This window comes from Nicotiana sylvestris, chromosome 1, assembly GCF_000393655.2.
Source record: "Nicotiana sylvestris chromosome 1, ASM39365v2, whole genome shotgun sequence".
Taxonomy (NCBI): Eukaryota; Viridiplantae; Streptophyta; class Magnoliopsida; order Solanales; family Solanaceae; genus Nicotiana; species Nicotiana sylvestris.
This window is the reverse complement of record NC_091057.1, coordinates 59,629,803-59,701,891: the sequence shown is the minus strand read 5'-3', so window position 1 is coordinate 59,701,891 and position 72,089 is coordinate 59,629,803. Positions and strand designations below refer to the sequence as shown.

Sequence of the window (72,089 nt, the reverse complement as noted above, 5' to 3'; positions counted from 1 at the left end):
AGTTGATCCTTTCCATTGTTGAGAACATAAAATTTGCATCCAAATATTCTTAGGTGAGTCATCTTGGGTTTTCTTCCATTCAACAATTCATACGGGGTCTTGTTTAGAAGTGATCTGATAATGTACTTGTTCACTAAGTAGCAGGTAGTGTTGACAACTTCAGCCCAGAGGTTTTTTGCAAGTCCACTGTCAATCAACATTATTCTTGCCATTTTTTCCAGAGTTATGTTCTTCCTTTCTACTACTCCATTTTGTTGGGGAGTTCTGGGAGCTGAGAAGTTGTGAGTGATGCTATTTTCATTGCAAAATTCATCAAATTTGACATTGTCAAATTCTGTCCCATGATCTGATCTAATGCATACAACTCTAGACTCTATCTTCACCTGGATTTTCTTCACAAAGGCCACAAATACTTAAATAGTTTCATTTATTGTTCTGAGAAACAGAGTCCATGTAAATCTGGAGTAGTCATCCACGATTACAAAAATGTATCTCTTTCCTCCTCCGATTTGCACCCTCATAGGTCCACACAGATCCATATGCAGGAGCTCAAACGGCTTTGAGGTGCTCACATCTCTTTTTGACTTAAAGGAGGACTTTACATGTTTTCCTCTAGCACAAACATCACAGACTTTTTGAATCTTGAATTGTGATATAGGCAGATCATGGACCAGGTCCTTCTGAATTAGTTTTTTCAGAAGAGAAAAGCTTGCATGGCCCAGTCTTCTGTGCCATAGTTCAACATCATCGTCAACCGCCTTCAGACAACTCAGATCACCACTCTGTAAAGATTCAAAATCAGCAACATAGATGTTCTTGTATCTTTGTCCACCAGAACTATTTCACCGGTCACAAGGTCAGTGACTGTACATAATTTGGACAAGAATTCCACCCTATTTCCTTTATCACAAATTTGAGAAACACTCAGGAGATTGTACTTAAGTCCATTGATATAGTACACATTTTCAATAGAATGTGTGAGTGACTTTCCAACTTTTCCAACTCCAAGAATGTACCCCTTTTTACTGTTGCCAAAGGATACACTCCCTCCTTGCAGGGCTTTTAGTGAAAAAAAGTATGTGGTGTTCCCAGTCATGTGTTTCGAACATCCACTATCCATGAACCATTGTTGACCGCTTCCTTTTAATGTTCCCTGCATAAGAGATTAGGAGTTAGTTTTAGGAACCCAAACAAATTTGGGTCCCTTGTAGTAAGAAAGAGGATGAATAAGAGCTCTCTTAGTCCATGCAGGTAATATGCATTTTTTTGTGTGTGGAACCTGGTCCATCTTTTGCAGTCACGGCTTCAACAGCCACTTTGTCTTTCTAAACTGATTGATTCTTAGCCTGGACACCTTCCTTGAAGCAGTGTTCCCACATTGGGTACGAGGCCAGTTATCAGATATAGTGACGCTTTTACTGTGAGGGCTGTGAGGAGTTTTCTCCCTTTGGAACCCTACTCCCTGCCTTTATTCACTATCATTAGTAAGTAAGGCAGTGGTAGCTTCTGAGGACCAGGTCCACTTTAGAGATCTTTCAAGATCATTCATTACTTCTTCTAGATTGGCTTGGAGGAGCTCGTTTTCTCAATTTCAGTATACATCCTACATCTCATAGCTTTCACCTCATCTTCAAGCCTAAGGTATTCCTCACTAACTATCTCCTTTCCTCTTTCAAAGCTTTCAGGTTTTGACTTAGTCCATGACTTTACTATTATTTCCCTTTGGTCTGCAGTTTCTACCAATAGACCACTCTTTTCTTTTCTAAGAATTTCAATAGTTTTCTTTTGATCAGTAACTGCAAATACTAAGTCTTCTCTAGTATGTTCAAATTCTTCTAGTTCTAAGATCAAGGAATCCCTATCCTCCACAAGACTACAAAAGGCAGTAATTAAAACATCAGCTAAACACATGATTTTTTTTGGAGAATAGGATTTCAGATTTCTCTGGACATCCCTGAAGTTTACCTCTTCATTGTCATTGTCTTCATCATCATCTAATTGAGTCATCAAAGCAAACGTTGAGTCATATCCAATCTCCTAGCCTTCAACTGCCATCATGGAACTATCACCAGTATTAGGTTTATATTGTTTTACTTGTATAGTTCCCTCATGAGCTATTTGCAAAGCCTCTCATATTTCCTTTGCAGTGTCGCAGGTAGAGATTCTGTTGTACTCTTTAGGTCCCAATCCATATACTAGAATTTTCTTGGCACAAAAACTCTTCTCCACCGCTTTCTTATCTACTTCAATGTATTCTTTGCTGGTTTTTTTCCATTGAAAATGGAAATTCATCTAGTAGCTTGACTGGAACAAAAGGACCATCGCAAATGATATCCCATAGCTCACAATCCTCAGCCATGATGAAATCGTGCATTATAGTTTTCCACCACCAATAGCATTTTTCATCAAACTTGGGAGGGTGGTATATGGATTGATCTTCTTCAAAATTTAATGGAGCCGCCATGAGGATCCTTCCTAGGTGTTAGCCTAATAGGAGGAACCTGCTTTGATACTAATTGTTAGTTTGTATGGGTCCACCAAATCGTAGAGTACCTGGTCCTCTACTAGATTCTACGGAGAGCACTTAATAAAACAGTAAGTAAATGAGGCAGAGAATTTTTACGTGGAAAAATCCCAGACAATGGGATCAAAAAACCACGACCTATACCTGTAGGTTTTTAACTTCACTAACTTGTAATCTACCTATTACAAGCCACTTTACAATAATTCCTATTACAAAGGATTTACTCAACTAACTTGTGGTACCTTTACCACAAGCCACTTTGTGACTATCCTAGTTACAAAAGCTTTTTCTAACTTGTGATGCTATCACCACAAGCCACTTTGTAACTCTAAGATTACAAAAACTTTTCCTTATGATTAAATCTAGTGACAACATAAACTCAATGAGTTTACAAATTTACTAGATTCCTAATCGAAATGCTTCTGAAAAAGCGTTTTAGGAGATATAGTAAGTGCAATAACAAGGTTACAAGTCAACTAAGACAACAACGATCTATTTTTTAGGAACTGATCCGTAGTAGCATTCAACCTTGTTCTTCAAGCTTGTGAGGATTGACTTTTCTGTTTTTGCAAGAGGATTGAATGAGAAACAGAACCCTTCCAGTGATGTCTTTTGTATGAAGCTCATTGGGTACATCTTGATCACATCACTTGAAATGATGTGAGTACTTTGTTTGGTTAGAGAATGAGTGGGCTGACAGTGTAGTGCAGTGCAACAGAAACAGTGATGTCAGTCACTTCATTTCCAGCTGTGTCCAAATGACTTTGTACTATTATGAGGAAACCACAAGAGCATCAGGTCCTTGTGTTGGTTCCTAGCTCCTGAAACTATATTAGCTTGCCTTTAGCTGGAATCCATTTAAAGTGATGCAACAATCCAAGTAGGTCAGGTTCCCTATCTGGTTCTTAATAGTAAGTTTGTTAGATCATCAAAACATAAGGCAAGAGTATTTAAGATCTATCAGTACTGATTTTGAGGTGGCGCGTATGTTAGGCCCATATTTGGGTAAGTGTTATTGTTTTAGGGCTATGCGTGCATCAAGCCTCACTATTGGACTAAATGATTATGATTAGCGCTTGGGCAGGATTCACCCCTCTGAAATTTGACATGCCAGCAGTGGGCGCAAGCACAATATTTTATAAATGTGCTTGATGATGGGCAGTTATGCCAGAAACCTGCATAATGATAAGTGTAAATATTCCTGATGGATCCACTGCAATGCTGTCGATTTACTTGTATACCTGGCATGTAGGTATAGAGATGGATTTACTTCATGCTACCTAATTATTTACCGGCTATCTGTGTTGGGCTTTAACTATTATACTTGAAAGCATGCCTAAATTACTGAAATGTGGACAAGCTAAACTTGATAATATTTAGATATTGTTTATATGATTTATCCTTTACATTCTGAACTGTTATCGGTTATTGGTATTGGTATTGGATTGTTGTTATAAGCTCGTCACTACTTTCAACCCAAATTTAGTGTTGTAACTTATTGAGTATATTGGGTCGATTGTACTTATAATACACTCTACACTACGTGTACAGATCCAGGTAGATCCGATCGAGGTGATTTTCAAGCTTGAGTCATTGCCAGCTTTGGAGAGACTACGAGGTAGCTGCCATTTCGTCTGCAGTCTTTGAAGTCCTCTTTCTATTATCTTTATCTTTATTGTTCTTACATTCAAACAGTTGTATAAGAGGATTTTGTTTATACCTTATTATTCAGTAGTGCTCATGTGCTCATTGACACTACATTTTGGGGTTCTTGTAGTAGCATTGTGGCTTTATTCTTAGATGTTTTTACGATATTCTTCCGTTGTTGGGTTATTAGACCATGTTATTTCATTTTCAATGGTATCACGTGATTGTTCGTTTATCCAGGGAGTTGGGTTAGGTGCCATTACGACTTGTGAATTTGGGGGTCATGACAATCTTGGTGCATCCTAAAATAACAATTAGTATCAAAACAAGTTCTTTCAAAGTAAGGCTTAACCTTGAAAGATCTGAGATGGTTGCACCTCTAGACACTCAAGAAGAACAATCAACTACAAGGCCAACATCGTTCAACAAAAAATACTACAGATTGTGAATAGAATAAATGTGTGATTTTTTAGAAGAAAATTATTTAGAACTCTATAACATTGTTCATAAAGGTCCTAGGGTTCCCACGACGAAAGATGACAAGGTGATAATTACCGGTCCAAAAACTAGGGAGCAATATAATAATAAATATGACATGGTTGTCCAGAAGAATGCCAAAGTTAATAAGATCTCAATCTATATCATTATAGTAGACTAGTACAATCGAATCTCTGCTTGCACTAATTCTAGGATGCTTTACAAAATGATCATAAAGGTAAGAGCAAGTTCAAACAGCCTAAAATTGATATCATAATGCAGTATGAACTTTTCAAGATGAAGGAGAGAAAAACTATTCAAGAGATACATACTAGATTCACTATGATTGCTAACTAGTTAAATTTCTCTTGGAGAAATTATCCTTACAAATAAATCGCAAGGAAGATTCTAAGTATACTGCTAGCCTCCTGGGAAAGCAAGGTTAACATTATCATTGAAGCAAAGAACCTTGAGATAATGATTATTTACAATGTTATTAGAAACTTGAAGACCTATGAACGAAAGAAGTATTAAGATTACTAGATGTAGCCTCGCAATGGTAAGAACCTGGTTCTCAAGACCACTAAAAAGCTAGAAACTAATTATGATGATATGACACTACTATATATAGGTTCCAAAAGATGAATTCACATAAGGGTAGCAGTTCTAAAGATAAGATTCCAAAAAAGAGCAACCATAGTGAGTGCTACAAGTGTGGCAGTAGCGATCACTTCACCGAAATTGCTCAAAGTGGAAGATTGAGTGGAAGAAAAATAATCTTGATAATGTAAAAGAGCAAAAAAAGGAACGAAATTCCTAGAAACAAGTTTATAAAGAAGATATAACTGATAAGATCGTGAAAGTGCTCTGGCTTCTATGAAAAGTCCCTCTAAGGAAGATTCTGATGATAATAATGGTGAGGAATATCAGTCCTTGATGAGAAAGGATGAATTTGACTCAAGCAATGAAGATATTATTGCCTTGATGGACAACTATGATTCAGATCTAGAGGATGACTAAACTGAGATAAATGTTTATGACATTTAAAAAAAGATTCATACTTAATCTAGAAAAATATTCTTTGTTATCTCATGTATTAATTTATCTACATCATAGTCTTTGTGCTAAAAATGAACAACTTATAAATAAATATACCTCACTTAAATTTGATAGCAAAGACTAAGATATAACTAAGGAAAACTTGGAAAGCACCATAAAATAATCTAAAAGTCCAGGTTATCACTCTAGATAATAAAAAGTCAATTTTAGAGGTTGAGAATAAAATGCTTCTTGATGCGCCTACTATGGAAAAAAGTCATGCTGGTTAGATTCATGGAAATTTAGAGAACAAATTGAAAAAGGTCAATAATGATCTCTCTATTTAATATGAGAAAAATAGGTTGCTGCAAGAGAATTTAAACAAGACTAAGTAAGAACTGGAAAGAATTATTAAATAGAGCAGGTCCTCAGGGATGCTAACTACCTTGCATGAAAACCATCATAGCAATATAAAAGGACTATGGCATAAAAAGGTCAAGATCCTGTATAATCCAAAAAGTAATTATGTCTATGTTCTTGAAAATTGCTTGTACACATATTGTGATAATAATGGACACTTCAAAATTTCATGCACTGCAAAGTTCAAAGTAATTCCGAAAAATATTGTATATTTTGAGAAAATGAAAACTGTTAAACTTGGCTCTTCATTGAAAAATGCAAGACTTTCAGGATGGGCTAAAAAACTTATTCATCCTTTTACTCAAAAAAAAAAAAAAATGGGACTCAAGCTAGTCGAGGATCCTAATACTAACCCCTAAATTATTTTACCCGCTAAGGTTAGGTGAAGTAACAATATATGGTCCGTGGTATGTACTTTCTCTCAACACATGATGGGAAAAGAAAAAAAAATTCTCACTGACATCCTACCAAGGAGAACGTGTGAATTCGTAATGGTAAGAAAAGAGATATCATTAGTATAGGTAATATTGGTATGTATAACTCCCATGCGATTAAAAATATATATATTATGTTAAAGGTTTGAAATATAATTTGTTAAATGTGTCTCAAATGTGTGATAATTTGTTAAAGATTCTGTTTACTTCTGTCGTGTGTATTGTGATTAACCTACATTCTGAAAACTTGATTCTTCGTGAAAAAAGGTACAAAAGTATTTATAAATCTAATATTATATTTTCTCTTGACAATGAACTAGCATGTTTTATTGCATTTAGCAATGATTTATTTGTTTGGTGCAAAATGCTAGAATATACAAGTTTTTTTTACTGCTGAATAAATTGATCTTAAAGGGTCTGATTGTCGGTCTGCCCAATTTCAGGTTCAACAAAGAGAAATTGTGTGATGATTGTAAAAAGGTAAATATGTCTAGTCCTCCTTTAAATTAAAAAAAAGTGATAAATACGTTACATTCCTTGGAACTACTGCGCATGAATTTATAAGATTCCACGAGGATTTAAAATAGAGATGGAAAGAGGTAGGTGTGTTGATGACCATTCTAGGTTAACAAAGACCTTGTTTCTTGTATCTAAAGATAAATCATGTGGTCTATTGTTGCATTTTTTAATCAACTGCAAAGAAAATGATAGTCAACTAGCTAGTACTAGGTCTGATCATGGTACTCAATTTAAGAATGCTAGATTTCTTGAATATTATGTGAGTCATGACAATAATCATAATTTCTCTGCATCTAGGATCTCCCAACAGAATGGTGTTATATTAAAAAAAATTATATTTTAGAGGATATGACAAGAACTATATTAATTACTAATGTACCTAAAACCTTGTAGGTTGATGTTGTAAACACTATTTTTACATAGTTAATAGGTTCATGATTAGACCTTTACTTGAGAAGATCCCTTTTGAATTACTTAAGTGTTGTAAACCTAATATAACTCATCCAAGAGTATTTGATAGTAAGTGTCCTATGCATAATGATGACAAAGATGCTCTAGGAAAGTTTGATGCAAAAGTGATGGGACTGTCTTCCTTGGTTATTGTTCATATAGTAAGCCTTATAAAGCATATAACAAAATAACCTTGTGTGTTGAAGAAAGTGTACATGTTATTTTTTACGAAATTGATCACTTTGCTAAGAAAGGTTTGCAGGATAATAATAATTATGTTGACATTAGAGTCGCATAGGTGTATGTTGAGGGACCAAATCAGGGTATTCCAGAGAACATTGTTATACAGGGAGAGACAACATGAGAATCCGATTCTTTGGAAGCTGAGCATGATATACAACAGGTAGGGAAAATTGAACAGGTTGACACTGATATGACTGGTGACAATAAACCTGGTCCTTTGCTAATTAAGAAGTAAATGGTGATACTCAAGAGATACAAGTGAAAAATCGAAAGCATGATGTAATGACCCGACACTTCGCTCGATAATTTAGAGCCAAACTCTGTATTTAGAAGCCTTTAGAGCCTCATTCTATTGACCCGGGAGGCTTATATGAAAAAAACTGATAAAAACAAGAATTTTGCCTAAAAAGTTAATTTTAGTTGATTTCAATTAATATTTTAAATAAATTGACCCGGACCCGTATTTTGACAGTCCCGATGGGTCCGTATTGAAATATGGGATCTGGGCGTATGCCCGGAATCGAATTATGAGATCTCTAGCTTGAGTTATGATTTTTTATTGAAAATTAAAAGTCTAAAAAATCTAATGTTTTACAAATTGATTGAATATTTGGCATTGTTTATATCGGGTTCGTATTTTGGTTACGGAGTCTGATACAGGTCCAATATAATATTTTTGACTTATCTATAAAATTTGGTGGGAAACAGAGTTGGTTTGACACGATTCGGACGTCCGGTGGTAAAAATAGAGATTTTAAAGCTTTTTTAAAAATTTCATTTGATTTGGTGTCCAATTCGTAGTTCTAGCTGTTATTTTAGCTATTTGATTGCTCGAGCTAGTTCGTATGATAATTTTAGACTGATGTGCACTTTTGGTTTGGAGTCCCGATGGATTGGTTGAGAGACTAGTAAAGTTAAGAAACTTGAGAGTTTGACCACGGTCAATATCGGGTTAAGACGACCTCTTTTTAGTGTTTTGAGTGCGCGAGCAGGTTCGTAGCATGTTTTATAATTGAAATTCATATATAGTTTGTGTCCGGGAGGTTTCGGATTAGTTTCGGGGTGGTGTCGGATCATTTCGGAAAAGTTTGGGTTTTGCTGGTTTCTGGTGCGACACTGTTCATTCGCAATTGCGAACCTTTAATGGTAATTGCGAAAACACGGTTCATACACAATTGCCAACCATTTATGACAATTGCAGAAACACTGTTCATTGGGAAATGCGAAGTTTTGTTCACAAATGCGACATCTGCATCCTTTTAAGTGCTGAGAATTCCGAGTTTTTGCTTCATTTTTTCATATTTTTAAATCCTAACTTCGAGGTGAGGCAATATTTAGAGGGGATTTTTATGCCAAATCATTGGGTAAGTATCTTTAAATAATTTCCAACTATATTTCATGATTTTATACAAGATTTAACATCAAATTCATTGGAAAAATTTGGGGATTGTGTCAAAGTTTTGAAAAATAAAAATTTGAGATTTGGGAGTTGAATAAGACTCAGATTTGAAAACAAAATACATATTTGGACATTGGGGCTATGGGTAGTCAAGACCTACCTTTGGACCCGGGTTTTGACTTTTTAAAAATTGAATAAAAATCATGGCTTTATTAATTGAAATTGTTTTCTCTTGCATTGTGTGGTGTATTCAAGTCGTTATTGGCTAGATTGAGTCGAGCAGAGGAGAATTTGTAGAGGAAATAGATAAGTTGAGTGTTTAGTTAGACGGATCGAGGTAAGTATTTTGACTAGCTTTGTTGAGGGAATTTTTTCTCCTATTTGTCATTGTTTGCTACATGCGGGGGTTATACATATATGAGGCAACGAGCGTATATCTATATGCCAGGGTTAATCATGCTCAGGGGGTGGATTATTTTATATATGTGTTTGTATAATTTTGTGACATTCTGCTTAATGCCTTGTTTGACACTTAGATACTAAAAACGTATTATTAAATGATAGATATCAAGACTTAGTTTGTTATAACTTGATCAAACTTGATGGAAATTGCAAAAATATATTGATGTGTCTAATTCAATCATCTCTATGCGAAATCATTACTACATTACTACAACCGAATTTCTTTAGATGCTAGGCTTTATACTTGTGTTGTGGATCATTTATGAGATTCGTAGAAGTATTTGAATAATACGGTTCTTGAGGGTTGTTGAACTATTGTTGACTTGAAAAGTTGTGATTTTGGAATATCCGTTTAAGAACTCTCCTTGATGTTATTTGTGCTTCCTGCCTTATTTGTCATTGATACTCATATGCTTGGTAAGAAAGATTGTAAAGCACGAAGGGTGATGCCGTGCCATTGTTTATACATTATCATGCGAGGGAGAGTGTAAACCACGAAGAGTGATGACGTGTCATATCACTGAGAGTAAAAGGACGAAGGGTGATGTCGTGCCATATTATTGAGAGTAAAAGAACGAAGGGTGATACCGTGCCATATCATTTGAGAGTAAAAGCAAGAAGGGTAATGCCATGCCATTTCATTTGTATTGTTATGTTTGTATGTGTTGGTGATGTCATGGCAAGAAGGGTGTTTCCGTGTAGGTGATGATGAGGGATATGCATTTTGATGTGATATCTGTTTCCCGTGTATACTGTTGTGCCCTTACCTTGAGCTGTTTTTGTTATATTTACATATTTGGGATGACTTGTTGTTATTGTCCTGTACTTGACCTTTATCTCGATCGTTGTTGCATTGTCCATGTATTTTACTTGCTTAATTTACAATTACCATGTCTATTTCTGCGTTTATATTATATGTTGTATCTATTCTGTTGCACTTCAGTATAAGCCTTCCACTATGCTAGCTACTTATGCCCTTACTTGTTAATTTGTAAAAAACATGTGTTTTACTCTTAATTGTTATATTTGTACTTAGGCCTCCAACATGCTAGTTAATTGAAGTTGATATTTCCCGTTTTCCAATTGTTGTGGTTACTCACGTGCTTTCCGCTTAGTCCTTTACTGTGACCCACATGTGTAACCTTGTCCACGGTTTTTACTTGTGTATTTCCTACTTAGAAGTTCCTATTATTGTGTTCTTGTGATATGGTTGGTTCTGTTATACGATCAGTTGGGAAAAATGAGTTGAACGCATGAAGGGTGTTGCCGTGCTAATTAAATTGTTACATAATTTAATTTATACATGGTGATGATGAGATAAAAGCACGAAGGGTGTTACCGTGCCATGGGATTTGATATTTTGACATTTTTGACATATGGCTCATACCAGGAAAGATTGTAAATATTCTATTGTGGTTCTTACTGTATTCATTATCTGACTCGTGGGATTGTATTTGATACGTTTATCGGTTATACTTTGAACTGCTTTACTATTTATCTAATGTACAAGTTATTTAAATAAGCATCTTTTTAACTAAAAGTCTCGTCACTACTTCGATGAGGTTAGACAAAATACTTACTAGTACATGGGGTCAATTGTACTGATACTGTACTTCTGCACGTCTCGTGCAGATTTTGGAGCGGAGTTGCTGGTGACGTCGGGTGCTTATTCAGAAGATGTTCGTGCATTTGGATATAGCTGTCACTTGTCCTTGGTAGTTTAGATTATTGCTAATCTGGTTATGTAATCTTCAAATAGAACGTGTATTCATTTGTATCAGTTTTGAAGTTCCAAATCTTAGAAGCTCGTGATTCGTACTACCTGATCTTGGTAAATTTGTAAATGTTCCGTTATCTATTTTCTATCCTCTTAAAATCTCTGTTGGGTGGTATTTTCTGTTAGTTGGCTTACCTAGCGGGTTGAGTTAGGTGCCATCATGACTTGTGATTTTTGGGTCGTGACAAGGTGGTATTAGAGCACTAAGTTCGTAGGTTCTACGAGTCATGAGCAAGTGTCTAGTAGAGTCCTGTGGATCAGTATGATGATGTCCATACCTATCTTCGGGAGGTTACTGGTGTCGCACCTCCTTTTTACCGCGCCCGCGTGGGTGCGTGGGGAGTTTTCTCCAATTGAAGGACAGTCGAAACGGAATTTATTTAATTATTTCAGAGTCGCCACCTGGGAATTTTAAGGCGTCCCAAGTCACCAATTTTAATCCCTGAATCGAGGAGAATATGACTCTGTTTATTATTCTGCGAACCAGAAATCCTGAGTAAGGAATTCTGTTAATCCGGAAGAAGGTGTTAGGCATTTCCGAATTTCGTGGTTCTAGCACGGTCGCTTAACTGTTTTTATTATTGGCTTAATTATCTTGATTTTATTAAATACATTTGTTACGTGATTTTTCTACCGCTTTTACTTATTGTGATTAAGGACCCTTCTTTGAATCGAATTACGCGTACGTATATTCGTGTTATAAATTTAAAATTGCGGAATTGTGTCACGCGTACGTGTACACGATAACTTTTGATAATATATTTATTAAACAATCATTTTTTCGAAATTGTATCGAATCAAGAAAATTTGTTTTTCTTAAATAGTGAACCGTACATCTCGGGTTTTTATGAAATTGATTTAACGCTTTTGGAAAAATCCTTTTCTTGAATATTCGCTCGAAATTGCGCGTACGCATAATCCGAATTTGCTTTTAAAAATCTAATCAGGGTACGCGAACGCATTCCTAATTGCGCAAAATACTTGTAATGGTATTAGGGATTTTCCACAAATTGTTTATTATATCTACACATTTTATATGTGAAAATCATGAGAAACTCCCATTTTAGAGGCCTATAAATTCTTTGAAAAGAATTCACAATCTATTAAAGGTTGCCCGTCGATTATAATTTCCGAGTATAAATTATATTCATTCCAACTATTCAAATTCAGAGAACAGAATAAAAATATGATTAATACTATTTTTTTTTAAACAAATATGACATATATATATGCCAAAGAATAAATTGCATATGAAACTGAATATGAATGATTCATAAGGGGAGGAAATATTTTTCAAGAATTTTCATTATTTACTTAGTGCAAATTCTATTTCTAATTACCATTGACATAAATTGTTGCAATTTGTTCTTATACATATCATCTCATTCTCACATACTTGTTTTTAATCCAATAGGCCTAATTATTTATTTAAGATGGTAAATAGGCATCAAATTGATAAGAAAGGGAATTATAAATCAATTAATAATATTGCCTTACATGTAACATAGTTTGTATGTCTAAAACATTCATAGCACTTTAACATCATAATGAGCCATAACAACTCAACTTGCCATCCACTTAATGGTTCTATAGATACCTGTTATAATGTCACATAAGAACGTACAACTTATATCATTTCTTCCACAACTAAATCAGATTATCAGAATAAACTAGCAATATGGTTTTTTGACATTTTCACGCTATTCCTTATTCAACTAACAACGTCACAAGGCCTAGTTAATGGCCAATCTTTATGTCATGTTTCCTACCTTGACAGTTCAAACATGACTAAACTAATGAGATGAAGGGCTAACATTATTACAAAGCTTTATACGAATTTCAAAGTAAGACAATTAACTCATAGTTATCAAATTGAATTCCCTACTAATTAACTATCATGAAACAAAAATGAAATTTAAACTGATGAACTTGGACAAATGGAAAACAGAATTGCAATTCAAACTTCATTGATTAGTCATGTTGAATCTCTTTCCAACATAAAATTTAAAAGGCATGTACCTGAAAATGAAGGTAGAAGGAGTAAATTTCAGCAACAGCAGCAGTAACAAAATACTGGCAGAATATCAGTATTCCCACAGATTTGAGTAATAATAAGACCCGAGAAATCCAGATTCACAAGAGCAACGCTTCTTAAAGAATTTCAGATTTTTTAAAACCAAATAGTATCAATACCCAGACCCGGACAGATTCCAAAAAGAACAACAAGGTTTCAGATTTTTCTTTTCTTTTCTGGTATCTGTTTCAGCTTCACTGTGTGAGTGTTCCTTTTTGTTTGTTTTTCTTTTCAAATTTCTATTTCTGATTCTATTTCTATCTCTTTCTTTCTTTCTGTTTTTCTCTTTCCTGAACTCTCTTAAAATCTGATTTTTATTTCTCTTTCAAACTCTTCTCTGAAAAAAAAACTCCTCTTTTCTGAAAACTGATCTTAAATCAAATTTTTCTCTCTCAATTCCCTCTTCTAATCTGATTTCCTTTCTTTTTCTTTCTTAAAATCTTCTGTTTTTCAGATTTTCTCTTTTTTCTCCTAAATCAGATTTCTTCAATCTAAAAAATCTGCCCCTCTAAAGTCTGTCCAGCTCCCTGTATTTATACAGGGCTGGTCCTATACTCTTTTAGTGCTGGATGGACCCTTTTCTCTTTTTAAAATCAGAAAGTTTCCATTAAAACTGCTTTTGAATAATTTAAAACTAAGTGCTATTTATCCTGTTTTTCAGCAGCCCCATTATCCCTTGTTCCCCATTATTACTTAAATTATAGCCACTATCATATTATTGAAAGCACACTATCACATTACCCTACTGTTTCATTCTAAAATAAACCTGAAATCCTTCTGTAATTACAGCCCTTAAACTAAAATCAGAATATGTTGCAAAACAGATTTTAAAGTCTGCTTTAACAGTTATAACCAGTCCTAGGATTAAAGACAGTACATCACATTTATGCACAAGAGTTGAATTAAGATAGATGATTCTCAATTGAATACTGAACCTGAATAATACCCACTAACATTACACAGAATATGCAGGATCATTTCGACTGAGATTCAAAACTGAACCAAAAAACAAACAAATACAGGAGCATTGTCAATATACTGACAATGCCCTGAAACTCAATGCTCAGAAATCAACACATATACAGCATTCATTTGAATTTACTGGTTTATTAAACAAGAACTAACTGCTTAACAATAACTAATTAACTGGTTATAGCAAAATAATCTATTCAAAACAGGCTATCTCAGTCAACATTTCCAAAAGCAAGATTCATAATACAACTAATCGACGAACTTAATCGAGTCGATTACACACATTGTACATAATCACAATCAACAGAAACAATTCACATTTAGAATCAAGTTGACGGGTAGGGGACAGTATAACAAAATTTGACTAGAAAATTATGAAAAATTAAACAAACTAATGAAACGAACATAGAATACACATAGAATGCACATAAGAAACAGAAATTACCTCTGAACCTTTAAATTCAACTGAACTCAACTCGACTTGGATTTGGACTTTGTTTGAAATCAAACAGACCTTAGTCGAAGTATTTTCCACTGAAAATACTTCGACTAAGGTCGATTAAACCTCAATCTTTATTCAATCTGGACAGAATCCAAAAGTCTGGTATTTTTAGGGTTCTTGAAAGTTCGATTTGAGATTTACTCATTTCTGGTTAGATTCGAGGGAAACCAAAGATGTTCTAGGCACGAGGGAGGTCAGGGGGGTAACTGGTGTGAGTTTGAAGTAGGTTGGGATAAGGTCAGGTTGTACTCGAATCTTCAAATGAAGATTCGAGTAGTTCCAGTATGATTCGAACCATGCAACTAACAGATCCTTGGTGAGGGAATTTAGGAGAAACTGTGGTGTTATTTTGGAGGTCATCGGAGAAGATAAGGTTTTCAGGCCAACCTTCGATTTAAGATTCGAAGAGTTGGGGCCTGATTCGAAGGAAACCAATGTTAGATCTGTGTAGAGGATGTTCAGGGGATTCTAGGGTGTTATTTTGGTGACCGGCGGCGTTGATGCCGCCGGGTTTCAGGCGGTGGGATCCTAGGGCGTCTAGGGTTAGGAGTGGGGGTTTGGGGACGATGATGAATAGTAAGGAAGGGGGGTGTTTAGTTAGGGGGTCGGGGTAGGGGTCTGGAACTTATATAGGGGAGGGGTGGATTGATCTTGTCCGTCCGATCAAGTAAGATTCACGGTCAGGATCATCTCACTTAACCAAACGACGTCGTTTGGTTTAACGTTGGGGTCGGACTGAATCGGGTCAATGGGTCGGGTTACGGGTTACGGGTAAGGGTAGGGGATATCAGCCGTTGGATTGATTTAATCCAACGGTCCTTGATGGAGTGTGACCAAACGTCGTCGTTTGGATTTACTCCTGAGTTGGACCGGACAGGTTGGTTTGGATTGGGCTGTGAGGGGGGGAATTAATTCGATTTGGGCCTGGATTTTAATCCAGGTCCGATTTTGTATATATGTATTATTTTTATTTATTTATTTATTTTTAATTTAAATTTCTAATTTTAATTATAAAATAATTTTAACTTCACAAAAATATATTAATTATTCTATAACAATTATTTAACATATAGACAAAACATCAATCACACAGTGGAATATTTAAAATAGAACTATTGCATATTTTTTGTGATTTTGTTTAAATTATCTTTTAAATACATAATTAAATCCTATATGCATGCAACATGTATTTTATTTTAATTTTCATTTCATTATGACAAAGTAAACATTTACGGACATAACACAAATATTTAACACCACGCAAATTCAAAAATTACACAGTAAAAGAAATTTATTTTACTTTTTGATTTATTTTGGAGTAGTTTTTCGTAAGGCAAAAATCACGTGCTCACAGCTGCCCCTCTTTGTGCGGAAACTCGAAGAGTTTTCGTGCAAAGATAAAGTGAGCGGATACGAGCGATTTTTGCCCGTTCGAATACTCCGTGGGAAGCATTTTTAGAAAGATTTGACCGAACCTCTGCTTCAAAGGTTTCCTACATATCCTTGGCTATAAAGGAATCAGGTCAATGTAGTTCGGGAAGTTTTGGGTAGCTGGGACTACCGTGGGACTGTGATGTTACTGCTGCTTCGTGCTGTTTTTACTGCTTGCTGACCTCCTTATTACACCTTACTTCAAAGGAAATACAAAAAGTTAAATTAGACTATGGTACATGAATTATAAAAATCTTATCTAGATCATGCCCTTGCGTTTCTTGTTGTCTTAATATCTTGGTGACTCTTGGGCATTTGGCTTATTTCGTATTCCTTTTCATTGTGTCCCGTATTTTCTTTAGGGACTCTTGTTGTTTCTTGCTGGGGATTTTGTTGGACTCCTCCGCTTTATTGATTCTAAGTGTGCTCCTTTATCATATGATCGGGCTTTTGATTTCAACACTTCAATTGCATTCCCTCATTCTCCAGGTGGGTGCCTTGACTGTTTCTTTTCTTTCTTCATCCTCATTCTCCAGGTGGACGCCTGATTTCTTTTTAACTTCTTCATCCTCGTTCTCCAGGTGGACGCCTGACTTCTTTCTTTTCTTCATCCTCATTCTCCAGGTGGACGCCTGACTTCTTCTTTTCTCATCCTCATTCTCCAGGTGGACGCCTGACTTCTTCTTCTCTCATCCTCATTCTCCAGGTGGACGCCTGACTTCTTCTTTCCTCATCCTCATTCTGCAGGTGGACGCCTGACTTCTTTTTTTCTTTGTCATCATTCTCCAGGTGGACGCCTGACTTCTTTAATTCTTCGTCCTCATTCTCCAGGTGGACGCCTGACTTCTTTAATTCTTCATCCTCATTCTCCAGGTGGACGCCTGACTTCTCTAATTCTTCATCCTCATTCTCCAGGTGGACGCCTGACTTCTTTAATTCTTATCCTCATTCTCCAGGTGGACGCCTGACTTCTTTTTAACTTCTCATCCTCATTCTCCAGGTGGACGCCTGACTTCTTCTTTCCTCATCCTCATTCTCCAGGTGGACGCCTGACTTCTTTTTTCTTCATCCTCATTCTCCAGGTGGACGCCTGACTTCTTCTTTTCTCATCCTCATTCTCCAGGTGGACGCCTGACTTCTTTAATTCTCATCCTCATTCTCCAGGTGGACGCCTGACTTCTTCTTTTCTTCATCCTCATTCTCCAGGTGGACGCCTGACTTCTTTAATTCTTATCCTCATTCTCCAGGTGGACGCCTGACTTCTTTAATTCTTCATCCTCATTCTCCAGGTGGACGCCTGACTTCTTTAATTCTTATCCTCATTCTCCAGGTGGACGCCTGACTTCTTTTTAACTTCGTCCTCATTCTCCAGGTGGACGCCTGACTTCTTATTTTCTTCATCCTCATTCTCCAGGTGGACGCCTGACTTCTTCTTTTCTCATCCTCATTCTCCAGGTGGACGCCTGACTTCTTTAATTCTTTACCAGGTATTTCCTGACACAAATATTGTATTTGCCCCTGTTTTAAATCAAAGAAAACTTCGTTAGTTTAAAGCAGGGTGGTTGACTAGGGTATTCTTGCCGATGGTGATGCTTCTCTTCGTTTCTCTTTATTGCCTTGGAATGGTTGAAAAGACTGTTTTGTCCTTGTAATTGATCCTTGATCTCTTCGCTTCTCTTCCCCTCTGTATGTTTTCCTTCAAACCCTTTTAACTGTAATCATATGTCCCTTCTGACTTTGTTGATCCACTTTTGATTTCACCTTTCTTACACCCATATCTTTTATCTCCCACCTTTCGTGACTGTATTTTGTAACCTTGAATCTTGGTAGTATACCTTGACATTCCTTCTTATTTGTTTGGAATAAAACTTATCTCAAAGCTTTTTAGAAAAGTAAGATTATTAGTGACGAAATAACGCTGATTTCGACAATTATAGAATGAAAAGAAAAATCCAAGTTTGGATGACTGTTGGAGAAAGAATAAAAACTTATCTGATTGGAGTTACCGGCACCAATGATCAGGGTATGCATTTCGGATTAATCAACCCAGTCTTTTAATCAATCTCCTTTCAATTGTCTCATTTTTGTTTTCCCCAAAATTTCCGTAATCCAACTTCATTTTTCATTTCACAGACCTGTTGGACTTGCAATATCTCAAAGAGTTTTCACCGATAAACCTTCCTCATTTGTTCATTTCTCACTTCCTTTTCGCCTTAGGGTGCCTATGAAGGTTTTCACCAATAAGACTCTCTCATTTTACTTTTCACTCAACTTCCGTCGCCTTATGGTGCCCGTGTGGGTTTTCACCTATAAGACTCTCTCATTTTTACTTTCTTTTCTTGTTTGTATCAGAGTGTTATGAACCATCTTCATTTGCTTGACTCAGCATTTTTCTAAGATTGGTCGAAAGGTCTTTCTGGTATGGGGTTAGAAATGGAAAAGGTATTAAAAGCTAAACAGTTCTGGTATGGGTTTAAAATTACAACTCTTGGAATCTTTTTCTTACTTCCAATACAATTTCTGCCCCAGTTTTTGATTGGGGTCGCTTGACATAACTTTTTGTGCACATTATGTATATTGTGCACCCTATGACCGAGCCGTGAGGCGCCTACGTATCCTTCTTTGAGGAATCAGGTCAAACGTAGTTCACCAAATAATAGTGATTTTTTATATATAAATTTATATATATATATATATATATATATATATATACTAAATAATAGTGATTTTTTTTCATTGATTCCGAGAGAGGGTAGGAAAGAAACAAGTATGGCTCAAGGGGGAAACAAAGGGTATAGTGTTTGGATAGCAGAATAAATTGCCTTTGTCATTCCAATCTTCGAAATAATGCTAAATACAAACATTCAAAATTTTTATGCATAATATCTCTTTACCGCGTCAGAATTGATCGCCATATCTATGCATTTGCCTTCAATATCTTTTAAACATAGTGCACCATTTGATAATACTCTGGTCACAATGAATGGTCCTTGCCAATTCGGGGCAAATTTGCCTTTTGCCTCGACCTGATGTGGAAGAATACGTTTCAGCACATGCTGACCTACTTCAAACTTCCGGGGACGCACCTTTTTGTTGTATGCTCTTTCTATTCTTCTTTGATATAATTGACCATGACATACTGCGGCCAATCGTTTTTCATCAATCAAGTTTAACTGTTCCAGACGGGTTTTGACCCATTCATCATCATCAATCTTTGCTTCGGCGATGATCCGAAGGGAAGGAATCTCAACTTCTGCAGGAATTACTGCTTCAGTGCCATATACCAACAAATAAGGAGTTGCTCCTACTGAAGTGCGAACAGTAGTGCGGTATCCCAATAATGCAAATGGTAATTTTTCATGCCATTGTTTTGAACCTTCTATCATTTTCCGAAGTATCTTCTTTATGTTTTTGTTGGCTGCTTCTACTGCTCCATTCGCCTTGGGCCGATATGGGGTAGAGTTACGATGTGTAATCTTAAACTGTTGACATACTTCCTTCATTAAGTTGCTGTTAAGATTAGCACCGTTATCTGTGATGATCACCTTCGGGATTCCGAATCGACATATGATATTTGAGTGGACAAAATCGACCACAGCTTTCTTGGTCACTGATTTGAATGTCTTGGCCTCAACCCATTTGGTAAAATAATCAATAGCTACCAGAATGAACCTGTGCCCATTGGATGCTGCCGGCTCAATTGGTCCAATCACATCCATGCCCCAGGCAACGAAGGGCCATGGTGCCGACATTGTGTGCAACTCGGATGGTGGAGAATGAATCAAATCTCCGTGTATTTGGCATTGATGACACTTGCGCACAAAACTGATACAATCTCGCTCCATGGTAAGCCAATAGTAACCGGCTCGGAGGATTTTCTTTGCCAACACATATCCACTCATGTGGGGTCCGCAAACTCCTGAATGTACTTCAGACATGACAGTCGTAGCTTGTCTGGCATCTATGCATCTTAATAATCCAAGATCTGGTGTTCTTTTATACAAAACTCCTCCGCTTAAGAAGAATCCATTTGCCAATCGCCTAATGGTCCTTTTTTGATCTCCTGTGGCTTGTGCGGGATATATTCCCCATCCTGATATACTCCTTGATGTCGTGGAACCATGGTTCACCATCAAATTCTTCTTCAACCATATTGCAATAAGCGTGCTGATCGTGGACTTGAATATGTATTGGATCTACATAAGCTTTGTCCGGATGGTGCAACATTGATGCCAGGGTAGCCAATGCATCGGCAACCTCATTATGGATTCTTGGAATATGTTGGAATTCCACTGATTGAAACCGCTGACAAAGATCATGTAGACATTGTCGGTATGGTATGAGCTTCAAGTCTCGGGTTTCCCATTCTCCTTGAATTTGATGTACCAAAAGATCCGAATCTCCCATGACTAAGATTTCTCGGATACCCATGTCTGCGGCTAGCCTTAACCCCAAAATGCAAGCTTCATATTCAGCCATATTATTGGTGCAATAAAATCGCAATTGAGCCGTAACAGGATAGTGATGCCCTGTTTCAGAAATGATTACAGCTCCTATTCCGACTCCTTTCATGTTAGCGGCTCCATCAAAGAAAAGTTTCCAGCCAGGCTTTTCAATTCGCTCCACCTCATCGATATGCATTGTTTCTTCATCAGGAAAATAAGTTTTCAACGGCTCATATTCCTCATCGACCGGGTTTTCGGCTAAATGATCGGCCAGTGCTTGAGCCTTCATTGCAGTTCGAGTCACATAGATGATGTCGAATTCTGTGAGCAATATCTGCCACTTTGCAAGTCTTCCCGTTGGCATAGGCTTTTGAAAAATGTATTTCAATGGATCCAACCGAGAAATGAGGTAAGTAGTGTAGGATGACAAATAGTGTTTCAATTTTTGAGCTACCCATGTTAGGGCGCAACATGTCTTTTCCAAATGAGTATACTTAACCTCATAAGCTGTGAACTTCTTGCTAAGGTAGTAGATGGCCTGTTCTTTTCTGCCAGTGAGGTCATGTTGCCCCAATACACAACCAAATGAATTTTCCAAAACCGTTAAGTAAAGAATCAAAGGTCTTCCTGGCTCTGGCGGGACCAACACGGGTGGGTTTGACAAGTACCCTTTTATTTTATCGAACGCTTCTTGACACTCATCGGTCCATTTGACCGCAGCATCCTTTTTCAACAATTTGAAAATTGGCTCACAAGTTGTTGTGAGCTGAGCAATAAACCTGCTGATATAATTTAACCTTCCCAACAAACTCATTACTTCAGTTTTGTTCCTGGGAGGTGGCAATTCTTGGATGGCTTTGATTTTTGATGGGTCTAGCTCGATGCCTCGTCGACTGACTATGAATCCTAGCAACTTTCCAGATGGAACTCCAAATGCGCATTTGGCAGGGTTAAGCTTGAGGTTGTACCTGCGAAGTCTTAAGAAGAACTTCCTCAAATCCCCAACGTGGTTGGCCTGATGCTTTGATTTTATGATCACATCGTCCACGTATACCTCAATCTCCTTTTGTATCATATCATGAAATACTGTGGTCATTGCTCTCATATAGGTTGCTCCGGCGTTCTTTAAACCGAATGGCATTACCCGGTAGCAATAAGTTCCCCATGGTGTGATGAATGCCGTCTTTTCTGCATCTTCTTCATCCATTAGAATTTGATGATACCCGGCATAACAATCCACGAAAGACCCTATATCATGCTTGGCACAATTGTCGATCAAAATATGGATATTAGGTAATGGGAAATTATCCTTTGGACTTGCTTTGTTGAGATTGCGATAGTCGACGCATACTCTAATTTTGCCGTCTTTCTTTGGTACAGGAACGATATTAGCCAACCAAACAGGATATCGAGTGACTCGAATGACCTTTGCTTCCAATTGTTTGGTGATTTCTTCCTTAATTCTCACACTCATATCAGGCTTGAATTTTCTCAGCCTCTGCTTGACAGGAGGCACCGTTGGATCGGTGGGCAATTTGTGAACCACTAAATCAGTGCTCAGGCCCGGCATGTCGTCATATGACCATGCAAAAACATCTTTGAATTCTATGAGTGCTTTAATTAACTCCTCTCGGATCTTTGGTTCCAGATGGACACTTATTTTAGTTTCTCGGATATTACTCGTGTCCCCTATATTGATGTCCTCGGTATCACTCAAGTTAGGTTTGATTTTTTCCTCAAAGTGAATTAACTCTTTACTAATCTCTTCAAAAACCTCATCTTCATCATATTCTGATTCATAATCACAATATATTTCTTGAATTAATATTTCGGAACCAGATTGATTTTTAAGACTGGGCTGAGGATTCCTCATGCATGCCATATCACTAGAGCCAGCGTAAAAGGAACTGTACAGGAAAGAAGAAAAAGAAAACTATCAGGAATGATAAAAAGGAAACTGCTTTTTTATTGGATGAATGAAAGATAACAAGGTTTTGCACACTTCAAACAAACTGTAAGATAAGCTTTGGGATTACAACCCTGAAGTAACCCAAACAAACTGAAAGAAAATCAAAATAAACTACCAAGACTCCTTTCGAATTGGGAGAGGAGTGGCTTTCCAATTATTGAGCTTTGTTTCTGGCCCAACGAATTGAACTTCTGCGTTGCTACACCCTTCTCCGCTTTCCAACATATTCACATCACTAAACAATTTCTCGAACCTTTCAATTAATTCCTTCTCAGGATTGACCCGGGATTTAGGAATTGTTGTTATCGGGCGATTTTTAGCACCGGTCTTGACAAAAGACTTTGACAGATGTGGGACTGGTTTTGGAAGAACCCATGCTTGGTGTTTCAGCTTCCTAGCCCTTATCACGTCATTGGCAGTGGGTATGAACCCCAAACCGAATGTTCCCCAGTTCTCGGGGAGAGATACTGGTTGTATAATTCCTTGCAAAGATAAACCCAGACCTTTGCCGGGTATAAAGCCATTCTTTAACATTTCATAAGCTACCATGACTGATGCAGAGGATATCTTTGGATTTGGAAGGTATTTCCCCTCTGGAATTTTCTCTATCGACACTGTGTCGGTCACTTGGTATACCCATGGTCCCTGGTCCTTTTCTGTTCCCTCAACCGGTACAATGGTACTGCTTTGAGCATTTAAACTTTCTTCTCCATACACGACTACTTCTTGATGATCCCATTCAAACTTGACAGCCTGATGTAGTGTTGACGGGACTGCTTTAGCAGCATGGATCCATGGTCGACCCAACAACAAGTTGTAAGAAACAGTTATGTCCAACACTTGGAATTCCATTGTGAATTCAACTGGCCCTATTGTTAGTTCCAACACTATGTCGCCAAATGAATCTCTGCTTCCACCGTCAAATCCCCGTACGCAAATACTATTTTTCTGGATCCTCTCCTCTTTAATTTTTAATTTGCTTAAAGTGGAGAGAGGGCAGATATTTGCACTTGACCCATTGTCAACCAATACCCGGGTTACTACGGAGTTTTCACATTTCACGGTGAGGTAAAGAGCTCTGTTGTGCTCAGTACCTTCCACAGGTAATTCATCATCAGCAAATGTAATTCTGTTTGTCTCAAAGATTCTGTTGGATATTTTTCCCAAATGATTTACAGAGATCTTTTCAGGAACATGAGCCTCATTCAGGATTTTCATCAAAGCCAGACGGTGCTCCTCTGAATGGATCAGTAATGACAATAATGAAATTTGAGCGGGGGTCTTCTTTAATTGATCCACAACAGAATAATCATGGAGTTTCATTTTTCTTAAAAAATCTTCCGCCTCTTCTTCCGTCACAAGCTCTCTTTGTTGGCGTTGGATTATTTTTAGTTTTTCTTAACTCTTCGGGAGTAAAACATCTTCCCGAACGAGTCAAGCCTTGCACCTCACACACTTCTTCCTTGATTTCTTTTCCCTTGTACATTACAGTCAACCGTTCATAGTTCCATGGGATGGCTTTGTTGTTGATGATCGGCAGCTGGATTACAGGTGCAATAATAACCCGATCTGTACGGGCTCCTTCCACGAATACAATGGGTTTGTTAGCAACCCCTGGTACTATCACTTTTGGCCTTTCTTGTTTTGCAGCAACTTTGCTCGATGATCCCTCATCGACTATCATAGATGGTTCATCACCATTTTTGTTCTGCTTAGACACCGGCTTCTCCTCTATCAACTGCTTATCTGGCTTGGTTTCATGAGACTTGATCATCATGACAGTTTGTGACGGCTTCTTTGTCTCCCCATCATCTTGTATGATTTCTATCATATTAGCCTCTTGATGGGCTGGCATTGGATTTCTATTGATATTTGGGGCTTCGGGGTTTGAACCTCGATTTTATTAGTATCAATCAGCTCTTGTATTGCATTTTTCAAATGCCAGCATTTCTCCGTATCATGGCCTGGCGCACCGGAGCAATATTCACAGCTAATGGTGTAATCCAGATTCTTTGGAGGAGGATTGGGTAGTTTGGATTGTATTGGTTTCAGCATGTCTAACTGTCTCAGCCTGTGGAACAGACTAGTGTAAGACTCTCCCAACGGAGTGTAAGTTTTCTTTTTCTGTTCCCTTTCTCCCCTGAATGCTGGCCTAGGCCTGAAACCTGGTCCTGGATAGGCTCGTGGGTAAGTATTTGGTGTGACAGGAGCACGCCAATTGGTGTGAACAAGTGGCTGATTGTATGCTTGAGCATGGTTAATGGAAAAATGAGGCTCTGAAGGGTGAAAGTAGTGTTGAGATGAATCATGGTGGTAAGCTGATTGGCGAGGTCGTTGTTGATTATAGTAAAGCGGTGAACCTCTGGGTCCCGACCAAATTCCTGAATCAACTACGGCTGCTTCCTCCCTCTTCTTTCTTCCGATTCCTCCTACCCCGCCTTGAATAGCTTGAGTAGTTGCCTTAATTGCTGAATAGCTCATGATTTTATTTGTCTTGAGGCCTTCTTCCACCATACCTCCCATCTTCACTACTTCGTTGAATGATTTCCCAACCGCTGAAACCAAATGGGCATAGTAAGTCGGTTCCAAGGCTTGGAGGAAGTAGTCTACCATTTCGCTCTCCTTCATAGGAGGATCCACTCTTGCTGCCTGTTCTCTCCACCGAAAACCATACTCTCTGAAACTTTCATTATGTTTCTTCTCAAATTTTGTCAAAGATAATCGATCTGGGATGATTTCCAGATTGTATTGGAAATGGTATGCGAATGCCTGTGCCAAGTCATCCCAGGTGTACCATCTCCCATGGTCCTGGCGTGTATACCACTCCAAAGCTGATCCGCTTAAACTTTGACTGAAGTAAGCCATCAATAATTTCATCCTTTCCCCCAGCTCCTCGCATCTTGCTACAGAAACCCCTTAAGTGGGCTACTGGGTCGCCGTGCCCGCTGTATAGGTCAAATTTGGGCATCTTGAAGCCAACTGGCAATTGTACATTGGGGAATAAGCATAAATCTTTGTATGCTACACTGACTTGCCCGCCTAATCCTCGCATGTCTCTGAACGATTGTTCTAGACTCTTGACCTTCCTGAACATCTCTTCTTGTTCAACATTTTTAGTTGGCTTGTCAATTTCGGTTGGGAGATCAAAACGAGGAGTAGCTGAATGAATTTCGGAAGCTTTGAGGGTGGGTTCCGGGGGGCAATATTGGTTGTCTTGGGCCTGGAATGTAGGCTCACTAGGAGATTTGTGGAATGTAGCAAGGGGAGGTGCTACGAAAATAGGAGTCATAGGTGGAGGAAAATATGGAACGGGTTTCGGAGGTGGAGACTGCGGTGTCTGAGAGGTGGTGCCTCGGTAGTGCTGGTAAATGGGGAAGTTTGGGGATAATTCAGTGGTGATATTATCCTGAGTTTGGGTCATTGATGGAGCAGGGTTATTTGGGTAAGATGGGGGTAGCTGTCCTGTAGACCATGCTTGGTACATCTCAGCCATTTGCTGCTTGAGCTTAAACATCTCTTCTTTCATTTTCCCGACATCCATCTCCTCTAGCTCCATACCTGTGTCAACATCTGGGATAGACATACTTTCGGGTATTGGTCCTTTTGATCTTGTGTGATAGTGATAATATGCCAGTATACTCTTTAGGGAAACTAACTGCTTGAATTCTGGAAATGAACAAACTTGTTAGTTTTGAGAGTTTAACACATATATAATCACACGTTGAGATGCAATGCTCCTAGACAAATAATCCCTTTCTATTATGCATTTGCTCGGCTGCTTGTGTCGTCCCAGCTTTCTTGAAATTTTTATTGTTATTCACTTTTATTTATTATATATATCTTTTATCGTGGTGGTCGAATCTTAGAGATTGCCTACGTATCATGCCTTACATGAATCATACCTTGCGTAGTTCGGACTAGAGGCAATCACTTTTATTCATTACACAAAGATGGAATTACATTTGAAAACTTTTAAGAAAATGGCTTGAAACACACACACTTAAATCAAAATAAAAGATACAATTCTTAACATCTCACAACATGCCCCACTTTCCACTTTTGTTGTCAAATATTGGATTATCTGCTCAATGTGGGGCTTGACCTGGATGGCCTCCCAGCGTACGATACATCCTTTCCAACTCCATTGCTAGATGACGAGCAAAAGTGGGCGCATGCTCTGTAAACCTTTTATAATCCATTCCTTGGCAGTTTACATATCTTTGAGATGTGAAGACTGCCAGGTCGTGGATTTGTGCCCTGGAACCTTGGAGACGTTGGTCTTGGTCTTGCAATTGCTGCTGACGAGTGGTGGCTATATCTCTGACACGGTTTTCACGATCTAGAGCTGATTCTAACAGAGCTCGGAGTCTGGCCTGCTCTAATCTTGCTTGCGATCTTTCCCTGTCGAGGTCTGCTTGTTGATGTTCTCTGTTGCATCTTCTTGCCTCTTCTAGTTGTGCACGAAGCTGGTCTTCTGATCGCATCCAATAGTCTTTTTCCTTCTTGAATTGTGCCTTGTCTTTTTCGGATTGCCTATCTTGGCGTTCCTTGTTAGATCTGGCTTCTTCGTTTAATTGTTGGATCCTTTCTTTTGCTTTGCTCAATGCCCTTTCGTTTTCCGCAAGAATGGAATCATAATCTTGCATTTTTTCAAAGAGATTGGCGATGGTTTTTTGATCCTTCCAGCTCCTCTTTGGCGTTTCAGAAACTCTTTTCATTTTTTGGAATCGAGCATGAAGATTTTCATTCTCACAAGCTAGACTCTTTTTCTCGCCTTCGGCTTCTTGTGCTTGCAAATCTTTCTCCAAACTGAGGCTTCTTAGATTTTCTTTTAGGGCATGGATAGTTGCTTTGTACCCTTTTTCCTTTTCTCCCCAGATCAACCGTTCTTGGATTTTATCATTGAAGTTTTGAACATGGGGTCTTTTTGTTGGCCTTCTTAGCTCAGGCTCTGGTACATCATCCACGCGAGACCGTTTTTCAAACCACCTTGCATATCCAGGATTTATCTCACCCTTTGTAGCGTCTGGGACTTGAGTATCACTTTTCAAGTATCGGCACCCATTCCACATCTGCTGAAGTAGAGCCTCGGGAATAGTGGCTTCTGGGTGTAATTCGATTACTTGCACACTCAAATCTTCATCATCAGGAACTATTTGATATCTCCCTAATTGCCTTAGGACTCTCAGTGGTGCATACGGCTGAATGCTTCTCAATCCCAATAGTAGTAGATAACTATTTGAGGCTGACATGTGTATTACTTCCCTCATCGGGAGCCATCCCAGAGTCCATTCAATTTGATTTGCCGTTAAAGCCTTTAGATGAGATACCCATGCTTCTATCCCTTCTGGAGCCTGATAATTTTTTGTTCTTTCCTCATAGCTCTCGATGCAATTATCATTGTTTGACCCATACTGTATGATCTTGGGCTGTTGTTGGAGATGCTCCATCACCCACATTTGCAACAAAATTTTGCATCCTTCGAAGACCTTTGCTCCTGATTTACATAAAGTCAAAGCTCGATAAATGTCTGATAGAATGATGGGGACAAAGGTGTGATTTTCTTTGGTGGTGAGGATTTGCACAATTTTTGCGGTGCGAATATCAATTGTTCGCTCTTTGTTTGGAAAGACCATGACTCCTAGAAAAGCCACCATGAAAGCAAAGCGACGGTGAATCTGCCAAGTGTCTTTGTTTTGCTTATTGGTAAGGCCTTTCTCATGAATTTCGAACCCATCTGACTTTCCGAACCTTGAATACAAAAAGTTGAAGGAACAACATCCATTGATGACATTGCTTTTCCTGATTTGACTGCTGATGTTCAGAAGACCGAAGAATCGATGTACCGAAGGAGCCTTTGTGAATATCAAGCTTTGATTTCTTAGACTTCCGTCAAAACCAGCATATCCAGCTATATCCTCTAATGTAGGAGTAAGCTCGAAGTCAGAGAAACGAAAGACATTGTGAGCAGGGTCCCAAAAAGTTACTAGTGCCGCAATCAGATCATCACGGGGTTTGACTTTCATAATGTCCGTGAGATTTCCCAAATGCTTGACGACCCATTTTTGACCGTCTTCGCCTAAATCATACCACCACATTTGAAGTTGAAATAGAAATTCTTCTGTACTCGTGGACGAGGGGCTTTGTGTGGTGCTCATTTTGTATCTGAAATTTAATTTTAATAAAGTCAAAATTCATTTTGAAAATTTATACTAAAAAAAAAATCATTTTCGATTTTTTTTTATTTATTAAATACCTTTATTTCAAGATTTAAAACTATTTTTCTCTTTTTTTTTGAATTTTTTTTTTTAAAAAAAAAAAACAACCCATTTTATTCCTCTCTTTTCACCATGATTTCATTTAAGCTGGTCAACAAGCATGTTCGAGGTAAATGAATGCACAAATAGCAAGTAGGATGTATCATGATGGTCTTTTTATTTCGGGTTCACCTGTCCTAGACAGACCCAACCCATGTGTTGAGTCTCCAAGGGCAAATGTGTATGATGCAAATAGACGTTCCTACTAGGGATCCGGTACATGGCTGAGTTATTCTAAGTGTAAAACCTTAGGTTGATTGTTCTAAACCTGGCTTACCCAAACGGACAGTTTGAGCCGAAGCGGGGGCAACGTACCGGGAGCACGAAAGTCTGCCCGGCCTAGTTACTTGTCCCAACTCCGTCTTATTTGGTATGACTTTAACAGAAAGGTGGGTCACGCGCACGTGTACACCATAAATTCAGAAGACTCAGAAAGAAGGGGGTTTCGTAGCAGTTGTATATATTCACAATTCAAATAATATTAAAGCGGTAAAAAACAACATTTAGCATATTAGCATATAAACAGTTGAAAATCATATAGTAAATAAAGCCAATTAACACAGATATTTTAAGCTCGAATTCTTTAAACCCTGAACCAATGGTTCTGGGTTACAATAGGAAGTTGTTCCCCAGCAGAGTCGCCAGAGCTGTCGCACCTCCTTTTTACCGCGCCCGCGTGGGTGCGTGGGGAGTTTTCTCCAATTGAAGGACAGTCGAAACGGGATTTATTTAATTATTTCAGAGTCGCCACCTGGGAATTTTAAGGCGTCCCAAGTCACCAATTTTAATCCCTGAATCGAGGAGAATATGACTCTGTTTATTATTCTGCGAACCAGAAATCCTGAGTAAGGAATTCTGTTAATCCGGAAGAAGGTGTTAGGCATTTCCGAATTCCGTGGTTCTAGCACGGTCGCTTAACTGTTTTTATTATTGGCTTAATTATCTTGATTTTATTAAATACATTTGTTACGTGATTTTTCTACCGCTTTTACTTATTGTGATTAAGGACCCTTCTTTGAATCGAATTACGCGTACGTATATTCGTGTTATAAATTTAAAATTGCGGAATTGTGTCACGCGTACGTGTACACGATAACTTTTGATAATATATTTATTAAACAATCATTTTTTCGAAATTGTATCGAATCAAGAAAATTTGTTTTTCTTAAATAGTGAACCGTACATCTCGGGTTTTTATGAAATTGATTTAACGCTTTTGGAAAAATCCTTTTCTTGAATATTCGCTCGAAATTGCGCGTACGCATAATCCGAATTTGCTTTTAAAAATCTAATCAGGGTACGCGAACGCATCCCTAATTGCGCAAAATACTTGTAATGGTATTAGGGATTTTCCACAAATTGTTTATTATATCTACACATTTTATATGTGAAAATCATGAGAAACTCCCATTTTAGAGGCCTATAAATTCTTTGAAAAGAATTCACAATCTATTAAAGGTTGCCCGTCGATTATAATTTCCGAGTATAAATTATATTCATTCCAACTATTCAAATTCAGAGAACAGAATAAAAATATGATTAATACTATTTTTTTTAAACAAATATGACATATATATATGCCAAAGAATAAATTGCATATGAAACTGAAAATGAATGATTCATAAGGGGAGGAAATATTTTCCAAGAATTTTCATTATTTACTTAGTGCAAATTCTATTTCTAATTACCATTGACATAAATTGTTGCAATTTGTTCTTATACATATCATCTCATTCTCACATACTTGTTTTTAATCCAATAGGCCTAATTATTTATTTAAGATGGTAAATAGGCATCAAATTGATAAGAAAGGGAATTATAAATCAATTAATAATATTGCCTTACATGTAACATAGTTTGTATGTCTAAAACATTCATAGCACTTTAACATCATAATGAGCCATAACAACTCAACTTGCCATCCACTTAATGGTTCTATAGATACCTGTTATAATGCCACATAAGAACGTACAACTTATATCATTCCTTCCACAACTAAATCAGATTATCAGAATAAACTAGCAATATGGTTTTGACATTTTCACGCTATTCCTTATTCAACTAACAACGTCACAAGGCCTAGTTAATGGCCAATCTTTATGTCATGTTTCCTACCTTGACAGTTCAAACATGACTAAACTAATGAGATGAAGGGCTAACATTATTACAAAGCTTTATACGAATTTCAAAGTAAGACAATTAACTCATAGTTATCAAATTGAATTCCCTACTAATTAACTATCATGAAACAAAAATGAAATTTAAACTGATGAACTTGGACAAATGGAAAACAGAATTGCAATTCAAACTTCATTGATTAGTCATGTTGAATCTCTTTCCAACATAAAATTTAAAAGGCATGTACCTGAAAATGAAGGTAGAAGGAGTAAATTTCAGCAACAGCAGCAGTAACAAAATACTGGCAGAATATCAGTATTCCCACAGATTTGAGTAATAATAAGACCCAAGAATTTCAGATTTTTTAAAACCAAATAGTATCAATACCCAGACCCGGACAGATTCCAAAAAGAACAACAAGGTTTCAGATTTTTCTTTTCTTTTCTGGTATCTGTTTCAGCTTCACTGTGTGAGTGTTCCTTTTTGTTTGTTTTTCTTTTCAAATTTCTATTTCTGATTCTATTTCTATCTCTTTCTTTCTTTCTGTTTTTCTCTTTCCTGAACTCTCTTAAAATCTGATTTTTATTTCTCTTTCAAACTCTTCTCTGAAAAAAAAACTCCTCTTTTCTGAAAACTGATCTTAAATCAAATTTTTCTCTCTCAATTCCCTCTTCTAATCTGATTTCCTTTCTTTTTCTTTCTTAAAATCTTCTGTTTTTCAGATTTTCTCTTTTTTCTCCTAAATCAGATTTCTTCAATCTAAAAAATCTGCCCCTCTAAAGTCTGTCCAGCTCCCTGTATTTATACAGGGCTGGTACTATACTCTTTTAGTGCTGGATGGACCCTTTTCTCTTTTTAAAATCAGAAAGTTTCCATTAAAACTGCTTTTGAATAATTTAAAACTAAGTGCTATTTATCCTGTTTTTCAGCAGCCCCATTATCCCTTGTTCCCCATTATTACTTAAATTATAGCCACTATCATATTATTGAAAGCACACTATCACATTACCCTACTGTTTCATTCTAAAATAAACCTGAAATCCTTCTGTAATTACAGCCCTTAAACTAAAATCAGAATATGTTGCAAAACAGATTTTAAAGTCTGCTTTAACAGTTATAACCAGTCCTAGGATTAAAGACAGTACATCACATTTATGCACAAGAGTTGAATTAAGATAGATGATTCTCAATTGAATACTGAACCTGAATAATACCCACTAACATTACACAGAATATGCAGGATCATTTCGACTGAGATTCAAAACTGAACCAAAAAACAAACAAATACAGGAGCATTGTCAATATACTGACAATGCCCTGAAACTCAATGCTCAGAAATCAACACATATACAACATTCATTTGAATTTACTGGTTTATTAAACAAGAACTAACTGCTTAACAATAACTAATTAACTGGTTATAGCAAAATAATCTATTCAAAACAGGCTATCTCAGTCAACATTTCCAAAAGCAAGATTCATAATACAACTAATCGACGAACTTAATCGAGTCGATTACACACATTGTACATAATCACAATCAACAGAAACAATTCACATTTAGAATCAAGTTGACGGGTAGGGGACAGTATAACAAAATTTGACTAGAAAATTATGAAAAATTAAACAAACTAATGAAACGAACATAGAATACACATAGAATGCACATAAGAAACAGAAATTACCTCTGAACCTTTAAATTCAACTGAACTCAACTCGACTTGGATTTGGACTTTGTTTGAAATCAAACAGACCTTAGTCGAAGTATTTTCCACTGAAAATACTTCGACTAAGGTCGATTAAACCTCAATCTTTATTCAATCTGGACAGAATCCAAAAGTCTGGTATTTTTAGGGTTCTTGAAAGTTCGATTTGGGATTTACTCATTTCTGGTTAGATTCGAGGGAAACCAAAGATGTTCTAGGCACGAGGGAGGTCAGGGGGGTAACTGGTGTGAGTTTGAAGTAGGTTGGGATAAGGTCAGGTTGTACTCGAATCTTCAAATGAAGATTCGAGTAGTTCCAGTATGATTCGAACCATGCAACTAACAGATCCTTGGTGAGGGAATTTAGGAGAAACTGTGGTGTTATTTTGGAGGTCATCGGAGAAGATAAGGTTTTCAGGCCAACCTTCGATTTAAGATTCGAAGAGTTGGGGCCTGATTCGAAGGAAACCAATGTTAGATCTGTGTAGAGGATGTTCAGGGGATTCTAGGGTGTTATTTTGGTGACCGGCGGCGTTGATGCCGCCGGGTTTCAGGCGGTGGGATCCTAGGGAGGCTAGGGTTAGGAGTGGAGGTTTGGGGACGATGATGAATAGTAAGGAAGGGGGGTGTTTAGTTAGGGGGCCGGGGTAGGGGTCTGGAACTTATATAGGGGAGGGTGGATTGATCTTGTCCGTCCGATCAAGTAAGATTCACGGTCAGGATCATCTCACTTAACCAAACGACGTCGTTTGGTTTAACGTTGGGGTCGGACTGAATCGGGTCAATGGGTCGGGTTACGGGTTACGGGTAAGGGTAGGGGATATCAGCCGTTGGATTGATTTAATCCAACGGTCCTTGATGGAGTGTGACCAAACGTCGTCGTTTGGATTTACTCCTGAGTTGGACCGGACAGGTTGGTTTGGATTGGGCTGTGAGGGGGGGAATTAATTCGATTTGGGCCTGGATTTTAATCCAGGTCCGATTTTGTATATATGTATTATTTTTATTTTTTTTCATTTTTTCTAATTTAAATTTCTAATTTTAATTATAAAACAATTTTAACTTCACAAAAATATATTAATTATTCTATAACAATTATTTAACATATAGACAAAACATCAATCACACAGTGGAATATTTAAAATAGAACTATTGCATATTTTTTGTGATTTTGTTTAAATTATCTTTTAAATACATAATTAAATCCTATATGCATGCAACATGTATTTTATTTTAATTTTCATTTCATTATGACAAAGTAAACATTTACGGACATAACACAAATATTTAACACCATGCAAATTCAAAAATTACACAGTAAAAGAAATTTATTTTACTTTTTGATTTATTTTGGAGTAGTTTTTCGTAAGGCAAAAATCACGTGCTCACAACTGGGCATTTAGGAAAATTTCCCCTTCTTCTTTCCTTTTCGTGCGGCCTTGTTTCAGCTTGAAACCTATGACTTTGACTTTTCCCGATCGCTCATATGTGATGTTGTGCGCTCAGTATTCTCTATGTGCTGATGATCAATGATGCTGAAGATAAATTACGACGAGTTGTGGATGCTTGATCATAATTGCGATGTGTTGTCTAGCCTCTGAATCAGATGTAGTGTTAAATCTTCTAGTCGTCCATTTGTGGTGCGAGGCGGGTTTATAAGTCTGGTTGGTGGGCGCAGATTAGGAAATATTGGTTGGTGTCCTGGCTATTGTGATTAAGGTAAGTTCATGGCAAGGTGTCAATATGAGTATAACCAGGTGCCACCTTCTGCAGGATGAGTTTGGATTGTATGTATCATATAAGGTGTTCTATGGCTTTGAGCTAAGTGGTAGAGGCTATAAATGACGATCGGATTATAGGATCATGGGTCGTACCAGTTTTGGAACCGAGAGCTTTCATGGTTATTTATTTGAATAGGAATATTTTGGTGAAGCACGGGTTGCTCAACGCATATTAGCTGCGTATTGAAGATCAGAATAGGATGAGTGGATTTAAGGACTTCTGAATTTGTCTATGGAGTGGCGAATGGTAATTGGATCCGCGGTATTTCCTTGTCAAGGAGGGTCTATGTGTCAACATGGGAGTGATTTGAGAAATGGCTTCGGGTTCCCATGAGGTTCCCTTAGGACGGGGATATTGGGTTGAGTTACTTTCGGGTTGTCAGTCTGCGTGACCCCATTAAGTTAGAGGCGATTGATTCTTATTCCTCGATTATGTGTTAATGAGTTCCGAAGGATTTATTATGGTTATGACCACGGTCGGAGTTGATGATTTCTACGTGTATAAAGGCTATATTGCGTGTGATGGCGTTTTCCTGGATTGAGTTAAATGAAAGATTCTAGATTGATGGGGTGTTCCATTTGCTTATGGTTCAAAGTTGGCTAAGAGATTTTTGTAGTGTTGCGAGTGCCATATTAGAGGTGATGCGCTATATGGGTTGAAATTGCAGGTATAAGATTGCAGATAGTTTCGAAGGTAAGGATATGAATTGTTGATGTCTTGGACAATTTTTGGTGTTTAAGGTTTTGCTGGCACTATGTGTTCCTATCGAAGTAGGGTTCGCCTGTTGACAAGTACCATGTGTTTTGACTTATGGGTGTTTTTCCGTGAGATGATGGAGTGTGAGATACGTGTCAGCCATTGAGTAGCGGTGTTGAGATTGGGTATGAAAATTCTGGTATTGGTGAGGCTCAGCGATTGAATGTTCTTGTTGATAGACTATTCCTGGATTAGAGTTGAGAAGAAATGTAGGGTATTGGATGATTGACGGTAGGTGTTATGGGAAAGTTGCTATGGACTTTTGTAGGGTTATTACATGTTTGAGGAAGATTGGAATTTGATTTAGGGATTATTTTGAGCTTAATGAGAATGTGTATTCTGTATCGGATCAGACCTATTTATTTTGCGCAATTGTTTCCATGTGTATATCATCGGGTGGAATGGATGTTATTCATGCCTTGGTTTATGTTATATGTTTCTCTCTTATATGATTGCAGGTTGTGAGGGTTACATGATTCTTCGTATGCATATTGTGATTCAGTTTAGGCCTCATGGCATTATGGGCGAGGTAGCCTTTGTGATGTGGAATTGCTTATTGCACCATAGTTATGCTTGTCTTTCTCAGTATTATTTGTTCCTAATAATTTTTCCCACTGTTATATTTTTGTGAACTTGGTTGTGCTTGATATTGACACACATGTGATCAGTGAGCCCGAGCATTATGGATCGAAGTGTACCCTTATGGATTTATATGATGGAGATCGGGTTGCACGCCGCAACGGTACAGTGATGAGATGTGGCTCCTTGTTTCTATTTTGTGTATGTTTCTTTCACCTTGTTGAGGATAGTTCATAGTAAGGTGCTAAAAAAATTTCCATGCATGTTTAACTTGCTTAGTAGTTTTCTTATTTAGAATTCTTACTGTTATCTGTCATGTCTGAATTTTTACTTGTTAATGTACGGAACCGAGTTGCGTATGGCTCTATATGATTATTGTTGGTGCTTATAGGTGTGTCTTCTTGTATTGAATGAGATGAGGTTCCTAGACCTGAGATTTGCGCTATTGTATTGGGATGAGGAAGGTTTAGAGGAATAACACTACATTTTTTGAGATGGGGGCAATGGCCCTGGTCGGGAAAGTGAGTTTCTTAGCTTATTGATCAGATGAGTGGTTAAGCGGTTATGCGTGTTCTTTCATCATCGGTAAGGTATGAAGGTTTTGAACAAGGTTTTAATCAGTATGGGGTTTTCTACCGGCATCAAATCTGTTTTGGATTTGGTTTGGGCAGTAATGATGATCAGCAGTTCCTACTGGGAGTGTCGAAGTGATAGAGTATTTCATGTGATTATATCTTGTGTTATGGTTTTGACTTGATATAGCGTGTTCAGACTTATGCAGTGTGTGGCTATAGGGTTCGGATCTTGTAATGAATTCTGGATGATAGAGATGGAGTTCTAAGGTTTAAGGCCAAGGTTGAAATGGGGACCTCTAATTATATTGTGTTGGCGGGCTTATGTGGATTAGAGTAATGTGGGATCACCCTCAGGTTTATCTTTAGTAAGGTTACACCGTGATTTGATAGCTTTGGAACAGCTCCTATCATGTTCGAGGACGAACATGAGTTTAAGTGGTGGAGGATGTAACGATCCGACTGGTCGTTTTGAGTATCTGCACTTTGCTCGGTAATTTAGAGCCAAACTCTGTATTTTAAATCTTTTAGAGCCTCATTCTAGCCTTCCTTTATTTGCGTGCACAGTTCAAGTATTGACCCGAGAGGCTTATATGCAAAACATCTGATAAAAACAAGAATTTTGCCTAAAAAGTTAATTTTAGTTGATTTCAATCATCATTTTAAATAAATTGACCCCGGACCCCTATTTTGACGGTCCCGGTGGGTCCTTATTGAAATATGGGATCTGCACGTATGTCCGGAGTCGAATTCTGAGGTCCCTAGCTTGAGTTATGAATTTTTATTGAAAATGAAAAGTTTAAAAAATCTAATGTTTTTAAGAATTGATTGAATGTTTGGCATTGTTGATACCGGATCCATATTTTGGTTTCGGAGCCCGGTGCAGGTCCATTATAACATTTTTGACTTATCTGTGAAATTTGGTGGGAAACGGAGTCTGTTTGACGTGATTTGGACATCTGGTGGTAAAAATAGAGATTTCAAAGCTTTTTTGAAAATTTAATTTGGTTTGGTGTCCAATTCGTAGTTCTAGGCATTATTTTAGCTATTTTATCGCGCGAGCTAGTTTGTATGATATTTTTAGACTGGTGTGCACTTTTGGTTTGGAGTCCTGGGGGGCTTGGGTGTATTTTTTGATCATTGGTTGAGAGGCTAGTAAAGTTAAGAAACTTGGCAGTTTGACCATGGTCAATATCGGGTTAAGACTACCTCTTTTCAGTGTTTTGAGTGCGCGAGCAGGTTTGTAGCATGTTTTATAATTGAAATTCATATATAGTTTGTGTCTGGGAGGTTCCGGATGAGTTTCGGGGTGGTTTCGAATCATTTCGGAGAAGTTTGGGTTTTGCTGGTTTCTGGTGCGACACTGTTCATTCACAATTGCGAACCTTTTATGGCAATTGCGAAAATACTGTTCATCCACAATTGCCAACCATTTATGGCAATTGCGGAAACAATGTTCATTGGGAAATGCGAAGATTTGTTCGCAAATGCGACAACTGTAGCCTGTTAAGTGCCGAGAATTCCGAGTTTTTGCTTCATTTTTTCATATTTTTGAACCCTAGCTTCGAGGTGAGGCAATATTGAGAGGTAATTTTCATGCCAAATCATTGGGTAAGCATCTTTAATTAATTTCCAACTATAATTCATGATTTTATACAAGATTTAACATCAAATTCATGGAAAAACTATGGAAAAATTTGGGGATTTTGTCAAAGTTTTGAAAAATAAAAATTTGAGATTTGGGAGTTGAATAAGACTCGGATTTTAAAACAAAATACATATTTGGACTCGTGGGGCTATGGGAAGTCAAGACCTACCTTTGGACCCGGATTTTGACCAGGCAGGCCCGGGGGTTGACTATTGTTGACTTTTTAGAAATTGAATAAAAATCATAGCTTTATCAATTGAAATTATTTTCTCTTGCATCGTGTGGTGTATTCAAGTCGTCATTGGCCAGATTAAGTCGAGCGGAGGCGAGTTTGTATAGAAAAAGACTAAGTTGAGTGTTGAGTTAGCCGGATCGAGGTAAGTATTTTGCCTAGCTTTGTTGAGGGAATTTTTCCTCCTATTTGTCATTGTTTGCTACATGTGGGGGTGATACATATATGAGGTAATGAGCGTATATGTATGTGTCAGGGTTAATCATGCTCGGGGGTGGATTATGTTATATCTGTGTTTGTAGAATTTTGTGACATTCTACTTATAATGCCTTGTTTGACTCTTAGATACTAAGAACATAATATTAAATGATAGATATCAAGACTTAGTTTGTTATAACTTGATCAAACCTGATGGAAATTGTAAGAATATATTGATGTGTCTAATTCGATCATCTCTATGTGAAATCATTACTACATTACTACAACCGAGTTTCTTGAGATGCTAGGCTCTATACTTGTGTTGTGGATCATTTATGAGATTCATAGAAGTATTTGAATAATACGGTTTTTGAGGGTTGTTGAACTATTGTTGACTTGGAAAGTTGTGTTTTGGAATGTGTTGGAAGATCCGTTTAAGCACTCTTCTTGATGTTATTTGTGCTTCCTGCCATATTTGTCATTGATACTCATATGATTGGTAAGAAAGAGTGTAAAGCACGAAGGGTGATGCCGTGTGATCGTTCCTAACCCTACACCACTACAAAGTGGCGAGAGCGGTCGAAGCACCTTTTACCCGAGATGGTCGGGATCGAATCCACAGGGAGCTAGAAGTGGGAATTGGATTCCTATCTAAATTAGAGATGCGTAATGCTCTTAATTACACTTCCAATCATCTTTTGGTTAGTTATTACTTCTAATATTTATGCTAATGATATGCTAACTTAAACTAAGAATGATTGCTTGCAAGGTTTTCTGAATAGTTAAAGAGGTACTTGGGAAGTGACTTTCTCCTAGGTGAATACTTGACGGGATCTAAAGCCTAAAGCAAAGACGTTATATTGGGGATTGCGATATAGCCAATGCACGGAATTACTCACTCTATACCTCTCAGTAGCTTGAGTAACTTTGCCCTAATTGACTTTCTCAAGACCAATTGGGTGTCAAAATTATGCAAGCAATATAGGCTCAAGTCGGATATTACTATCTCTAGGTTTAACCCTTTAATTGGGACTATTATTCTCTTGATTACACTTCAATTCCTTGTTGGACTGATTTTCCTAGACTCAAGCTCTCTTTCTCAAGAAGAACCCAAGTCAAATAGGCACAAATTAGTGTTTGCAACCACTAATTCAACATGAAAAATACAAATCAGTCCAAATATCAACTACCCATAAACATCTAAGCCTTAAATCAAAAGACCCATCACCCACAATAGGGTTGAGCCACAACCCTAGCTAATGAGTCTAGCTACTTATAATAATGGAAGAAAACAGAGAAATAGATGAAGAATAACTCATAAGATTTAATTACAAGCTAATAATTGAAGATTCAATGATAAACCTACTGTAAAATTACTCAAAATAGTCAATAACCAGCGTTCACGTGCTCAACTGAAAGTTAGATTACAAAAAATAACCTAAAAATGTGAAAAAAAAGTATTTATACTAGGCCGAATTTTCTGGACAAAAATACCCCTGACGAGGTACTGCGGTCCGCGTAAAATGCACTGCGGACTGCAATGATGCTTTTTGGCTTGATTAATCTCCTTTTTGAATCTGGCCACCGCGGGCTGCATAAAATGCACCACGGCCACGGTGGCTTCAACTACGGTCTGCACAAAAAGGACCGCGGACCGCATTGGCCTTAATCTCCAAACTCCCAACTCTCTGAACCCCCTTCTTTGCGGACTGCACAAAATGGGTTGCGGCCGCAAAGAGGCCACTACGACCACACGAACTCCTTTATGGTATGCATTGCCTTAGGCTCCAAAAGTGCACCTCTCTGAATCTCCTCACTGCGGACCGCACTAAATGGCTTGCGGCCGCGGTGGGCCTATTGCAGCTGTGCTTTGACTTGTTCTTGGTACTTGTGCGTGTTTCACTCCTTTTTGAGCTGGTTTTGAATAATTGTCGCCTTTTTTACCAAACCCTACAAACAAGTATAAAATGTAAGCTTTTGGGACTATTTTGTATACATTTTTAATCAAAACTCAAGTAAAAAGAAGTGTAAAATGAACTAGAATCCCTAGTTATCACCGTGCCATTATTTATACATTATCATGTGAGGGAGAATGTAAAGCACGAAGGGTGATGCTGTGCCATATCACTGAGAGTAAAAGCACGAAGGGTGATGCCGTGCCATATTATTGAGAGTAAAAGCACGAAGGGTGATGTCGTGCCATATTATTGAGAGTAAAAGCACGAAGGGTGAAGTCGTGCCACATTATTGAGAGTAAAAACATGAAGGGTGATGTCGTGCCATTTTATTTTTATTGTTATGTTTGTATGTGATGGTGAGGTCATGGCACGAAGGGTGTTTCCATGCAGGTGAGGACAAGGGACATATATTTTGATGTGATATCTGTTTCCCGTGTATACGGTTGTGCCCTTACCTTGAGCTGTTATTGTTGTATTTACATATTCGGGGTGACTTGTTGTTATTGTCCGGTACTTGACCTTTATCTCGATCGTTGTTGCATTGTCCATGTCTTTGACTTGCTTAACTTACAATTACCATGTCTATTTCTGCGTTTATATTATATGTTGTATCTATTCTGTTGCACTTTAGTATAAGCCTTCCACTATGCTAGCCATTCATGCCATTACTTGTTAATTTGTAAAGAACATGTGGTTTACTTTTATTTGTTATATTTGTACTTAGGCCTCCAACATGCTAGTTAATTGAAGTTGATATTTCCTGTTTTCCAATTGTTGTGGTTACTCGCGTGCTTTCCACTTAGTCCTTTACTATGACCCACATGTGTAACCTTGTACACGGTTTCTACTTGTGTTTCCTACTTAAAATTTCCTATTATTGTGTTCTTGTGATATGGTTGGTTCTGTTATACGATCACTTAGGAAAAATGAGTTGAACGCACGAAGGGCGTTGCCGTGCTAATTGAATTGTTACATAATTTCATTTATACATGGTGATAATGAGATAAAAATACGAAGGGTGTTACCGTGCCATGTGATTTGATATTTTGATATTTTGATATTTTTTACATATATCTCATACCAGGAAAGATTGTAAATATTCTATTGTGGCTCTGATAGTATTCATTACCTGACTCGTCGGGTTGTATTTGATACTTTTGTCCGTTATACTTTGAACTGCTTTACTATTTATCTAATGTACAGGTTATTTAAATAAGCATCTTTTTAACTAAAAGCCTCGTCACTACTTTGACGAGGTTAGACAAAATACTTACAAGTACATGGGGTCGATTGTACTAATATCGCACTTCTGCACGTCCCGTGCAGATTTTGGAGCGGAGTTGCTGGTGACGTTGGGTGCTAATTCAGAAGATGTTTGTGCTTTTGGATATAGCTTCCACTTGTCCTTGGTAGTTTAGATTATTGCTAATCTGTTTATGTAATCTTCAAACAGAACGTGTATTCATTTGTATCAGTTTTGAATTTCCAAATCTTAGAAGCTCGTGATTCGTACTACCTGTTCTTGGTAAATTTGTAAATGTTCAGTTATCTATTTTCTAACCTCTTATAATCTCAGTTGGGTGATATTTTCTGTTAGTTGGCTTACCTAGCGGGTTGAGTTAGGTGCCATCACGACTTGTAGTTTTTGGGTCGTGACACATGAAATCTCTCATCCTATTTAGAATATACTCAGTCCAGTAGGCAAGATCTAAGTGAGAAATATGTGCAACTTCTCTACCAACTTATCCATGATTGAGCCAAAGAATATTAAGGAAGCTCTTCAAGATGCTGGCCAGATTGTTGCTAGGCAAGAACTTTATCGGTTTGAAAAAAATAAAGTATCACATCTGGAACCTCAACTGAAGGATAGAATAATTATTGGAACCAGGTGAATTTTCAGAAATAAGTTAGATAATCAAGTTACTATCACTATGAATAAGGCAATGTTGGTAGTGCAAGGTTACAATCAAGAAGAAGCATAGACTATGATGAGACAACTGTTTGTGTAGCTTGGCAAGCCGTCCCTTATAGGTTGTTGAAGTTAGCCCCTTTGTAGGGAAACTTTCGTATCTATGATTTAGTTTGCTTTCTTGGAGTCTCTTACTTTGTTCCTTATACTATGGTATCAGAGCCAGCCCATCCTTTCGGAGGGAGGAACAATTTACTAAATATGTCTGAGTCATTTCCATCATCCTCTTCCCTTGCAAAAATGAATATGTCTCCTACTCTATATAAAACATAGTCCAAAAAATATGATTACCTCTATGAAGTAGATATCCTGCCCGATAAACAAAAAGTATCCTCCACTGAACTACCCCTCATAAACCCCTACTCAGCTTTCGCCAAAAACCATTTTCACCCTGGACCCAAATTCGTTCTTTAGTCCAACACAGACCAAAAGGAGTCAAAGAATATGTTGCTTCCTCAAAACTTGACCAGCATCCTATTCTTGCCACTCAAGATGAACAAATTATCACTCTTCAAATCCCAGATGATTTTCCCAGACAATGGAGATCTCATGGTTTTACACATATCCATTTTGGTGCTATCCGAATCGCTTTAACATATCACGGAAGAAAAGGTCAACCTGTTATAGCTCGACTTTCTCTTCTAGATACAAGATACTTGGAGTACCAACATGCAAATTTGGGTACTGTAGAAGTTACCCTGAATGCTGGGACTGTCTTCATAACTATCTTTCCAAATTTCAACATGTCCCTCTATGATCCATACTTAACCGAAGCTCTAAAAATCCAAGGAGCCCCTTAAGCCAAAGATTCTATCCAAGCCACCCTTCATCACCAAATGGCATGGCGAGTCCAAAATCATGCCATGGATCTTTACCTTCCCGAAGGAGAAAATGCTTTACTCCTAAATATTGATGCTACCAAAGGAAACACCATGTGCACCCAAATATCCAGACAAATTTCCAGAGATGAACTTGTCAATATTCTTCCTGATTCCTGGATCACAAATTATGAAAAGTTAAGAGAACCGGATGAATCTCTACAATATGGTGAACCAACGTTTTCCAAAAGAAATGACAAAACCGTTTGCATAAGCTTTGACCATTCCCATTTCAAAAAACCCAATAAAACCATCTTCTCTTGCCAAATGATTCAACCCAAAGATACAACAGATTTATACCCTGAACCTGATGAAGAGTTCTTTTGGAATATACAATGCATCATGGAAGAACATGACTGGTGTCAAAATATTGACAAAGAAGGAAAAAGGACTTGGTGGTTCAAATGCCCCTTTACAGGACACTAACCTTGGGATCTTGATTGCGACTGTCAAGACTGTTTGGAAGATCCAATTGGAGAATATGATGAATACCACCAGCGTCATTGGGAAAGTTCGGCCTCAACAAAACCAAACCAAAATCCAAGAAAAAAGGGAAAACCACTGAAAAACAATTTCAAGCCAAATATGAGAATAACGATCCTTCAATTGGCTCATTAAGTCGTCCAGGTAAATATGAATTTCTTGTCAGTTACAAACCCCAGGAATGGCCAAAATTACCAGAAAAATTCACTCCAAGCTGGGTGGATAGTGAAACCACACCCAAACCTAAATCACCACCAGCTCATACCCTAGAATCCAAAAAACCACCTGAACCTGAAACTTCACCGACTCAAAAAACCATAAATCTCACACAACCACAGATATTCATGCTAAGTCCTTCAAGCTCCAGTCATACCCAAGATTTTCCTTCACTTCAACCTTTTGAAAAAAGGAGGTATAAGCCATGCTCCAAAAATTCCCAAGAAAAACATAGTGCTACCTACTGGAGAAAAACCCCAACAAGTGACATCGAAGCAACAATGAACTGGCAATCAGAAAACTCCATCTGTCAAAACAAGGTGTTGAATAACATAGGCAACACCATAAAAAATGTGGCCCATGCACAAAACAAAATAATGAGCAAAGTGGAAACAATTGAGAAAAAGATGGAGCAGACATCGTCTCACCATGCCGGACTAATCAAATCCTTGCAACTAAGATTGGCAAATTTACAATATGAGATTTGTCCGCCAGGAACTTCACTTTTTCAGTTCTTCCAACAATAACAAAAGGAGACGATTTCCATCAAAGAGCAAATTTAACTTCTGAGAAATGACCACTTTGAGCCATAAAAAAACCCCAGTTTTCCCCTCAAAACCTACCTTCTTCCCTATGTCTCCACAAGCATATTCCCCACCTAAATTAGACTACACCTTTTCTACTTTCCCATCTACCTCACAAAATCCAATCTCTTTCACCTAACCCTTAAAAGAAGAACATGATTTTGATATTGCAAAAATGGTTTGGGAAAGGAAAGATGCCCTTGCAGCACATAAACACACCAAGAAAAGGCGAGACCAAGGAGAAAGTTCAAAAGCGTCCAACCCCGAAAATCTGATGATTTCTGATCAGAAGGCTCCAGACCTCTATGTCTCCCAGCCAAGATACATATCAGAAGAAGATACTCCATGGTCGGAATCCCTAAATTTATCTGACGGTGAAACAATGGAAGATAGCTCTAAATCAAGAAATGAATCCACAACGAACTTTCCGAAGACGACAATCCCCCAATATTTGTGAACCAACCAAGAGACCCAGAAGTATATGAAGTAGATGAGGAACAAGAAGTCATGACAGATGAGCCAATCCCAAAAAAAAGATATGAGCCCATGGCGTCAAAACCCGTTGGAACTGGTTTCCACACTTTCACCTTAGATGACGTCAAGGTTTCAAAATGGCCTCAAAGGATCCAAGACTTCTATACTTGGATGGTGACCAAAAATTTGGTGGAGCGAGAAAAGTATATCATCCTGAACTCACTTCACGGTTCTCAGGAATCCTCAGAGATTGGTGGAACTCACTTGGAATTCAAGATAAAAATACTTTTCTTACTTCCCAAGATTTTGCCTTCAACATCAGGATCCAACATGAAGTTTTCTGCGGAGATACTGGCCAAAAACAGGAGAAAATGCGAAGACAACTCTTCGAGATAAAGTGTGTGTCATTTGACAGAAATGACATTGACAGGCATTTTCAAAAAATGGCAAAGATATACTTTGAAATCGGAGGAGACATCAATCTAAAGCAAGCCTTTGTCTCTTCGCTTCCAAAGTTGTTGGCAAGACGAACCATGACCATCATTGAAGAAACGTTTCAGGCCATAACAATCCCACAAATTGGTTACATCAGGCAAGCTATTTTCGTCGTATTGGATGACATTTGTACAAAGCGCTCAGCCCTAAAGTAAATTATCCAGCACAATCCAGCGCTTGACAAGGCATGGCGCAAATCTGATCTAATCACCAGATCAGGATGTTCCTGCCACACATCCAGGCGAAGGAGAGAATTCAGGAGGTTCAGATGGCCAAGAATTCTAGACGGGAAATCAAGGTCCAAGAGACGCACAAAATATTTCAGACGCAGAACCCAGGAAATTTTCACAAGAAGAACATATGCTTTATTTGCCATAAGATTGGACATTTTGCAAAAAATTGTCCCCAATCAAGAAGATCTGTCAAACTCCTTGAAGAGATTAAAGATTACACTGGCATACATCTTGGAAAAGAGGAGGACCTTGAATCCATATTATCTATGGATGATGAACCTAATGAAGAAACTTTATTCTCTCTTGATATCTATGAAGATCAAGGCAATTATCAATACCAAATTTCAAAAACCAGTGATCGAAGCCCGAGAGGAGATCAACGCTCTCGCAGCCGTTCCTGAGGTAGAACTCAAAGTCTATGCATCCAAATGGGATAAACCAACTCGAGTTATTGCTTTCATCGACACCGGAGCTGCTTCTTCACTCATAAATCATGCTGTTCTCCCTGAAGATCAATGGGTGCTGCATTTTAAGGATTTCAACACTACATCAAATGCAATCTTGACCACAACTGTCATTACAAAGCACCCAGTCACAATTGAGTTCTTTCCAGGATTGAAGTACAGAACCAAGCTGCTAGGATCTGATGTACCAGGAAAGGATCTAATTATTGGGTTTGACATTTACAGACAACTTAGAGATTAACTCCAGATCAAGGCTAATGGGATAGATTTTAAAAAGTAGTTCAGACCTTATTCTGAGATTCTGAGGCTATTCCAAATCACCGACGATGAACAAATCAAAGAGATTGAGCAAAATCTCATTGAACATTCATGCGCTGAATCCCACAAGGATTTCATGAAGAAAAGGAAACACCCGTTATGAAAAAACGAAGAGTTTTTTATCAAGCTCCCTTTCAAGAAGAATTAAAACATCAATCCAACAAAAGTCAGCCATTCAGGGATGAATCCAGACCATCATCAGCTTGCAAAGAAAGAATGTGAAGAACTTTTAGAATTTGATCTGATAGAGCCATCAGATTCTCAATGGCCATGTGAAGCCTTTTATGTCAACAAAAGAGCTGAACAGACAAGAGGAAAACTCAGGTTAGTCATCAACTACCAACCACTTAACCATTTCCTCCAAGATGATAAGTTTCCTATCCCAAATAAACTCACCCTTTTCTCCCACTTAGCCAAGGCCAAATATTTTTTCAAGTTTGATTTAAAATCTGGATTTTGGAAATTGGGAATCCACCCTAAGAAAAGACCAAAAACGGGATTTTGCATCCCCGAACATCACTTCCAATGGAAAGTCATGCCCTTCGGGTTGAAAACTGCACCCTCTTTGTTCCAAAAAGCCATGATAAAAATATTCCAACCCATCCTCCATACCTCTTTAGTTTATATAGATAACATCCTGTTATTTAGTGATACATTGGAGGAACATATCAACTTGCTTCGTCAATTTAAGGCATTGGTAATACAGTACGGGATCATGCTTTCTGCAAAAAAGATGGTTATTGCTCAAAAGGAGATCGATTTTCTCGGAATGCATTTTATCCAAAGTGAATACAGTTCAGGACCACATATATGTCAGGAATTACTCAAATTTCCAGATACCAACTTCACAACAAAGCAGATCCAAGAGTTCTTGGGGATACTAAATTATGTAAGAGATTTCATCCCAAATATCTCTTCATACATTTCACCGCTCACAAAAATGCTCAATAAAAATGCTCCATCATGGGGAGAGAAACATGATGAAGCAGTCAAAAAAATAAAAGAGATATCTAAAAGTGTCAAGTCTCTCTACATCCCTTCAGATGGAAAGAAGATACTGCAAACTGATGGCAGCCATGAATATTGGAGTGCTATTCTATTTGAAGAAAAACATGGTTAGAGGAAAATATGCGAATACGCCAGTGGAAAGTTCAAAGATGCCTAGAAACATTATCACTCCACTTTCAAGGAAATTCTTGTAGTAAAGAATGGAATCAAGAATTCCTTATCCATACAGAATTTCTAATAGAGATGGATATGAAGGCCTTCTCAAAAATGATCCAGATAAATTCAAAAATTATTCCCAATCCTCAGATTCTCAGATGGGCCCAATGGTTCTCTCCATACAAGTTTCAAGTAAAGCACGTGAAAGGAAAAGATAATATTCTCGCAGATTTTCTGTCTCGACCGGAAGAATTCTCAAAAAGATTTTCCCCAGCAAAACTGAAGTCAAAGCAAAAGCTAATTAGCCACATCTTACGGCTTTCAAATACACCAGGAACAAGTTCATTAAGACCAACAGATCATCTACCGGAGTTGTTCAACCTCATGGATCCCTTTGATCCGTCAATTATTATGGAAAGAAGAACGTATTATGAGCTCCAAGTTTTCCGGCAACATGGAGGATCCATTCTCAAGCCATATGGGGTCAATCCAGAATATTCGTTCTGCCATATATTCATAGCTCAAGCTAAGTATTTTCCACAAGAACTATTATAATTTTTCTGGTACCTAAGCCATAAGTATTATATTTTCATGGAATTCAAATGCAACGTCTTCAAGGATTTTGATAATATTGCACCAGCTCTTAAAGTATTTTTACTATGGTTCAAGCCTAGAAGATATTGGATGAAATATTTCAACAATTCCTACGCAACAAAGATATTCATGTTCCATAGTCCAGTGAAAATCATTAATGAAAAAGTCCGACGCAAGCAGAGGCATCATTTTGGTGGAAATTTCCCGTATCCATTTTATCAATGGAGGAAGAATATAGCGAAGCACAAAGAATCCTTTTCCAGCAAAATAGGTGCATTCCGAGAGAGATATGGCCAAAAGATTGGGCAAGATGGAATTATACCATCACTCATCCTCACTGGGAAAGAGTCCGAAAAGCAGCAAAGGAATATCAAACCCTATACGAAGTCATCCGAGAAAAGATCTTTCACGACATTTCCAGATTAAAGTTGTGGATTACATCTCTCAATCCAAAGGAGAAAGAACACAGCGGAGAAGGACCGTCAAGTTCCAGGCATTACTACACAAGGTCTTTGAAAAGATGCCTAGAAGACAACCCTAGAATCAATGTAGGATAATTATCTAAATCCCTGCTAATCCCACCATAGTCTTACATTGCCTACCAAAAAACCCTCAAAAATATCCTACCCATGCTAAGACAAATTCCCACATCATTCCATACTATCCGGGCCCCACTTCCACTTATTTTCACATGCTTCCACATGCTTCGTCACATGCAGCACCCTACTTTCACAGGTAGTCACATGCTCCCTCATACTTTCACATGCTACACCATGTATATTCTACCACTTTCACATGTTTTCAGGAGCTTTTTAGTTGTTTTGCCTAAAGTCCTTCACATGCCAAGAAGGACCCATATGTAGATAAGTTTGCCATGTAAGATAGGTTTATTTTACTATGTAAGTTTGTCTTGTAATAACCTCCTAGTCCTATATAAAGGAGGCCTTGTAGTAGTTGGAAGATCATCTTGTAACCTTTGTAAATCTTTTGTGATATATTACATATGAGTACTTTCTAAATTTCCCTCTTATTCCTTCTTTCGAATGGATGGAAAGGCTGGTCCATGTATGAAAACAGAGTAAGAATACTCTTTGAAAGTTAGCTTATTGTAGTACGAAAGTTTTCTGAGTTATAAACAGCTAACGTTGGTTATAGTACAAAAGTTTTCTGAGTTGTGTAGCTTGGCAAACCATCCCTTATGGGTTGTTGAAGCCAGCCCATTTGTAGGAAAACTTTTGCGACTATAAACAAATTAACTGTTTGTGTAGCTTGGCAAACCGTCCCTTATGGGTTGTTGAAGTCAACCCCTTTGTAGGAAAACTTTCGTATCTATGATTTAGTTTGCTTTCTTGGAGTCTCTTACTTTGTTCCTTATACTCATCCTACACGAGTTGTAAATTATAATAAATAAATGGCAAAAGTGTGTTTTTGAATGGGTATCTAAAGGTAAAAGTATTTTTATGTCAACCTCCAAGGTTTGAAAGCCATGAGTTATCTGATTATACACGAATTGGACAAGGAATTATATGAATTAAAGCAAGCACCTAGGGTATGGTGTATGAGAGGTTGTCAAAATTTCTCCTTGAGAATGGGTTCATAAGGGATAAAATTGACTACACATTTTTTCTGAAGACATATAAAAATATGTTAATTATCCAAATCAATGTTGATGATATCATTTTTGGTGCAACTAATGAAACTTTGTGTAAAGAGTTTCTAAAACTAATGGGAAGTGAGTTTGAGATAAGCATGATGGGAGAGCTAAATTTCTTTTTTGGTCTACAAGTTTAGAAAACTCAGAATGGAATGACGATAAATCAAGAAATGTACATCAAAAAACTAATCAAATGGTTTGATATGAATAATGCAAAGATAAATGATGCTTCTGTAGCCACTGCCACTTTATTGGATATGGATGAACTTGGTTCTATTGTTGATGAAAAATTATATAGGGTTATAAAAGATTTTTTGCTGTATCTAACCACAAGTAGACTAGATATTGTATTTAGTATTGGGTTTGTGACAAGTTTCAATCAAATTCCAATAGGTCTATTTTCCTGGATTTGGCAATGATGGAAATGATTGACAAGAATATGTTATTCAACGTGTCATCATTTATAATCAAGTAATGACAAGTATAGCCACTTAGTCTAAGGGAAAAAATGCACTATTTTATGGGTTTTTACTTACTCAAGTTTATGATCACTTTAATGATCTAGTGAGATCAGGAAAATGAAGACCAAAAAGGATATGTTTGATAGAGAAACATTGCAAGCGTATGACCTTCTAAACAAGGAACAAGGTGCTAAGAGAAACAGACTAATCACCCAGTTGATAAGTGATATGAAGGAATCCAAGGAGGGGAGTAAGATGATAAATGAGGAGATTGCCTCTTCAAAGGGTAATAATGGACAGCTACAAGAGAAAGTGTAGCAAGATCAAGAAGCGATCACTGCTCGCATTGACAAGCTGTTAGGATTATGAAAATCTTACCCTTCCCTAATAAGTGAACCTGGTCTCTACCAACAATAAAGAATTGGTTTAAAAGACAAAAAGAAGAATACTATGTAGTAAGCCAAAGAGAACATATAATAGATTGTAAATACATCAAAGGTAAAGCACAAATACCAATTTTAAATAAAAGACTACTAAATAAAGAAATACAAGATATAAAAGCAAAAAATCCAATAAAATATGTACACTTAGGAGGAACGGAGATCCTAATAAAAGCATGTTTTAGGGAAGGAATAGATACCCCTATAGAAATATACTTGGCAGATGATAGAATTGTACAACCTATAGAAAAGAGTATAATAAGTGCCGTAAGAGGTAACTTAATATACCAAAAATTTAAATTTATAGTAAGTGCCAACTATTCAGTAGCAATAGATGATAAAAATATAGATAAATCATTAGTGTTATACTGGAAAATGTCTGGAATAGAATTAGCACCAGGAAGTAAAATATTCACAGCAAGATGTAAAAATCTATATGTCCTAACAACAAAACATAAGATAACAGCTAAAAATAAAATAAATAAAATAAAAATAGAAAATCCATTCGAAAGAATAGTATCAGTTATAGACAACAATGATTACAGTTATACGGAAATGGACATGGAAGAAGATTTAGAAATAGTAAAAGAAAGATTAAGCACGTCGAAACGAACAAATAACGAAATGCCAGAAACGTCATCAAGAATAAGTACATCAAGAAGTACATCAAGAAGAATAAATTATATAACTCCACAAAAATTAATAGAACAAAAAATAGAAGAAATAAACCCACATCATTATTATATAACGGGAATAATGGACCAAAGAAAATATTTAATATTAATAAATACAGGGCAGGAAGAGAATTATGTTATAAGGGAATTAATACCAGAACAAGAGATAGTAACAATAGAACAGCAAAATTCAGAACTACCAAAAGCGTTAAGAAAAAACGAAGAAACAACTAAAGAATTAATTATTGGAGGAATACTAATATTAATAAATTTTAAAATATATCAAGGCGATAAAAACATTACACTAGGAATAAAATGGTTAGAAAAAGTCAAACCATACAAATTAGAAGATAGACAATTAACGATAAGGTATGAAAATAAGAAAATAATAATAAAAAGAACTTTGATATAATGCCAAAGATATACATACTTGCCTAGATAATAGTAGAACGATATTATAATAGATACTATACACCTATGATGGATACAGGGGCAGAAGCTAACATGTGTAGACATAATTGTTTACCAGAAAGTAAATGGGAAAAGCTAAAAAACCCCATAGTAGTAACAGGATTCAATAATGAGGGAAGTATGATAACATACAAAGCAAGAAATATAAAGATACAAATATGGGATAAAATATTAACCATAGAAGAAATATATAGTTATGAATTCACAAATAAAGATATATTATTAGGAATGCCATTTTTAGATAAATTATACCCACATATAATAACAAAAACACATTGGTGGTTTACTACCCCGTGTAAACAAAAATTAGGAGCAAAAAGAGTAAATAATAAAGTAAGAAAAACAACACCCTGGATTAAAGGAAGTGAAAAGATTACCCAAAAATTAGAAAATGTAATACAAAGCAACCATAATATAGAGATAATCATTTTCTCAATAAATAAAATAAAACTACTGCAAGATAAATTAGAATTACTATATAATGATAATCCACTCCAAGGATGGGAAAAACATAAAACAAAAATAAAGATTGAACTAATAGATGAAAATAGCATAGTAACACAAAAACCTTTAAAATACAACTTTAATGATTTAACAGAATTTAAAATGCATATAAAGGAATTATTAGACAATAAGTACATACAAGAAAGTAATAGTAAACATACTAGCCCGACATTTATAGTAAATAAGCATAGTGAACAAAAACGAGGAAAAAGCCGTATGGTTATAGATTATAGAAATTTAAATGCAAAAACAAAAACATATAATTATCCGATACCAAATAAAATACTAAAAATCAGACAAATACAAGGATATAACTATTTTAGTAAGTTTGATTGTAAATCAGGATTTTACCATTTAAAACTAGAAGACGAATCTAAGAAGTTAACAGCATTTCACAGTACCACAAGGATTTTATGAATGGAATGTATTACCATTTGGATATAAAAATGCACCAGGTAGATATCAACATTTTATGGATAACTACTTTAACCAATTAGAAAATTGTATAATATATATAGATGATATACTGTTATATTCTAGAACAGAAAACGAACATATAAAACTACTAGAAAAATTCATACACATTGTAGAAATATCAGGAATAAGTTTAAGTAAAAAGAAAGCAGAAGTAATGAAAAATCAAATAGAATTTTTAGGTATACAAATAGATAAAAACGGAATAAAAATGCAAACCCATGTAGTACAAAAAATAATTAACTTGAATGAAACACTTGATACAAAAAAGAAGTTACAATCATTTTTAGGATTGGTTAACCAAGTAAGAGAATATATTCCTAAATTAGCAGAAAACTTAAAACCATTACAGAAAAAATTAAAAAAGGACATAGAATATCATTTTGACGAAAAAGATAAAATACATATACAGAAGATAAAAAATATGTGTAAAAAATTACCAAAACTATATTTTCCAGATGAAAAGAAACAATTTACATATATTGTAGAAACTGATTCTAGTGATCACAGCTACGGAGGAGTTCTAAAATATAAATATGATAATGAAAAAATTGAACACCATTGTAGATATTATTCCGGATCATACACGGAACCACAATTAAAATGGGAAATAAATAGGAAAGAACTATTTGGATTATATAAATGTTTGTTAGCATTTGAGCCATATATTGTTTATAACAAATTTATAGTAAGAACAGATAATACACAAGTAAAATGGTGGATAACTCGGAAAGTACAGGATTCAGTAACTACAAAGGAAATAAGGAGACTTGTATTAAATATACAAAATTTTACATTTACAATTGAAGTAATACGAACTGACAAGAATGTTATTGCAGACTACCTATCAAGACAAAGGTACCCAAACAGATGAAAGCCAAGAATCAAAAGACATATTTACAATCCTTACTACTCTATCCTTACAGATGGAGAGTATGGGAAAAAGATTACAACAGCTAGAAAGTCAGCAGCATGACTATAAAAATGCGGAGCTAAGTCGATCGGAAGACTCTAAACTTCCAGAGGTAGAAGGAGACGTTGGGAAACTCCAAAAAACCCATAACACAGTTGCTTTATATACAGCTGCAGGTACAAGCAAACAAGTTAGCAAAAAGCCACATATCAATGTAAACCTAAATACCGTATTTGATAAGCCATTTACATCAAAAAAGCCAAGAGAAGCAATAGTTATAGCCCCACAAACTTCAACCTATGCTAATAGCCTACACCACAACAAAAAGGTATATAACCATATTACTCAAACATATATTGAGAATATATATAAAATCCAGACATTTCTGAACCTAAACCCTAGATCAACAACTACTACAGATCCAACACAAGATTATGTAACCCAAAAACTACAGGGATATAATAGGCTTATAGCCCAACCAAAAACAAAAGCAAACCTAGTAAAGACATGTTACAACTACGGACTACTCAGCACCGTATATACCCACGACGGAGAAGAAATAATTGGAATACCAGAGCTATACAAAGCATTTGTCACCTTCAAAAGAATTACAAAAGGCAACCTATTCTTCATCAAATTCTATACAGCACCAGCTGAAATACTATATGATGAAATAAAACCCATTATACAGGTGATAAAGATAGGACTAACACGAGATATGATAATACCGGAAGAAATAAGAGAAACAACCGGAGATACAGAAAATGGAGATACCAAGTTTCTATGCCAACAAAAGAATAATTGGTATAGCAACTATTATTCAAGAACTAGCTAACAATTATCTACAAGGAAATGCTATCTGGAGCTATTATTCCAGAGACCAGTTAATGATATATGCCAATTCAAAAGAACTACGACAAGGAGATATGGAAGAAGTCCAAAAATGGATTTTATCATTGCTAAAACCAGAAGCACAACCAACTACAAGAGCCTTGAAGAAGGAATTTATTTCTAATGAGTTATTGACAAGATACTGCAAACTAGTGGGATACAAATATCCAGACCACATATGTTCGAAATGCAACGGAGAAGATAACCAAGTACTAGAAGTCCAACTAGAATAAAGGTATCGGCAAGAAGACAAAAGAAGAAGACAGCTATTGAAAACAAAAAATGTAAAGTAAATAGTAAGAGTCATAATCATGAACAGTAAAGGTCGTTCATGAATAGTAAGAGTCATGTAAAAAAGTCGTAAAGTAAATAGTAAGAGTCATAATCATGAATAGTAAAGGTCGTTCATGAATAGTAACAGTCATGTAAAAAAGTCGTAAAGTAAATAGTACGAGTCACATTCATGAACAGTAAAGGTCGTTCATGAACAGTAGGAGTCGTTTAAATTTTCTATATATTTTGTAAATCAGAAGAGAAGAGATCATCCTCAGACATCCTCATACTCACATTCTCTCTCTTATCTTCTCTCAATAAAATATCTGATTATATACAAACTTCTGAAAGCTATGGAGCATTCAAACGAGTTACAAAACCAGGTAAGTTTATTCATAATCATGTTTAACTAAACTCTTATATTCCTTATAATCTCTTGAATATCATAATTGTTTATCATGTTATAGTACTGTTATAAAGAACATCTTGAGAAAGTTTGCCTGTCTAATAATGCTGAGAGTAGTTAAGCCCAGACTATGCCATCCTAAAGTGGAAACCAGTAGGCAAGGAAGCCGTTTAGGGGAGTACACAGAGTTGAGGCGCTGTTAGGGTAAATGATTGAAGCATGAAAAACATGGTAGTGACCAGAAAAGATTGTTCAGTATAACTTATTAAAATATGATAAACTCTATGATAAACAAAGAGGTTAGAGGGAATATGTTTAGTAAACACATGATAAGGATAAATAATAAATCTAAATGAACAACCACACGTATTTATTAGAAGAAAATATTGACTACAAAATACTTATGTTATATATCTTTAAGAGACTTAATAACGATGTTAAAAGAAAAATTTACGATATTTTAGTTACTTTTGAAATAATATATGTAATGGAACAAGCATTTACGGAACTAATTGTATCACATGAAATAGATATATTAGATCTATATGAACTAGATTTATATTCAGACTAATGATCACATATCAAGTTAATAAAATCTTTTTATAAATGAAACATAACACTTTTCATTATATAAGATTCTATAATACCCAGAAATGGAAACTTCTTAAAAACCTCAGTAACATAAATAGAAAAATAGATTGTGTTAAATACAATATTAAAACCTGCAAAGATATTATTAGATATAATAAATTACGTAATAAAGCTTTATTAACTATAGAAAATGAAATTGAATTTTATGAAGATAAACTTGAAAGTTATCAACACAGAAAAGAAATAACACTGAGAAATATAGAAACCATGGATATATGTATCAACAGGTATTGAAGGAATTGAAGGAGAAACTTCAGGAACTCCTAGATAAGGGGTTCATTCGGCCTAGTATGTCACCTTGGGGTGTGTCGGTTCTGTTTCTGAAAAAGAAGGATGGCACAATGAGAATTTGCATTGATTATAGGCAATTGAACAAGGTAAAAATTAAGAACTAGTATCATTTTCCTCGCATTGATGATTTATTCGACCAGCTTTATGGAGCAAGAGTGTTCTCCAAGATTGATCTCCGTTCGGGCTATCACCAGTTGAAGATCAGGGATTCAGATATTCTTAAGACAACCTTCAGGACCAGATATGGTCATTATGAGTTTCTTGTGATGTCTTTTGGGCTGACCAATGCCCCAGCAGTGTTCATGCATTTGATGAACAGCGTGTTCCGGCCTTATCTCGATTCATTCATTATAGTCTTCATTGATGATATTCTAGTGTATATGCGTAGTTAGGAGGAGCACGCGGAGCATTTGAGAGTTGTGTTGTAGAGATTGAGGGAGGAGAAGCTTTATGCAAAATTCTCCAAGTGTGAGTTTTGGCTTAGTTTAGTGGTTTTCTTGGGGCACGTGGTGTCCAACGAGGGTATTCAGGTTGATCCGAAGAAGATAGAGGTGGTTTAGAGTTGTCCTAGACCGTCCTCAGCCACAAAGAGTGGTAACTTTCTTTGTTTGGCAGGCTATTATCGTCGGTTTGTTCAGGGATTCTCATCTATCGCATCGCCCTTGACCAAGTTGACTCATAAGGGTGCTCCATTTGTATGGTCGGACGAGTGAGAGGAGAACTTTCAGAAGCTCAAGACAGCTTTGACCACAGCTCCAGTATTAGTTTTGTCATCAGCTTCAGGTTCATATACTGTGTATTGTGATGTTTTGAGAGTTGGGATTGGTTGTGTATTGATGTAGGAGGGTAGAGTTATTGCTTATGCTTCTCGTCAGTTGAAGCCCCATGAGAAGAACTACCTCGTCCATGACCTGGAGTTAGCTGCCATAGTTCATGCATTGAAGATTTGGAGGCATTACTTGTATGGCATATCTTGTAAGGTGTTCACTGATCATCGCAGTCTCCAGCATTTGTTCAAGCAAAAGGATCTTAATTTGAGACAGTGGAGATGGTTGGAGTTGCTTAAGGATTATGATATCACTATATTGTACCATCCGGGGAAGGCCAATGTGGTGGCCATGCTTTGAGCCGAAAGGTAGTGAGTATGGGGAGTGTGGCATATATTCCAGTTGGGGAGAGACCCCTTGCAGTTGATGTTCAGGCCTTGGCCAATCGGTTCGTGAGGTTGGACATTTCGGAGCCCAGTTGGGTATTGGCTTGTGTGGTTTCTCGATCTGCTTTATATGATCGCTTCAGAGAGCGCCAGTATGATGATACGCACTTGTTTGTCCTTAGGGACAGAGTTCAATATGATGATGCCAGAGATGTGACCATCGGTGATGATGGGGTGTTGAGTATGCAGGGCCGGATTTTTGTGCCCAATATGGATGGGCTTCGGGAGTTAATTCTGGAAGAGGCCCATAGCTCGCGGCATTCCATTCATCCGGGTGCCGCAAAAATGTATCAGGATTTGAGGTAGCACTATTTGTGGAGAAGAATAAAGAAAGACATTGTGGGATTTGTAGCTCGGTGTCTCAATTGTCAGCAGGTGAAATATGAGCATCAGAGACCGGGTGGCTTACTTCAGTAGATGTATATTCCCGAGTGGAAGTGGGAGAGTATCACTATGGACTTTGTTGTCGGACTTCCACAAACTCTAAAGAAGTCCAATGCTATTTGGGTGATTGTGGATCGGCTGACCAAGTCCACGCACTTCATTCCTGTGTGTACTACCTATTCTTCAGAGCGGTTGGCAGGGATTTATATCCGGGAGATTGTTCGGTTGCATGGTTTTCCGGTTTCCATCATTTCAGATAGAGGTACTCAGTTTACTTCGCAATTTTGGAGAGCCATGTAGAGAGAATTGGGTACTAGGTGGAGTTGAGCACAGCTTTTCATCCTCAGATGGACGGGCAGTCCGAGCATACTATTCAGATATTGGAGGACATGTTGCGTGTTTGTGTCATTGATTTCAGAGGATCATGGGATGAGTTTCTACCGCTTGCAGAGTTTGCTTATAACAACAGCTACCAGTCGAGTATTCAGATGGCTCCTTATGAGACTTTGTATGGGAGGTGGTGTAGATCTCCAATTGACTGGTTCGAGCCCGGTGAGGCTAGGCTATTGGGGACTGATTTGGTTCAGGATGCTTTGGAGAAGGTGAAGGAAAGGCTTCGTACAATGCAGTCAAGGTAAAAGAGTTAATGTTGATAGGAAAGTTCGAGATGTGTCCTACATGGTGATTCAGGAGAGGTAAAAGAGTTATGGTGATTCAGGAGAGGCTTCGTACAACGCAGTCAAGGTAAAAGAGTTATGTTGATAGGAAAGTTCGATATGTTTCCTACATGGTTGGCGAGAAGGTCCTGTTGAAGGTTTCACCCATGAAGGGTGTTATGAGATTTGGGAAGAAAGGGAAATTGAGTCCTCGGTTCATTAGGCCTTTTGAGGTGCTTCAGAGGATTGGAGAAGTGGCTTATAAGCTTGCTTTGCCACCCAGCTTGTCGAGTGTGCATCCGGTATTTCATGTTTCTATGCTCCAAAAGTATATTGGGGATACGTCTCATGTTTTGGATTTCAGCACGGTTCAGTTGGATGATGATTTGAGCTACGATGTGGAGCCAGTAGCTTTTTTGGATCGTCAGGTTCGGAAGTTGAGGCCTAAGGATATAGTTTCAGTGAAAGTGCAGTGGAGAGGTTGGCCCGTGGAGGAGGCTACCTGGGAGACCGAGCGAGATATGCGGAGCAGATATCCTCACCTATTTGAGGCTTCAGGTATGTTTCTTGACTAGTTTGAGGATGAACTTTTGTTTAAGTTAGGGAGGATGTGACGACCCGACCAGTCGTCTCATGAATTACCGCTCCGTTTCCCCTATTTCTGCTTCTTTATTCTTATTTATCCGTGTTTTATATGATCGGGTTGATTAGATTGAGTTCGGAGAGGATTTGGTAAGAAATGAGACACTTAGTCTCTTTTAAGAAGGTTTGAGTTGGAAAAGTCAACCAGATATTGACTTCTGTGTTAGAGGGTTTGGATGTGAGTTTCGATGGTTCAGTTAGCCTCGGGAGGGGATTTATGACTTAGGAGTGTGATCGGAATGAGTTTTGGAGGTCCGGAGTAGAATTAGGCTTGAATTGGCAAAGTTGATATTTTGGCGATTTCCGGTTGATAGGTGAGATTTTGATATAAGTGTCGGAATAGAATTTCGAGAGTTGCAGTAGCTTTGTTGTGTCATTTAGGATGTGTGTACAAAATTTTAGGTCATTCGGACGTGGTTTGGTTGTATTTTTTATCGAAAGCATATTTCGGAAGATTTTAGAAACTTAGGCTTGAATCCGATGTGATTTGGTAGATTTGATGTTGTCTGAGGTGATTTGATGATTGGAACAAGTTTGAATAAGGTATTGGGTCATGTTTGTGCTTTTGGTCGAGGTCCCAGGGGCCTCGGAGTGATTTCGAATGGTTAACGGGAAGATTTGGGACTTGAGAGATTTCAGAAAATTGCTACTTCTGGTGTTTTCACACCTGCGGTCTGGGGACCGCAGGTGTGGTGCCGCACGTGCGAGGGAGGAGGCCGCAGATGCGAAAGTTGGTTTGGCGAGCAGTTTCCGCAGAAGCGGTCAAGATGGTCGTATCTACGAAGCCGCAGATGCGATTCTGGCTATTAAATGAGGGACCGCAAAAGCGGTTGTTTTGACCGCATATACGGTACCGCAGAAGCGGGTTTTGGACCACAAATGTGGAAAAGCCTGGGCAAAATGTATATATTTCATCCTTCGCGATTTTTGAAGAGTTTAGCCATTTTTGAACTCGGAATTGGGAGCTTTGGGCGATTTTGAAGAGAGGAATCAAGGGACTTCGTTAAGGTAAGGATTTTTGGACCTAAAACACACTTCTATGGAATTATTTCATGGATTTAGACTGAAATTAAAGGAATTAAAGGGCTAAAAATGGAGGTTTAGGGCTTGATTTTAAGAGGGCTTAAATTGAGGATTTGAGGGGTCATTTGAACTCCAATTCTTGTGTTTTGATATGTATGAACTCGTGGGGAGACGAGGAATCTAATGATGTGAAAATTTATGAGTTTCGAGAAGTGGGCTCGGGGCTCGGGTTTTGCCAATTCGGGAGTTTTGGTACTTTTCGATTGTTTTCGCTTGGGCTTTGTTCTCTTAGCATATTATGACGTATTCGTTCTGATTTTGGTTAGATTCGATGCACGAGGAGGCCGATTCGAGGGGCAAAGGCTCGCGAGCTAGAGATTTAGCCGGTCGAGGTGAGTAATAATTGTAAATGATGCTTTGAGGGTTTGAAACCCCGGATTGCACATCGTAGTGCTATATTGAGGTGAGACACACATTTGATGGCGAGCGAGGGGTCGTGCACTATTGGGGATTGTGACTTGGTCCGTCCCGATTGATGATTTTACCGTGTATTTGATTGGAAATTATTTGCTATAATCATTATTTGGGCTGAATGTCATATTTGGTCCTAGTGCCAACTATTTGAACCCTTCGGGGATTTTTATTACTGTTTCCTCACTGTTTTGACTTATTACTTGAACTCAAACATGTTGTTTTCCACTGTTTTACTACTCAACCATTTTTACTTAGTTTTGAGACTTCAATGAAATTTTAAATGATGTTTTGGGCTGAGAACTACTGTTTTACTAATGCTCGAGGGGCTTGTGATGATTTTTGGACTGATTACGGCCGAGGGCCAAATGTAAGGATACACTGATACTGATACGAGGCCGAGGGCCTAAGATACATATATACGCCATGAGGTGGCTTGACTGATATGAGGCCGAGGGCCTAGATTTGATGCCACGAGATGGCTTGATATTGCGCTTGGGCCGTAAGAGGCCCCTCCCGGAGTCTGTACACCCCCAGTGAGAGCGGGTACCCATTGTGATGTGAGATTGAGCCCAAGGGGCTGGTATTGTTCTGAAATTGAGCCCGAAGGGCTGGTACTGTTCTGAGATATTGCCCGAGGGGCGGATTTGTGGATACTGAGCCCGAGGGGCGAACTTCTATTTGTTCACTTATCTTAATTATATGTCAATTACTTTTTTTACTTGTTGAAAAAGGGATTTTACTTGATTCTTCACTGATTTACTCTTTTTAAGTGATTTTACTGCTTCAGTATAGAATGCCTTGTGTTTTACGTGTTTTCTTACCTTCAGTCATTATTTATATTTATTACTCACTGGGTCGGAGTACTCACATTACTCCCTGCACCGCGTGTGCAGATTCAGGCGTAGCAGGTCCCGCTCCTGAGTGTTGATCCCCTCAGTCCAGGCGGTGTTTGGAGACAACGAGGTAGTTGTTGGCGTCCGCAGCCCCTGTGTCTCCCTTATCTTATTATTTCTATGTTCTTCAAACAGTCGTACCAGATATTGTATTTACTAGACTCGTATCAGTATCCTTTGTTGCTCATGACTTGTGACACCCCGGTTAGGGCTGTGTCAAGTTGGATTTCCGCTTTGTTAGCTCTATTTCTGCTAATTGTGCTATTAAATTATGTTTGAACTATTCTTATGCTATTTAACTGCTTAAAAGGACGAATTGTGTTAGACAGGCTGGCTTTGTCTTCATGAGAGGCACCATCACGACCGGGTTCGGGGTTAGGGTCGTGACAGCTGCCTATTTCCGTGCATGTGTAGTCGGTGGTGCACTCGTCGGGATCCGAGGTCCTGTCGCATCTAGGGAGTTCCGGCGTTCCGAATTTTCGTGAAGCGGGTTCCGGGACCGCTTCCCCGGGAGATAACTATTGCATGAACCTCCACAAACCTGACTCGATTCTCTTGGAGAGATCCTCCAGCGTCTTCGTTGTGGAAGGATCTATTATCGATCCGTTGTTGCTTGATCTTTTGGGTACTCGTTCGGCGCAGGAAGCCGTTTTCGACGCTACTGTGCTGGGAATACCCGGATGGCTCTGCAACTGAGCGATAGCCAACTGTTGTGCCTGCAATATTTCAAAAATGTCATGAAGACTAACTTCATGTGTTTCCCGAGCCGGGGTTTGTTGGGCTTCCTGTTGGTCGATATGCTGAATGCTCCCATCGGTTTGTGAGGCCTCGTCGACCTGATGCGCGCCTCGCGAACCTGCGTCCGCTGGGATTAGCTCAGATGCGTTATTGGGGTTCCACAGCGTCGTGCCAACCACTGGAATAGCCTCACCGTTTCCGCCGTGATTTTCGGGGTAGTTGTTCTCGACTCTGTTTACCGAGCCAGACATTTTGACCTGAAATCAAGAGATCTTTGGACAAGAAAAAGTATGAAAGATAATGTGCGTTTGTGCAATGAAACCAGCAAGAAAATAATCACTATTATTTTTAGCCCCACGGTGGGCGCCAAACTGTTTACCGTGAAAATGGTAACATAACTAAATTTGTAAATGGGATTCTAAAAATACGTGATCTATTCCCGAGCTAGTTGTTAGAGCAGTTGATGCTAATAATATGGAGTTTAAAGATTAAATGCAAGCTAAAACGAGATAGTAATCGAACCGAAGGGCCTGCTACCCGGGTATACGTCTGGTCGATGGGAGACCTCGGGGTCAACGTCAGGGTCGGATTCGAGCTATCGGGGATGGGATAACAGTTGAAGATATAATTAAACAAGGCTCCTTACGACCAATACTAAGCTATATGATGAAGAACAAGTAAGAGAGAGATGGATATTAAAGTGACCTCGAGCCAGTGAGAACGAACAAGTTAGAAAGAAAAGAGAGAGAGAGAGAGAGAGAGAGAGAGAGAGATTATTGCACTTGTGGAGAAATTGAGTAACATCAGCCTTTTACAAGGTAGGGTGAGTCCCCTTTATATAGGAGGGGAACTCGGCTACAAGTACATGGGCATTAATTACAAAGTATGGAGATGGGTTGGCCTGATGCGATGCCTCAGTATAGGCTCTGGATAGGTCGGCCCTGTCAGACTCAGCAGTGTGCTTTGGGAGCTTCCCCCTCTGTCCTGGCTTCGATCTCCGTCTTCTTTGAGTCGAGCCTCGACGAGCCCGAGGTCGGGAACTCGGTCGTGGCTTCCTGTCCTCGGGGTCTCGAGGCATTCTTGCGAAGTGACTTGAGAGCGAGACATCAAGTCCTTTGATTTTTTTTGCGTACAAAGGGTAAACAGTAATGTTAACACGAGGTTGGAGGTTTGGAAGCAGACTCTAGAGTATAAAGGTTTCAAGTTGAGCAAGACCCAAATAGAATATATGGAATGCAAGTTCAGTGATGTGACCCATGAAGCGAACAGGAACGTGAAGCTTGATATACAAGTCATCCCCAAGAGAGGAAGTTTCAAGCACCTTGGGTCAGTAATCCATGGAAATGCGAGATTGACGAGGATGTCACACATCGTATTGGAGCGGAGTGGATGAAGGTGTTTTGTGTGATAAAATTGTGCCACCAAAACTTCTATAGAGCGATGGTTAGGCTGACTATGTTGTTTGGGGCAGAGTGTTGGCTAGTCAGGAACTCCCATATCCAGAAGATGAAGGTAGCAGAGTGAGGATGTTGAAATTAATGTGCGGGCATACTAGGACCTAGGGGTGTACAAAGGAAACCAACAAATCGCACTAAACCGATAATCCGAGTCAAACCGAGAAAAAAAATCCGACTATGATTTGGTTTGGTGTTAGAAAAAAAATTCGACCATAATTGATTTAGTCATGTAATTAATACTTAGTACTTATTAGTCGTACTTATTTTAACATGATTTAGTACTTAGATTATGTTTATTTTTATTATGGCTTATCAATTAGCAATATTTATCTTATGCTATTTGTTGAATATTTTAGTATAATTATGACTCATCTCACATTATTTTGTATTATTTTATTGGATAACATCTTATATAGTTTTATCCTACTAATATTAGAGCAAAAATTATAAATTTTATGCTATGAAGATTTTATCAGAAAAAAACCCGAAAAAATCAAAAAATCCGAGAAAAATCGTGATTGAAAAACCCGGCTTTTATTGGTTTGGTTAGGTAATTGCAAAATCTGAACCAACCCGACCTATGTACACCCCTAACATGGCCCTTGATAGGAGGATGCGGAAATCGAAAATTAGGAAAGAAGGTTAGATAGTTGAATGTTTTCCTCGTCCATACCAGTAATATTAGTGTTAGTATTGTATTTTCTTAGTCGTAGATTTCTATTACTATTTATTCTCTCTTTTGCTTTTATATTCTTATAACTTGATAACTTGTGTTATTGCTTGTTGCAATTGCTTCTTTTTTCATGTTTCTTTGAACGGAAGGTCTACAAAAATAGTCTATTTTCTCAAGGTAGGAGTAAGGTCTGCGACTGCGTACGCACCACCCTCCTCAAACCTGACTCGTAGAATTTCACTAAGTTTGTTATTGTGGCATGGGGTTACAAGCGGAATCCTCTCTAAATTTAATTGGAGATTATTTATTTTTTTATCAGCTCAATTACCCACTTTTTTCTTCCCTCGTGTTCGTGAGGTTCGAGGGGGGGGGGGGGAAGGAGTTTACCAATTGCTCCGTTTCGTATATCGTTGTAGAACGACTTGGCATGAATGAAAAGATTAGAGTTTAACATTAATATTTGTATCAATTAGATCTTCCTTTTTTGGGGGCAAACACTAGAATCGGAGCAAGTGCTGTTCGTATGCATTAAAAGAAGTTGACCTTTATATTTTAAGAAAAAGACATTCCTGAACAAAATAAATAGAGAATATGAAGGAAATATATGCTAACATAAACAAAATTTAAAAATTCTCCATGATGAAAGAATATCTTCAAGCAGTATGCCTAGGCAGAGTAGCTTTCTCAATGGAATTATCAATTCATTATCATTGTTTATCAAACAATTCTTACTGTTAAATTCAATTAACAAGATATCGCGCTGTGTACTTTTCATCACAGCGTAACTTTAATGGCGGCTACAGAATGGATCAAACTGCATCAGACTAGGAGAGTAATGACCCAGTTTCCTCATGTACATTTGGAGCACTCAGATCTGCAATTTTGAAAAGACGGCAAGAAATATAATGAACTGAAAACATAGTAAAATGATGAATTTGCAAGCCCAACTAACAAATTAACTAATGAATTCAAGAAAATGAGAGAGAATCTTCCGATAGAAAATGTTGAATATGTGCAGATTACAAAAAGTTGTTTGATCAAAATTAACCTCTGGAAAGCTCTTTCCTATGACTCAGTTGAACGGGGATTTGTGGAGGAGATGTTACATGCACTTAATTTCCCCATGAAATTTTACAAATGGACTATGACATGTATCTCAACTACACAGTACACCATATCTTTAAATGGTGGATTGTACGGTTTGCATTAAAAGGAAGAGGGAATACTTCTCCTTTGTCCTTTGTTGTTTGTAATATGCACGGAATACTTCACAAGGATAATGAACATGGTAGCAATCCAGGAAGGATATGGGTATCACACCAAATGCAGGGGACCAAATCTAAACCACCTATGCTTTGCACATGATGTAATGATGTTTTGTAAAGGAGATTTTAAGTCGGTGATGTAGTGCTGAGAGGCTGAGAACTTTTTCAAATGCATATGGTCTGAGAACTAATGCAGATAAATCCAACATCTTCAGTGCCAATATGGAGCCTCACTGTGTGGCAGACTTCTGTGAACTGACAGGGTACCAAAAAGTATCACTACCTTTTAGGATCTTGGTATACAAATATCATCAACGAAGATCTTTATAGTTGATTGTGAGATGCTAATTGATAAGCTTACAACAAGAGTGCAAGGCTGGGGATCCAGACACCTATCCTATGCAGGAAGAGTGCAGCTGGTCAATTCAGTGCTACTGCATATCCACAGTTACTGGTCTTCCGTTTTCATACTTCGTAGGAGTGTTTTGAAGGGTATCGCTGCAATATGTCGAAATTCCTTATGGGATGGTAAGACAGTTACTAACAGAGCCCCCCTACTGTCGTGGGACTTGGTTTCTAGACTTAAGAGGAAAAGTGGACTGGGAATCATTGACTGCGTAATCTGGAATGAGGCTGCTGTGGTAAATATGTTTGAATATAGCACAAAAGACTAACAATCTATGAGTCAAATAGGTTTCATATCTACATAAAAGGGAGAGCTTGGTGGCAATACTCTCATCCACGGGACTGTTGTTGGTATTGGAAGATACTCTGCTCCATCAAAGACAAGTTTGCTGCATATATGTGAACAATGGGTTGCTTGCACAGAATAGGAGGTACTCAATCAGTAGTGAGTACAAATGGAGGAATGGATGTCTGGAGGACTGGCTTTCGAGAAGATGGATATGGAGACAAGGTAAATATCCCAAATCATAGTTTAATCTCCTGGTTAACAATGCACAAAAGATTGCTTACCAAAGAAATATTGCTTCGACTAGGGATCAGTCAAGACAGTAATTGCCTGATATGTGGTGGAAACACAGAATCTGTGGAACACTTGTTCTTTCAATATCAGTTCCCGAGAGCTCGTCTGCAGGAAATACTAAATTGGATGAGGATAGGTATAAAACAAACAGACCTCCAAGGGATATTGCATATGGTGGCAAGACTGCTTAAAGGAAAATGGTGCAGAGCTTTTGCTATGGCTATCTTGGCTGCACTGATACAACAACATACGCAGTATTATCCCACATTGTGGGGTCTGGGGAGGGTAGTGTGTACGCAGACCTTACCCCTACCTTGTGAGGATGGAGAGGCTGATCTATAACATAATATATGGAAGGCTAGGAATGCAGCCTTATGGCATCACGGGGTCCCTCGACCTAAGAAAGTCTATGAACAGATCAAATAGGGGTGCAAGGTACGAATGCATACAATTTTGGATAGAAGGCAGAGTAATAGAGCGAATGGATAGAAAATTTATACAGATAGGATACTTTAATGTACAGATATAGTAATTTTAAAACTTGCGAAGTCTTTTTGGTAGCCCTACCTGGTAGGTATACATAGATTTGCAAGTCATGAGGAGTTTCAAATTGTATTATGTTCGTGGTGATTAATAATATTTTTTCTCCACCACAAAAAAACAAGAAGTTAGCCACAGAAAAACTGTTTACCTAATCACATAATCAAGACCAGAACTGCAGATTTGTCCCTTCATTCCATTGGGCAGACTTACTACTGCGTTCAACCTACTTATGCCTAGAAGACAAGTTATCTGCTACTGCTACTTCTTTAGGCAAAACTCATGTAGCATGAAGAATGTCCATTTTTCAGAAGAAGGTAGAATGCCTAGATCTTGTCAACTCCAATGATTTCACCCTTGTGTCGTCAAGTAGGGGATTAACCAAACCTAATACATCTGTAAAAAACGTGATCGTAGTCTCAGGCAATAGGTCCATCATAACCAATATTCACAATAACAATAACCAGTGGCAGAGGTAGGATCTCTGCTAAGGGGGTTCAAAATGAAAAAAGTTAAAATACATTGTAGCTAGTGAGAATTGAACTTATGACCTTACAAAGGTTTTGAACCACTTACCACTAAGCTACACTTTTGGGTTGTGTCAAGGGGATTCAAAACTTAATATATAGAGATAAAAAACAGATTTTGCCTCATATATACAGTGTAATTTTTCGGCGAAGGGGGTTTGGGTGAACCCCCTTCCGCCCCCCTAAATTCTCCCCTGCCAATAACTAGCTTACAAGCCTTGGTGGAGAGAGTTACCCGATTATGTATTGGTGGGAGATAGAAGGTACCCCGCAGTATTAGTCAAGGTGCGAGCAAGTTGGGTCAGACACCACGGTTATCCCAGAAAAAAAGAAAACCAGGAAACCACAAATAGCAATTTTAGCTCATAGGAGAATGTGCTTCTAAGTATCTCACGAATGTGGAGGAACATGAGCAGCTAAAGACCAACCCTTAGTATTTTTTTGGAACAGACAAAGATTGTCAAATAAAGAAAATATGGTGAAGAATGAACTCAAAGATATATTTCAAGAGACTTTAATAGATTGTCGTGATGAAAGAATCCCCTAGTAAAAATCTATATGCTTGCTACAGAAACATGAGCTTTCACAAAACTACTATGTAATACATCAGAATGGAAGATGAGGGCTTTACAAAGTCACATGATTCATTAAGGTACTGACAAGTTTGACCTGAGGGGTCAATTTACTAGAGTGGTTCAGTTTGATTGCGATGGCAGCAACGGAAATTAACAGGGTTATCTAGGGTATATAGGAAGTACAGCACATTTGAATTTGATGAAGCAGCAAAATATGAACTGTGGGCCAACTCATTCCTTCTTTTATGAACCCCAGAAAAGGCTGCATGTATATGTGACTCATGATGCATGCCTTAGATTTAGGAGATTTACTGTTATTGGATCGAGCTAATGATTTCACAGAACAAAAGTACCTAGCACCGGATGTTTCACTGGGGAGTTTATTTGATTGTCTGGAAAACTCGTGGTTGTTAAATTGGAACAACGCAACATTGTTTTGCTAGGTACAATCAAGGGAACTGCCGGCTGTACTTTGTTTCTTTTTCTTTATGTGGTTTTGATAAATCTGCCGGCTGTATTTTGATTTCAGTTCACAACTATATAAATGACAATTTGACATAATTCAGAAGTAACAGAGCTAATCCTTCTTCCTTTGACATATATATACATGTTACCATTCTCAAAAAAACATAGCAAATCCTCATTTTTATCACCAATCCTCACAGATGCAACATGATAATGGCATCACAGTACTGAGATAACTAAAACTCGTTAACCTTAGATCATGCGAGTAAAACCACCAAGTGAACAAAAAGCTGTACCTTTAAGGGTTTTATCATAATTTTGCAGCTGAATCATAAAACCAGCATTGGGAGAAATAACTGGTCTTTTACTCTTAACAAGCTGAAAAGCTTCAGACAGGCTCACACCATGCTTTTTCATCAGATAAGCGATGACTATGGTTGCACTGCAAAAGTATAGAACAAAAGAATCATACGAGACTCTCTCTTATCACCACTTCACATTGTTGATAATGAGAACTGAGAAACAGCTGTCAATTGTTATTACTTGACAAAATATTGGACAATTAAATACATATACTGAAGAAAAAAGTGATCTCGCTATACAAAAAGGAACACCAGGAAAAGAAAACAAGACAAATTTTAAGTTCTAGAAAGTTCTTTCTTGTTTCAATTTTCACTGGTGTTCATGAAATGTCGATTAAAGGGTATGGTATATTATAAGAAGGAAATAGGTAAGTTTAATACGACATAAATGTTATACTACAAAAAAGCTAGCTGATTCAAGTCTTATACAGACAAACAATTTACTAAAGCCAACCCAAGATCCAGACCACATAAAATCAACTAAAAGAGGGCAAGAAGCAGATTGCTGAATATGAATAGGAAGACATACGGGTAAAAAGGTTTCATATTAAAATTTAACCCAGTAACCAAATTCATAACAAGAAAACACAAACCTTTTTGGTTTGTACTTGTAATAAAGAAGTCAAGCTAAAGGTATTGCATGACATGATGATAAAATTACTATTGCTACAAGGGATTTCATAGAGATCAGATGACAAAGTAAGCAGAGTGTCTCACCTACAACAAAGAAACAACGGTACACAGATACCCTTCAAAAATCCATCAAAAGAAACATAAATGAGCGTATCATTAAGATATTGACGATAACACGTCATTCTTTCAACGTTTTAACTTGGAAATTTTACACATGTACATTAGTTTTGCAAAGCAGAACATGAAAGACGCAAGGAACATGGAGAAACTTACATATCCAGGTTAAAGATTTTGGTCTTCAGAGTGAATGCAAATGTCAAAAAAAGAAGAAAATAACATCATAGGCACTTTGCTGATCCAGGATAAATGTCGTCCAACCCACCCCCTTCTCAAAGCAACAAAAATAAAAATACAAATATCTACGGAAAGATGTGGTTGGAAGCTAGCTCCATAATACTGCATTAGTTACAGTATCAAGCTGAAGATGGGATATCAAGGTCTCTATTCTTGACCTACTAGGATTAGTCATGAAATTTTCTTTTAGTTATATGTAGCAAAGCAAGCTGGAGAGCAGCTACTTTGGCTTAAAATCTTGTACAAATTTATTAAGAGCCAGTATAGTTTTACACACCACTCTTTTGTATTGTTTTCCCACATATGAAACCATGATTTTGATCCAGGCAAAGATGCTCGAAATCACCTTCTGGATTTGCCTGCAAAGCAATGCACCAACACACCGCCACCCTGTCCTTTTGCTTCTTCAATTTTTCCTTTTGCTTTTTCAATGAAATCGAAGCATTCCTCAAAGTAATGCGAAATATTTACATCATCTCTGTCGTGAACTGTCTCAAATTTGCAAGAAGTGGAAAATACAAATAAATCATTCATCAATCTCATTAAAAGAGAATTTTTTAAGAAAACATGGAGGCAGAAGGCCTCAGTTTATCTTTACTGAATTAAGAAGTTATGTATGTGTGTGTATATATATATATATATATATATATATAATTTATTTTTTTTGATAAGGTAAATTGGATAGTTCTAATCTTTACTAGGTAGATGAAATGAAGGTAAAGCATCAAAATTATAACTAGCCATTATCATAAGTAAGAAATTTGCACTGCAGTTGGTATGAGTGGTAAAAAAGACAGTCCAAAAAGGCTCTGGTAGGAAAAGTTGTACTTTATGTTGCTAATACAAGAGTTCTTTGCGTCTCCAAATTAGATAGTTAAGCAGAAATCTTTTCTTACTCATTATGTAGGACCACTACGTCTCATTATTATTATTCTGTTATTATTTTATTCTTCAATCTGTTACTATTAGTGTTTCTTTTACTTTGATTATCTTTATTATTTTTGTTGTCAATACTTTGCTTTTCTTAAGTATTTTCATCATAACTTTTTTACTCTTGTATTTTTCAAACGTGTTTTCAAAATGCTTTTTTTGAGCCGAGGGTCTATTGGAAATAGCCTCTCTACCTCACACAAGCTAAGGGTAAGGTTTGTATAGACCCCAACTCCCCAAACCCCACTTGTGGGATCTCAGTGGGTATGTTGTTGTTGTTGTATGTAGGACCACTACAAACAAAAACAGAAGACAGGTAACAGGAAGGAAAACACGGTATAGCAGAAACACTAGTGTGGACAACTGAGGGTGTGGTATGGTATTTCCTGTTTTCTAATTTCTTAGTATAGTGGTTGCTGAATATTTTTACATAGCAGACCACGTAAGAGATGGATGGCGCATTATTCATTGACTTATATAAAAAGGATATGCAGATTTTCTCATCACGTGCATATATTCAAGACAAATCCAAAGCAAGTCAGCAATATCAAACAAAGTTAGAGACTTCCTACCAGTAAGGACTTTGTACACAAATTCATTTGGATAAGACGGATTTAAATCTCTGGCAATCGTCAAAATATGAGTTATATTCAAGCTTTTGAGTGCATCTTTACTGT

General features: G+C 37.6%; 2 protein-coding genes across 6 annotated transcripts in view; one reads left to right on the top strand and one right to left on the bottom strand.

The window, feature by feature from the left end:
- Positions 1–46,943: 46,943 nt before the first annotated feature.
- Positions 46,944–47,882, top strand: LOC138870264 (uncharacterized mitochondrial protein AtMg00860-like). The gene is made up of 2 exons (XM_070148060.1): positions 46,944–47,086; positions 47,411–47,882. The coding sequence occupies exons 1-2, from the start codon at positions 46,944–46,946 to the stop codon at positions 47,880–47,882; spliced, it is 615 nt and encodes a 204-aa protein (XP_070004161.1).
- Positions 47,883–65,368: 17,486 nt separating this feature from the next.
- The window catches only part of LOC104214770 (dual specificity protein phosphatase 1-like), an 8,523-nt gene continuing 1,802 nt past the window's right edge, over positions 65,369–72,089 (bottom strand). For 4 of the 5 annotated variants that reach the window (XR_708003.2, XR_708004.1, XR_708005.2 and 1 more), the window contains exons 4-8: positions 71,985–72,089; positions 70,829–70,970; positions 69,430–69,575; positions 67,718–67,962; positions 65,369–65,650 (exon numbers count right to left, since the gene is read on the bottom strand). The exon at positions 71,985–72,089 is cut by the window's right edge and continues 31 nt beyond it. Coding sequence is in view for 1 of the 5 variants with exons in the window: in XM_009764483.2 (XP_009762785.1) it covers positions 65,601–65,650; positions 69,430–69,575; positions 70,829–70,970; positions 71,985–72,089 (443 nt within the window). In the remaining 4 variants the exon portion in view is untranslated. The remainder of the gene's footprint in view (positions 65,651–67,717; positions 67,963–69,429; positions 69,576–70,828; positions 70,971–71,984) is intronic. The other variant, XM_009764483.2, reaches the window with a different exon arrangement.

Bases quoted from the DNA above. Each gene is read 5' to 3' on its own strand.
- LOC138870264 (XM_070148060.1), top strand. From the start codon at position 46,944: ATGAATCCAGACCATCATCAGCTTGCAAAGAAAGAATGTGAAGAACTT. The intron at 47,087-47,410 runs GTTAGTCATCAA...CCTGTTATTTAG, and splicing joins CAGACAAGAGGAAAACTCAG to TGATACATTGGAGGAACATA.